The sequence below is a fragment of the Coregonus lavaretus genome, assembly GCF_964263955.1.
Source record: "Coregonus lavaretus genome assembly, contig: HAP1_SCAFFOLD_57, whole genome shotgun sequence".
In the NCBI taxonomy this organism is placed as follows: Eukaryota; Metazoa; Chordata; class Actinopteri; order Salmoniformes; family Salmonidae; genus Coregonus; species Coregonus lavaretus.
In genome coordinates this window covers 1707372-1779460 of record NW_028160194.1, presented here as the reverse complement: position 1 = coordinate 1779460, position 72089 = coordinate 1707372, and the positions used below count along the sequence as shown (strand labels likewise).

The window sequence follows — 72089 nt, the reverse complement described above, 5'->3', positions numbered from 1 at the left end:
AGAAGTAAGGCTTCTCTCCTGTGTGTATCCGTTCATGTTGTTTTAAGACGCCCAGTCGAGAGAAACTCTTCCCGCAGTCAGAGCAGGAGTAAGGCCTCTCTCCTGTGTGTATCCGTTCATGTTTTTTTAAGTGGTCCAGTCGAGAGAAACTCTTCCTGCAGTCAGAGCAGGAGTAAGGCTTCTCTCCTGTGTGTATACGTTCATGTGTTTTTAAGTGGCTTAGGTGAGAGAAACTTGTCCCACAGTTAGAGCAGGAGTAAGGCTTCTCTCCTGTGTGTATCCGTTGGTGTGATTTTAAGCTTTCCCGTTGAGAGAAATTCTTCCCACAGTCAGAGCAGAAGTATGGCTTCTCTCCTGTGTGTATCCGTTCGTGTTGTTTTAAGTGGCCCAGTCGAGAGAAACTCTTCCCGCAGTCAGAGCAGGAGTAAGGCTTCTCTCCTGTGTGTGTTGTCTGATGAACTTTTAGCTCAGTTGATGTTTTGAAGCACTTTACACAGTCAGAGCAGGAGTAAGGCTTCTCTCCTGTGTGTATACGTTCGTGTGTTTTTAAGTAGCTCAGGTGAGAGAAACTTGTCCCACAGTCAGAGCAGGAGTAAGGCTTCTCTCCTGTGTGTATCCGTTGGTGTGATTTTAAGCTTTCCCGTCGAGAGAAATTCTTCCCACAGTCAGAGCAGAAGTAAGGCTTTTCTCCTGTGTGTATCCGTTCATGTATTTTTAAGTGGCCCAGTCGAGAGAAACTCTTCCCGCAGTCAGAGCAGGAGTAAGACTTCTCTCCAGTGTGTATTTGTAGGTGTATTTTTAACTTTGATAGAATTGAGAAACTCTCCTCACAATGTGGGCAGTGGTGAGACCTCTTAGCTCTGTGATCTTCCTGCTGTTGCTCTCTGGATGTAGAGAATGTCTCAACATGGTCTCCTGTGAGAACAACATCAGAAGAACCAGTCAGTTGGTGTGATATACATGTCAATCAAATGTATTTTATGAAGCCCTTTTTACATCAGAAGTTGTCACAAAGTGCTTTATAGAAACCCAGCCTAAAACCCCAAAGAGCAAGCAATGCAGATGTAGAAGCCATATCATCCTCCACTCACTATCACAAGGGTTAGTGTCATCCTCCACTCACTATCACAAGGGTTAGTAACTACACAGACTCATTTAATAGAACATTAAAACATTGGCAGTTTGTCTACTTCAAGTTTTAGAACATCTAATCATTCCAGGAGTTCTTTATTTTTACTATTTTCTACATTGTAGATTACAAAGATTCTATAAAGCTGTCATCAAGGCAAAGGGTGGCTACTTTGAAGAATCTAAAATATATTTGATTTGTTTAACACTTTTTTGGTTACTACATTATTCCATATGTGTTTTAAATGTCTTCACTATTATTCTACAATGTAGAAAATAGTAAATATTAAGAAAAACCCTTGAATGAGTAGGTGTGTCCAAACTTTTGACTGGTACAGTAAATGCATAAATGACAAAAGCCATTTAGTACAAAGTCACTGTTTGTTTTAGGCAGCACTATGTACTATTTTCCTTAATAACCTTGTCTTCACTGTATTGTTTCAATCAAAAACCAATTGTGTTTTCTGTTCACACCATAGTAACATTTATTGATAAAGACAGAAACAACATTAGTACACATGTAGAAAACTGATATTCATTACATTCAGCTTCAAAACAGTAGTGCAACCGTGAAATTGTCTCTCTGATGCACTGATGTCCGTTGACGCTGACCGAGTGGGCAGCACCATTTTACCAGCTCGTTAATTTTACACAAAACCAAAAATGTAAAACAAACTCGGAAATCTAAAATAAATGGATTCTTTATGAAATCACCTTGAGGAAATGATGTACATCCATTCAGACAAACCCAAAGTATCTAGCTATGTGACTTCTAAAATCGTTACCAGGTTTACTCAGTTTGACATAAAAATAACACATCAAACCTTTACCAAACGTGATAATACCTTAACGGATTTGTTACCTAGCATGGTATGACATGTTCTTTCGAGATTAGAAAGTTTAAACGTGCTATTACATACTGATATTACGTATTTAATAAAGTATTAGCTAATGTTTGGAATATTGAGAGCTGCATAAGGATTTGGAGGATGACATACATTCCATGTATTTATTTCTGTCACTGGTGGGTGCCTGAAGGTATGCGGGCCAAGATAGCTGGGGGGCCACTGGTGCTAATCTTAGAAGGAGTACGTGATGGAATATCTTGACTAGGGTGCAACACGATACCATATAGGGTGATCCTATATGTGGCGAGGAGTGACACTCAATAATGGTTGGCAACTGTTGGATGGAATTAGCTCGGAAAAGCATTATATAAACTAAGAGGTTTTCTATGCAAGTCATTCAGATGACAATAGGCTACGCCGGTACCGCTTGTCATGTGAATCTGGTACTGTAATATTAAATACTTTGAACCAACTCTCCATCTAAGTGTTGAACTATTCTCTTGCATACTGAATTACTTGATGCCAGAGAAACTCGTCATAACACATACCTATAGTAATAAAAAGAAACGGACACAAAGGTTATCTTCTTGACATCACAGTTCTGGCGCTTTCTTTATACTGAAGAATGGTGCGTGCCTGCCTGGAACTTCCTGTTCCCCCACTACCACAGTGCAGCCACAGATAGAACAATGAGACAGATATTTCACTGGATGTATAATTGTGAAGCATCCGGTTGGCGTTTCCACTCACTACCAAATGAGAGGAAGTTCTGGCCGGCAGTGGGAGAAGATGGAAGGAGATGGATTGTGGCCGACATTCTGCAAATGTTCTAATCGGTGAAACATCTGATCTTAATACAGTTCTGTTCCCAAAACTAAAATATGTTATGCACAGAGTGGACAAAGTTTTGTGGACTTACCTGTTGCAAATACATTTTTTAAATCACGTTATTTAGAAGGAACGCAAAGGCAAATTGAGTTATTGCACACGAGCGCTTCACAGAGGAGGCGTTCCCTAACAGAAATATGTATATGTGTGCTAGAACACACCAATAGGATCTCGCTAGCTCGTGCTTGGCTCTGCCCACTATGACTCATCTGTTCCCATTGGAAACGACCAGCTGTGGTCTATCTTGGTTTAGTTATAAGAAATATTTGGTGCAACCGTCCGTGCGTTCAGGGATCCTTGGGATGGCCCTACCCCATTATATGAGAAGGGCTGTGCTTAATTTGAGCTGGATCCTCCGGTACCGCTCAGTTTTGTAGTCTTCCTTCTGGAACGCATTTGCCAGGATCAGGTAGTCTCCCTCTTGTGGCAAGAAAAATAATTTCCACTGTTTGCAATATAAAAATCCTAATAAAAGCAATCAGAGTAATGACATTTCGATTCCTCTAATTGTCATGCCCCCTAAAAAAACGTAATGTGAAAACATGCATGATATTCTAAGAATTGGTTAATGTTGGGCCGTCCCCGGTTTATGGTTTGCGCAACATTGTAGCCTAGACCAAGGCGTGGCAATTGCTGTGGTGAGAGAGAGAAGCACACCTGTATCTCTCACAGAAATACAATGACATTCACTTCCTATGATCTCTCTCCCTCTCTGTGCTGTTATAGACATAAGCCGGCAACTCTCTTCTCTCCAGCATTGCACTTCATCATTTATCTCCTAATAGAATAATAGCTGTGGGAAGTGTGCTGGAGGTGCTGAAGCACTCTGCAGTCTGTTCATAAAGAAATTAAATCATTCCCAATACTACACCAGGAGTAAGACTAGAATTTCACCACAGAGGATCCATAGCTAATTTTTAAAAATAGCCTAGCTGTGGATTGTGTGTAGCCAAATCACAAGGCATGCCTAACGTGTGGCAAATCTGTCAGTTAACAGCATGCAGCCAAAACAGGCCTTTAGCAAATATTTCTAATACAATCGCTGGAAAACACAGGTTGTAAAGCAAATGGATCCTGCTGAAAATAAAATACTAATGTCTCTATGTTACCAAGTTATCAACTTCCAAATAGGCATATTGAGCGAACAGCATTGTTTAAAAAAGTAAAGCAAGAGAGAGATAAGCTTTTGACCGGTGAGTGAGCTGCACATCATTGGGTGAGTCAGTGAAACTGGAAAGCTTTTTTAGGACTATATCTTCCTCCTCATATTGTACAATGTGTTTCTCTGCACACTTAGGGGCCTCGGCTATTGATGGATTCAAGACAAGGTCGTTTTTATTGAGCTCAGATTCTCAGTGTCAAAGTAGCCTGTCATTTTGGTCATTTGTGAGATCCATTTCTGCAGTACAATTGACAACCATTGCTATAAATGCTAAAACCCCACCTTACTGAAGCACATATTCTTCCCATCTCTCTGTTGGTCTCTGCCTACTCACACGAATCCTCTCAAGATCCCTCACCCTGTACCCATCTTCCTCTACCACTCTCTTCACTGCTTCGGCATACAACACCTTCTGTACTACTGTAACCCTGGCAACCTCAATCTGCCTTTCTCTCACCTGACACCTCAGATCTCCAGCCCGTTAGCACCCCCACAACTAACACACAGAACTTTCTCCACTGATACCACACATTTCTTCATCTCATGCCCTCCTGCAGACTTGTCACATCTAGGCATCTCACGCCTACACACTGCTGCAACAGGCCCATAAACTTCACCCCTAAAACACTGTAGTATTTACAGAACAAAATCGCTCACAGGATAACTGACACTTCCTACCTTGACTTTATCTGGCAGAGACTATGCATCAAAATCCAGCATGACAAATAATGTATTCTCTGTTTCTCCACGCTCTACACCGGATCTACGACTCACCAAAACGGAGGGTGTCACAGACACCTGGAATCTTCCATTTCAACTGCTCATTCTCAACACTTAAACCTAACCCTGTTATCACTCCTTTCAATGCCACCCTGTTCCGGAGAGCAATTCAAGTCACAATTCCTGTCTCTAATCACGTAATCCACAGCGCCCGCTCCCTCTGGACAGAGAAGAAACAATAAATAATCACGAGTCCACACCGAGTTACCTTCACCAACTCAACAGTCCCCAACCTCTTCTCCACCTAACCTGACACCACATATGGATCCATTCTCTCTACAAATCTCACTACCACTGGGCCAGAATCATCCTTATCATCCTCGGAACAAAGCCCGAACTCGGAGTTCCTCGCCACAGTTAATTCATCCTCACTCTCGTCACGTTCACTTTCCTCCTGTAGCTCTTCTAAAAGTTCTGTGTGATCTTCCATTCCATATTCACTCAAAACGTATTCCACTTTTCTCCTTTGTCGTTGTCCACCATCTTCTCCTTCATCAGATCTTCCAGAAGGTTTGTGCATCCCCCACTGCAATCCCCCATTCCACTTTTTTCTTGTCCGCCATCTTACCACGTGTCTCAGCTCATCCACACCCCACTAGCTTCAGGTAGCTGCACACCAATGGAGTACCACAGTATAAATTATAATACCCATAAAACCTTGCAGTCAAACAGGGAAATGGTTCCAATCATTTTTACACCATTCATTTTCCCATAGGGGATTTTAGAAACACTTATAATAAGGGCTGTGTTTCGTGTAGGCTTATCCTGGCGTGGCGTTTTGATAACCGTGTCAATCTCTCTAGGACAAGGTGACTTATCAATATATTCGCCTGTATTTACCCCTACAAAAATGACATTTAATTAGCTGCTAATGTGGCTATCATAAAGAACTACAAATGCCATGATGATCTGGACAAAATTGCTGAATCGAGTCAAAGGTAAGGATCTCTGGGTTAACCATCTAATGTTAGCTAAATTTAGTAATGAATAAATAGGCTACATTTATTTAAATTGTCAATTATGTGAACTGTCTTGTGCAAGTTTTAAATTGCCACAATACCTGTTAGCAAAGGTGTCAGCTAGAGATGACATGCAGGAGATTGCAGTGATTTGTTGTTTTGCATGATGTCTACTTTGATGATAATTAGAGTTTTATAATCTGAGAGGAAATAGAGCCGAATACGTTGCTAAAAGTCACGCCAAGTGAAGCCTACACGAAACACAGCCCTTATTTTAAATGTTTCTACAATGAATAAAAAGGAAAAATGATTGGAACCATTTCCCTGATTGACCGCTACGTTTTATGACACAATTTTTGCAAAAATAATCATAATAAAAAAACTGTACTCAGACTTTACTCAGTATTTTGCTGAAGCACCGATGGCAGTGATTACAGCCTTGAGTGTTCTTGGGTATGACACTACAAGCTTGGCATACCTGTATTTTGGGACTTTCTCTGCAGATCCTCTCAAGCTTGTCAGGTTAGATGGGGAGTGTCGCCACACAGCTATTTTCAGGTCTCTCTGTACTTTGCTCCGTTCATCTTTCCCCCGATCCTGACTAGTCTTCCCGTCCCTGCCACTGAAAAACATATCCACAGCATGATGCTGCCACCACCATGCTTCACCGTTGGGATGGTGCCTGGATTCCTCCAGACGTGACGCTTGGCATTCAGGCCAAAGAGTACAATCTTGGCTTCATCACACCAGAGAATCTTGTTTCTCATGGTCTGAGAGTCCTTTAGGTGTATTTTGCCAAACTCCCAGCGGGCAGTCATGTGCCTTTTCATGAGGAGTGGCTTCCGTCTAGCCACTCTACCATACAGGCCTGATTGGTGGAGTTCTGCAGAGATGGTTGTCCTTCTGGAAGATTCTCCTATCGCCACAGAACTCTGGAGCTCTGTCAGAGTGACTGGCTTCTTGGTGACCTCCCTGACCAAGGCCCTTCTCCCCCGATTGCTTAGTTTGTCTGGGCTGCCAGCTCTAGAAAAATTATTGGTGGTTCCACACTTTTTCCATTTAAGAATGATGGAGGCCTGTCGATCATATCCTTGGACTAAAATGTTTGACACTCAGGTGCAAGCCTAACATCACGTGCAAAGGGCCTTTTGGTAACATTGCACATTTTCAATGATCTCTCTTTTTCTCACGTAGGCTGTTCATTTCTGATCTTTGATACTTTTTCAGGTTTATAAACGTATCATGGTATACTACGTTAACGCTATACGTATGGGCCATATTGTTACTTGGTAGCTACTAGCAACAGACCCTGTGTTGTGGATCATCTACCACTATTTTGGACGGTCCATACTGTAACGTTAGTCTCAGGCTTCACTAACTAGCGTTACTGTTTTAGGTGGAGCTATTCTTTGCTACTTTTCAAACAAATACTACGTGATATTTCACATATCATCTTGCTAGAGAGGCCTTTTGTTGTGATATTTAGGCTACTATATAGGCTACTAGTAAAAGACCCTGTGTTGTTAGGATAGATTTATGTTTGTTTCTTCCAACAGATCTTTACATATTTTCCTCACTACAAAATATTCCTGCGGTCCTTGTGGTTACTAAACATATTTTAGATATGTCTTTATGCTATAGCTTATTCCATGTTTACATCTTTGGTTAAATTACTTCAAATGCTAAACTTAAATGTATTTTGTGGAATGTCTGTGGAGTTTGTAAACTATCCAAGCTTAAAACAGGTTATTACTAGGCTTAAACAACTTCATTCATCTATTGTGTTCCTACAAGAAACTCACTTGTTGAAGGATGAGCTACTTAAAGTATGCAGGAGATGACAAGGGCCAGTAATAGCATCCTGTTTCTCCTCTCATTCTCATGGAGTTATGGTTTTAATTCACTAATCTGTTCCGTTTCAAGTGGATACTATTATAACTGATACAATTGGTAGATACATTTAGATACAGGGAACTCTTTTGAATGAGCATATTAATCTGGTTAATGTTTATGGTCCTAATGATGATAATCCCCAATTCTTTGAGAATGTATTTCTATTGATAGCCTCCATTCCTGGTAAAGTCCTAATGGCAGGGGACTTTAATTGCACTCTTGATCCTCATCTAGATAGCTCCTCTGGTTTAGACACTTCCCACAGGACCCAGACTTCTTACATTACGTTGGAGTGCATATAGATGTCTATTTGACATTGAACACTGACCAAACGTCAGCGAGTACCAGATGGGAGGCTTTCAAAGCACATATTTGGGGGCAAATTATACGTTTTACCAGTTTCAAATCTAATAAATCAGAAAATGAGAGAATTGGAGAGGGAAGCATTTTTGGATAACTCAGTAGAAGTAAACAAGGAATGATTTGGTCTTAAAGCTCAGTATGAAGAACTTCCCACCTCAAAGGCTGCAAACAGCTTAACTAGGCTGAAACAGTCCTATGATCAAGGTGAAAAACCTGGTAAATTGCTGGCCTGGCACATTAAGAAGTAAAATTCAGCCTTTAATGCAATTCATAATTTACAAGGACAATTATCAATGGATCCTGTAGAAATAAACCAAACATTTGCTTCCTACTACAACACACTTTACAACTCTGAATCTCCTGAGAACTGAACTAGTCAGGTCTTGATTTTCCCTCTACTTCAGAAGACACTAAATTGGATCTGGAAAAGGAATTGGATGGTGTTGAAATATCTGATGCTATTTTCGATATGAAGGGAGGTAAAGCGGAAGGTCCAGATGGGCTCCCAATAGATATTTAAGGACAAACTTCTAGGTCCACTTTTGGATATGTACAGTGCATTAGGAAAGTACTCAGACCCCTTTACTTTTTCCACAATTTGATTCGTTACAGCCTTATTCTGAAATGGATTAAATAAAAAAAATCCTCATCAATCTACACACAATACCTCATAATGACAAAGTGAAAACAGGTTCTTAGACATTTTTGAAAATGTATTAAAAATAAAACAGCAGAAATACCTTGTTTACATAAGTATTCACACCCTTTGCTATGAGACTATGAACCTCGACATTTTTCTCAGGTGGATCCTGTTTCCATTGATCATCCTTGAGATGTTTCTAAAACTTAATTGGAGTCCAACTGTGGTAAATTCAATTGATTGGAGATGATTTGGAAAGTCACACAACTGTCTATATAGGTGACCAAGAACATGATGGTCACTCTGACAGAGCTCCAGAGTTCCTCTATGGAAATGTGAGAACCTTCCAGAAGGACAACCATCTCTTCAGCACTCCACCAATCAGGCCTTTATGGTAGAGTGGCCAGACGGAAGCCACTCCTCAGCAAAAAGCACATGACAGCCCGCTAAGAGTTTGCCAAAAGGCACCTAAAGGACTCGGACCATGAGAAACAAGATTATTTGGTCTGATGAAACCAAGATTGAACTTCTTGGCCTGAATGCCAAGCATCACGTCTGGAGGAAACCTGGCACCATCCTTATGGTGTAGCATGGCAGTGGAAGCATCATGCTGCGGTGATGTTGTTCAGCGGCAGGGACTGGGAGCCTAGTCAGGATCGAGGGAAAGATGATTGGAGCAAAGTACAGAGAGATCCTTGATGATAACCTGCTCCAGTGCTCTCAGGACCTCAAGACCGGGGCGAAGGTTCACCTTCCAACAGGACAACGACCCTAAGCACACAGCCAAGACAACGCAGGAGTGGCTTCGGGACAAGTCTCTGAATGTCCTTGAGTGGCCCAGCCAGAGCCGGGACTTAAACCCAATCGAACATGTCTGGAGACCTGAAAATAGCTGTGCAGCGACGCGCCCCATCCAACCTGACAGAGCTTGAGAGGATCTGCTGAGAGGAATGGGAGAAACTCCCCAAATACAGGTGTGCCAAGCTTGTAGCGTCATACACATTAAGACTTTGGCTGTAATCACTGCCAAAGGTGCTTAAACAAAGTACTGAGTAAAGGGTCTGAATACTTATGTAAATGTAATTGTTCAGTTGTTGTTGTTTTTGCAACAACTGATAAAACCCAGTTTTTGCTTTGTCATTATGGGGTATTGTGTGTAGATTGATGAGGGAAAAAAACAATTTAATCAATTTTACAATAAGGCTGAAACGTAACAAAATGTCGAAAAAGTCCAGGGGTCTGAATACTTTCCGAATGCACTGGTGTGTGTGTGCCTTTCCAAATCATGTCAAACAAACTTAGTTAGATAGAACCTACTCTTACCGTGACAAACAGATTTCCCATTCTTCTCCTCCTCTTCTTCATCTTTAATGTTGACATTCAGCTCCAATGTTTGACTGCAGTCTTCCAGCTTCACTGATGCCATCTCTGGATCCTGCAGTAAACTGGGCTCCACTGTCACAATCAGGACCCAGTGACTGTAGGTTTGGACTCAGTGTGGAAGGAGAGAGGCAGGCTGGGTTTTGTCCTCACTGTTGATGTTACCGGCCTCAGACTTATCTGAATCGGCCAGTAGTAATAAAGAGAAACAGACACAAAAGTTATTGTCTTGACAGTTCTGGCACATTCTTTATTCTCTAAAAATATTTTCACTTTTTTCTTGTTCAATTATCTAATTCAGTGCTTGACTTGGACTGAAATAGGTGCTAATACTCATTTTGGGTGTTAATTTAAGTGAAGTGTCTAATTTCCTTAATAACCTTGTCTTCACTGTATTACTTCAATCAAAAACCAATTGTATTTCCTGTTCACACCATAGCAACATTTATTGATAACAACAGAATATGTCTGAAAATTAGTACACATGTAGAAAACTGATAATCATTACATTCATCTTCAAAACAGTAGTCCGACCGTGAAATTGTCTCTCTGATGCACCCGCACTGTCCTCACTGAAGTCCCGTTGACGCTGACGGAGAGTACCCGCCATTTTACCAACTCGTGAATTTAACACAAAAACAATAATATGCTAAACGAACTCAGAAATCTAAAATAAATTGATTATTTATTGAACTAACATGAGAAAATTATGTACATTCACTCAGACAAACCCAAAGTATCTAGCTATGTGACTTGTAAAATAGTTTTTACCACGTTCTTTCACTCAATCGGTTTGACACAAAAATAACACATCAAACCTTTACCAAACGTGATAATACCTTAACGGATGTGATACCTAACATGGTATGACATGTTCTTTTGACATTAGAAAGTTTAAACGTGGTATTACATACCTATAGTAATAAATAGAAACGGACACAAAGGTTATCCTCTTGACTGCACAGTTCTGGCGCTTTTTTTATTCTGAAGAACGTGGCATGGGCGCGCCTGCCAGAACTTCCTGTTTCCCACCACAGTGCAACAGTCCGTGCATTCCGGGATCCCTGGGACGGCCCTACCAGTCATTACATAATAACGTAAAACTGCAACATTACGTAGAATAAACAATAACCTTAATCAAATTGACTGGCCATCTCGGCGACAAATATGATTTGACATTAGTTAGTTTAGATTTGTTTATTGTTTGTTTATTATCACATATTTGTATTTGCAAAAGTAACATAAACACATAACATTTTATATGATCAGATATTTTTAGTTACACATTGAATTATTGAACAATTACATTTGATTTATTTTCTTATTAACTAGTAGTGTATTGGTAGTTAGTAAACATGCTACCTAACTGATCAACAATTATAGGTACAAGCTAATAACAAGGTATATATGCTATCTTATTGAACAAGCAACTTAACTCAAATAATGATGTGTGCGCTAGGCATCTCTCTCCAGCTCTCTCCAGGTTGTTGTGCTGCTTGGCTGGCCTGCTGCTGCCTGTGCACGAGCTGAGCGCCTGCTGCTGACGTCACTCACAATGCACTTTTGTAGCCAGCCATGTGTGTTGTGACTGAGTGTGTGACAGATAAAATCGTTTTAGTGTCATTTAGAGGGAAAATGTGTGCATTTTAGTGTTTGAGTCACTTTTCAAAAGTTGCTAAAAGTTCCAAATAAGTTTTTTTAAGTAGCTACATTTGTTGCTAGGTGCTGTTTTTGAAAAAAAAAGTTGCCAGGGTAGTCTGAAAAGTTGCTAAATCTGGCAACAAAATTGCTAAGTTGGTATCACTGGGCCCTACCCCATTACATGAGAACGGATAATATCTGCCGCTGCCTCCTCCTCCTCCTCCAGGACACTTCTACTTTGCATAGAGTTGATCAATCTGTTGATTGTGGCCTGTGGAATGTTGTCCCATTCCTCTTCAGTGGCTGTGTGAAGTTGCTGTATATTGGTGGGAACTGGAACAAGCTGTGGTACACGTCGATCCAGCCCTCCCAAACATGCTCAATGGGTGACATGTCTGGTGAGTATGCAGGACATGGAAGAACTGGGACATTTTCAGCTTCCTGGAATTGTGTACAGATCCTTGCGACATTGGGCCATGCATTATCATGCTGAAACATGACGTCGGAAGGACCTTGTCATGGTATCTCTGTGCATTACATTTGCCATTGATAAAATGCAATTGTGTTCCTTCTCCGTAGCTTATGCCTGCCCATACCATAACCCTGACATGGGGTACTCTGTTCATGACATTGACATCAGCAAACCACTCACCCACACACATTTTTACATTTAAGTCATTTAGCAGACACTCTTATCCAGAGCGACTTACAGTTAGTGCATACATTAAATATATATAAAGCCTTAGACCACTGCGCCACTCGGAAGAACACCACCATACACATGGTCTGCAGTTGTGAGGGTGGTTGGGCATACTGCCAATTTTACTAAAACAAAGTTGGAGGCAGCTTATGGTATACAAATTACCATTAAATTATCTGGCAACAGCTCTGGTGGACATTCCTGCAGTCAGCATGCCAGTTGCATACTCCCTCAAAACTTGAGACATCTGTTGCATTGTCAGTGGTAGAAAAAGCACCCAATTGTCATACTTGAGTAAAAGTAAAGATACCTTAATAGAAAATGACTCAAGTAAAACTGAAAGTCACCCAGTAAAATACTACTTGAGTAAAAGTCTATAAGTATTTGGTTTTAAATATACTTCACTATCAAAAGTAAAAGTAAACGTATGAATCATTTCAAATTCCTTATATTAAGTAAACCAGATGACACCATTTTTTATTTTATTTTCTATTAATGGATAGCCAGGGGCACACTCCAACACTCAGACATCATTTACAAATTAAACGTGTTTAGTGAGTCCGCCAGATCAGAGGCAGTAGGGATGACCAGGGATGTATGTCCTGTGTAGCTCAGTTGGTAGAGCATGGCGTTTGCAACGCCAGGGTTGTGGGTTCGTTTCCCACGGGGGGATAGTATGAAAATGTATGCAATCACTAACTGTAAATGACTAAAATGTAATATTTTTCATTCGGAATGTAGTCGAGTAAAAGTTGTCCAAAATATAAATAGTAAAGTACAGATAACCCAAAAAACGACTTAAGTAGTACTTTAAATTATTTTTACTTCAGTACTTTACACCACTGGGCATTGTGTTGTGTGACAAAACTTCACATTTTAGAGTGTTTATTTTTTTTTTACGGGGTATCTTATATATCCCAGCTTTACATAGGGTGGAAGATAGGCTTACCCTGGTGTAACGTTTTGATAACAGTGTAAATCTCTCTAGGACAAGGTGACTTTGATAAATATATTCACCTGCATTTACCCCCAAAAAAATAAATGCTAATTAGCTGCTAATGTGGCTATCCTAAAGAACTACAAATGCCATGATGATCTGGACAAGACTGCCGAATCGAGCCAAAGGTAAGGATCTCTGGATTAACTATATAATGTTAGCTAAATGTAGTAATGGATAAATAGGCTACATTTATTTAAATGGACAATTCTGATGGGGGGCACTTACCCCACGACTTTAAAAAACTCCCCTTTTCTAAAAAAAAAACATTTAATTAAATAACTCAAAAAGTGTAAACTGTAGAAATGTATTTCCCTTTATAGCTCATTAGCCTAAGCATGACCTTCATCCACATAATCCCCCCCCCCCCCCCCCCCCCCCCCAAATGTTGCTTATTTGTGTCAGCAATTAGACATTGTTCTTAGGGGGGGGCGAGTTACCCCCTAGTACCCTAGCGCAAGTCTCCTCTAGGTACATAGGATGGCTACTTCCCAACCAGAACCCTGGCCTGATGCGAACGTGAGTAGATTACGTTGAAAACAACGGTCGGCCATCTTGGAGACAGTCTCTACCTCTTATACCTCAGTGGTCAGGCGGGCACCATTCTTCAGATAAAGAAAAAAGAGCTAAAACTGTGCTGTCAAGACAATAGCTGTTGTGTCCATTTCAAATGTATTACTACAGTTATGTAATAGCACGTTTCAGCTTTCTAATTTAGAAAGAACATTTCATAACATGCTAGGTCACAAATACGTCAAGGTATTATCAAGTTTGGTAAAGGTTTTAGCTACGTGTTATTTTTGTGTCAAACGGAGTGAGTGAAGAACGTGATAAAAACTATTTTACAAGTCACATAGCTAACTAGAGACTTTGGGTTTGTCTGTGTGATTGAATGTACATAATTTCATCAAGATAATTTAATAAATAATCAATTTATTTGAGATTTCTGAGTTCGTTTACATCAACATACTTCACTTCAGACAGTACGGATGCATTAGAGAGAGAGAGAGGTTGACGGTTGCACTACTATTTTGAAGCTGCCTGAATGTAATGTCCAGCAGTTTTCTACATGTGTTGTAATCTAGGGTTGAAACCTGTTCAACCGAAAAAGAAAGTCAAAAAGAACCGGAAACTAAAGTGTTCTATACTTTTCAGGAATAGCAGTCATTTTAAAAGCATGGAATCCAGGTAATAACGTTATTTTACTTTCCTGGCATAAAATGTAAATGTAAAATTGTTCTCCAGTCCCACAAAAATCGCAACAACCCAGGTAACAAGGAGCGTAACTGAGACATTTGTAACATTCCCCTTAAGTCTTCCAGAGGTACTGCATGTCATAGCCCGTTTGGGACATTACAGGCACATTCATAACGTTTCTAATAAGTATTATAGAGGTTATTGTCTTGTTTTGTATGCTTTGTACAAAATAATAAAATGCAGGACGACAGGATATTTATAAACGTAGCTCTTTATTAACTAGCTATAACTGGCATGTCCATGTGTCTCCGGCCATGATCATCTTTTAGAATGACCTCACCACCTGGGTGGTCTTAACCAATCATAGCACAGTATGATATGACAGTAGAATGCATCCAATTACAATTCAGTATGCTGACACATATGAATATTACATCCCCCTTCTTTAAAAAAAAGAAAAAATATGTAGAACAATAAAGCGTTTCTTTTGAATATATGCTCTGTAGTTTGAACTCGAGGTAAGTAACCATTTAAACTGCACCAACTGCATCAACATAACAGACAAACAATGATTCAGCATACTGTTACTTTTAGAACAAACATTTCTCAGCAACTCAGCTTTTCACTGTAGCAATGACATCTCAACATATCAAACAAATACCATACCAAAGCATTTCAAGTTAACTTTCAATAACAAGTTTACAGTCTGGAACTCTTTCAGGGCAGCGATCCGCCTACACCCTTTGACATTTCACAGGTCTAGGACAGCTCTAGGCTTGACCTCTCTTCCTGACCTTGTGTGATATGAAGCTGAGCATGCTTCTGTGTCAGTCAACAGTTCTTGTGGTGTTGCAGGTAAGTATGGTGTATGTTGTGTTGTGTCTGTGTTTAGTCCACCCCGTTCTCTTTCAGGGGAACAGTTCATATCGTCAGTGTGTTGTTCTTTTGTGTTCAGTAGGTGACGACGATTGCGGCGGTACACCGCTCCTTCTGCGGTGCGAACGAGATATGAACGTTCAGTGTCAGCTGGTTGGATGACGACTGCTGGCTTCCAGTAGCCATGCTCCTGGATTCTAACTGACTCTCCGTCGTTCAGTGGTGGCAGTGGTCTGGCTGACCTGTCGTAGTATCGCTTTTGCTGTTGTTGTCTCTGTGCACGTTTTGCATGCACTTCCTTGTAGCTGACGACCTCAGGTTGCAGCTGCTGGTTGGTGCTGGGAAGGATTGAGCGAAGTCTGCGGCTCATCAACAGCTGGGCTGTTGATTTGAAGTTGTCAACTGGAGTGTTGCGGTATTCAAGGAGACTGAGGTAGGGGTCTCTCTTGTCTGCTTTTGCTTTGTCCATGAGTGATTTAGCGATCTGCACAGATTTTTCAGCAAGGCCATTACTTTGAGGGTAATGTGGGCTTGTGGTGACGTGTGTGAACTCCCATGCTTTTGTGAAGGATTCAAACTCATTTGATTTGTAACAGGGCCCATTGTCAGATATTAAAGTCTCTACAATGCCATGCCTGGCAAAGGCTGCTTTCAGCTTGTGTATCACAGCTGCAGATGTGGTGCTGTGAAGCTTGTCGAGTTCGAAGTATCTGCTGTAGTAGTCCACTGTTATAATGTAGTCCTCGTTGTTCCACGTGAACAGATCTGTTGCCACGACCTGCCAGGGTCGGTCTGGGATACGGTGAGGTAACATTGGCTCTTTGGTGTTTGAGGGGCGTCGTTCAAGACAGGTGGGGCATTTACCAACCATGTCCTCTATTTGTTTGCACATTCCGGGCCAAAACAAAATGTCCCGTGCTCTCTGTTTGCACTTTTCCATGCCCATGTGTCCAGCATGGATCTTTGTCAAAATCTCTTCTCTGAGACTGGTAGGAATGATGATTTTCTCTCCTTTGAAAATTATTCCGTTGATCTGTGATAGTTCGTCACGATGGTTCCAGAACTCTGAGACGCTCTGAGGGCATTTTCTCCTCTCCTCAGGCCATTCTGACTGTATGACTTTCCTCAGCTGTGTGAGTTGTGTGTCTTTTTCTGTTTCTGCTCGGATCTCCTTCAGTTTTGTGTCACTAACTGGTAAGTTGCTGTACACGGTGTGCACCTGCATGTCCATGCCTTCACTGAGGCTGCTGTCCTTGTAGGTAAGAAACTTCCTGGAGAGTGTGTCTGCAACAGGGATGTCTTTGCCTGGACGGTGAGTGATTGTGAAGTCGTATTTTTGTAGTTGAAGGATCATTCTCTGTAGCCTTGGCGGGGCTGCGGCTAACGGTTTCCTCATGATTGACTCGAGGGGCTTGTGGTCTGATTCCACAATGACTTGTCGTCCATAGACATACTGATGGAAACGCTTACATCCGAACAGAATGGCGTACAGCTCCTTTTCGATTTGAGCGTAGTTGATTTCACAGTCTGTGAGAGATTTGGAAGCGTAGCCGATGGGTTTTCCTTCTTGCAGTAGCACTGCCCCTAGTCCATACTTTGACACGTCCACCTGGAGTCTGAGCTCTTTGTTGGGGTCGTAGTAGGCAAGGATTGGTCCTGGTTCTCTCGTGATCAAGTCTTTCACTTTCTGGAAAGCGATGTCGTGTTGGTTGTCCCAGAGGAACTCACTGGACTGCTTTAGCAGCTGACGCAGGGGTGCATTAGCATTGGAGAGGCTGGGTGCGAACTTGGCTAAGTAGTTGACCATGCCAAGCACTGTTTCCAGCTCTGCGCGGTTCTTTGGTGGCTCCATTTCCTTTATGGCTGAGATCTTCTGCGGATCTGGCTTGATTCCATTCGCTGTGAGAAGATGTCCGAAGTAGCTGACCTCTGTAGCGCCGACTGTGCTCTTCTCGGGGTTGAGCCGGACTCCTCTCTCACGGGACCTTTGCAGCATCGCGTTGAGGTTTCTGTCGTGTTCCTCTTTGGTTCGACCATAGAAAAGGATGTCGTCCACAATTGCCACGACTCCGTCGAGGCCTTCGTACACCTCGTCGATCTTTCGCTGAAACTCGTCTTGGGCTGAGATAATCCCAAAAGGCAGGCGACGGAACCTGTAGCGTCCAAACGGTGTGTTGAACGTTGTGAGCTTAGATGACTCTTCTGTGAACTTGATAGCCCAGTAGCCTGATCTGGCGTCCATGACACTGAAGTAGCGTGCGCCCGCTAGCTTGTGTGTGATGCCATCTAGCGTCGGTAAGGGGTAATGGGGGCGTTTGATAGCCTTGTTCAAGTCTCTTGGGTTGAGACATACTCTGAGCTTGCCTGTGCGTGGTTTCTCCACCACCACTAACGCGTTGACCCAATCCGTCGGTTCTGTAACCTTGGTGACGATGTCAGATTGCTCCATGCTCTCCAACTCTTTCTTCAGACGGGCGCGGAGAGCAAGTGGAATCTTTCTCGGTGGGTAGACCACAGGGGTTGCGTCTGGGTCAAGGTGAATGGTACATTCTCCTGGGAATAGTCCTATTCCTGTAAAAACATCAGCAAACTCCTCCATGACATTCTCTATCTCTACTGGTGCTGTCACTGATAAAACTAGCTTGATAAGGTCCATGTCTAAACATGCTTTAAGACCTAGCACTGCAGGTGCTCGAGTGTCAACAACGTAAAAGTCCAACATCATGTCCCTTTCCTTGTATTTGCATTTGAGAGTGCATGTGCCTTTTACTGGGAGCTGTTCACCACCATAACCAGTCAGTCTGTGCGTGGTGGGCTGTAGCTCACACTCAGATGTCAAGCTTCTGTACTTACTCAGAGGAATAATGTTTACTTGTGCACCAGTGTCTAGTTTGAATTTTAGCTCTGTGCCTTGTCTTCCTATCTCAATGTCAGCAAAGGCTTGCTCTGTCTCTGATATCTGACTTTTCTGTGTCACTGAATCAATAAACAGTTCATCAGCATTTGACTCTTTGATTGACATTTCATCTTCACTCACTGTATGTACTGTTTTTCCACGGTAAACTCTGCACACTTTTGCAAAGTGATTCCATTTTCCACATTTAGTACACTGTTTGCCTTTAGCTGGGCAATTCCCCTGTTCACCATGCACTTTGTATCCACAATATCCACATGTTTTGGGGCGTTTGGAGTCTGTGTCGCTCTGTTTTGGAGTTCTGTCTGTCTCCGCTCTGAAACATGCTCTCTGGGCACTGGAGGTGTGCTTTGATGTCTGCCTGACTGCGTGCACTGCGTGTTCACGTGATGCGCTCGTGCTGCCGCCTGAAATGGTTTTCATCTGAACCTGTGTTAGCTCGTGAGATCTGGCTATGTCGATAGCTTTGTCCAGCGTTAACTCGGATCCAACATTCAAAAGTTTCTCTCTCACTCGCGGTGAGTGTATTCCAAATACAATACGGTCCCTGACCATCTCATCCTTGTTTGCATAATCACAGTCTTTCACAAGCAGACGCAGCTCAGTGACAAACTGTTCAAACGATTCGCTAGCGCCTTGTACTTTCTCATGGAATTTGTACCTAGTGTTGATAATCACAAGTTTACTGGAGAACGGAGACCAAGTAGAGACTTTCGGACAAGGTGGATGATTGTATAATATAAGGCAGTTTATTCAGAGGTAAAGATATCTGAAAATAGCGTGCACGGACCCGTTCGTCAACCTCGTAGGGAGATATCTGAGAGAGCGAGCCCCTAAACATTGTGTGCTGACATTTTATACAATAAAATAAAGTAGGTTGATTCTAGTAGTTCTGATCTTCCGATTGGTCCTGATGAGTTGGTCGAGGTCATCTCCATTGCATTGGCTCTGAGTCGGGTTCTCTGTCTTCAGATGTTCAGCCTGAGAAGGGGGTTTTTGTGTGTGTGTGCTTAACAATGATGATGTGTGTGTATGTGTGTGTATGTGTGTGTATGTGTGTGTGTGTGTATGTGTGTGTGTATGTGTGTGTGTGTGTATGTGTGTGTGTGTATGTGTGTGTGTGTATGTGTGTGTATGTCTAACGATGATGATGTGTGTGTGTGTGTGTGTGTGTGTATGTGTGTGTGTGTGGGGGGGGTGTGTGTATGTATGTCCTCAGAGCAATAACTCGTGAGTTTGGGAGAGCTGAGAGACCTATGGCGTGGGTGTTGTCCATAGCCACCTGCTGATAAGGCCGACAAGATAGAAGTCTTTGTGCATTGTATTAAATCCCAAGGCCCAACACAAGATGGGTTATGCACAAGATTTTAGTCAGACCAAGCTATAACATAATATATTTACTACGACAAATCCCTCTCTTCACGTCTCCCCAGAGACGTGACCAAGTAACAGTAAAGAAGGAAAACTTAAGACGTGACACAAGCTAACAGTGTAATTGGCAAAATAGGGAAAACTTTATCAGAAGATAAAGTTTTGATTCCCCCTCTTCACGTCTCACAAGAGACGTGACAAAAAGCTTAAATGCTATTCATCATCCAGATATCCTTGGTCAGCATCGTCAATAGCAAGCAAAGGAAACATCTGACCGTTATCTGCAGGATGTGGATCAATAGCGGTGGTTATAATCCTGGTTGTCAGCGTCCGTATGCATGGAATGCAACAGCATCCACAAAGCACTAGAATTGCAGCAAAATTAAGATGGATACAAGTATAGAAGAAACAAGCGTTTTATATTTACCAAACGCATCCATCCAAGAGTCCCACATTGAAGTGTCCACCCCTGAGTGGCTCTTCATCTTACCATTAAGAGTTTGTAACCCTTCCAGGGCAATTATCAAACTGCCATCTGTGGCTGTATTGTTGGGAATAAAGGTACAACATTGTTCACCAAACATAGCACATACTCCTCCTTTTTCAGCCAGGAGCATGTCGACAGCAATACGATTTTGGAAAGCCATGAGAGAGGTTGCAGCCAACTGGCCATGCACCGCCTCAAAACCTTGTTGTGTCCAATTGCCTAATTTTAACATTACTGTATGCAGTTAATTCTATCAACGTTTTTATTAATAGTACAACAGTCAGCACCCAAAAGGACGAGCCCCCAAAAACTGTACTCCATGTACCCATGTTCAAGGGCAGTTTCACAGACAACAAAGAGAGAGTGTTCTTATCGGCCTGTTATGTGAAACAATCCATATCAGTACAGTGCTCCTCATTAATGCATTCCTTCCAAGCTATTCATCACATACAGATCCAAAAAATAAAACCCAACAATTTTATGGTGTCACTCTAAACAGAGTATAATCACCCTTAAGAATAACAGGATATGGAAATTAAATCACAACATTTAATGTTAATAGAAAATAAAAATAATAATTTTAACCCTCTATTCCTCCCCTACACCTAACATGTACTGAGTTGGCTACCAGCCACCCAGGAATCCTTTACCTTCACATCAGGAAGAATAAACAATCACAGTGGTTAGTAAAAACATAAGGTAATAAATGAGCAAGAACTGAAAATAAATGCGTGTATGTATTTTACTAGGCAAAACATGGTTCATCCAGCTTGGTCTCAGAGTCAGCAGCAGAGTCACCTGCATCATCCTGGGCCGGTAACAACAGCATCATACCTGACGCCTGCACCACTCCTACCACTGACCTCCTGAGACAAGGGACGATGCAAGCAGCACAACACATTAACAGCAAAAACACAATTACTAGGGTCAGAAATCCAGTAACCACCATAGAAGAGTACTCACCAAACCAGTCACTCAGCCAGGAAATAAGGCAACATCCACAAAGAACAAGTATACCCATAGAGGCCATAACTTCACCCAGAATAGTCACAACAATAGTTTTCCATTTACCAAATATGTTATCAAACCAATCGTTTATGGAGCTATCAATACCAGAGTTCTTAACCAGTTCGTTCGCCAGCGTGGTGATGGTCACTCAAGCGCTTTGGTCACAGGCCCGTCCGGTGCTATATTGTTGGAGATGAAAGTACAACACATATATCCAAACAGAACACAAACCCCGTCCCGCTCAGCCAAAAGCATATCTAAAGCTATTCTATTCTGCCATGTCATTAAGCTAGTTGCCGCTGTCTGCTCAGCTAATCCCTTTATTGCATCACGAGTGTGGTTTATAAATATTTTGCTGGTTATATTAAATATAATTTATCCAATCTACATTTTTATTAATTGTTGACCATCAGAAAATACTTGATTCAAACTCAGCTGCGATCTGATTGTGGATCCCATCAATATATATCCTTTCATCAAAGGCTCCCGGGAGGAGGTCCTACTTTCTATGTGACAACTCACCAATCTCTGACACGTTTGATTGTTTGCGTATGTAGGTGAGTTCACAATCAGTTATCACCACACATCCATCAGATGTCAGCACGGGCCTGGTTTTGGCTCCTATAATCTTCTTGCTGCAACAAAGAGGAGAGATTAGACTAGAAAAACAATTTAGAATCCCCTGTGACTTCAAACTGAGGCAACCCAGGTCGGGATGACTTTGTTATCGGGGGAAACAGATAGTGCAAGTTACCATAAGACTCTTTCACCACATTCCCAGGTGGCTTGCATGGAGGAAAAACCTGACAGAGAGTTAAAGCCTGTCAAGGGGAACGGAGTAGTTGTTAACCCTGGTTTGGCTGTCCCACAGGCAAAACAGTCTTCTTTAGACATAGTTGTTGCCGTATACTGAATCCATTCCAACCACAGGTTAAGATTTCTATACCCCGTTTCCACCTGTACTACTTCCTCCAGGTCTATAGTTTTGCACTATCTTTATCACAGCCCCGGTCTCACTACCTCCCTCAGAGAGGTTTACTCTAGAATTTCCCCTCTCCCTACGTCTAGCTGTCTCCTATGCTTTTTCAACTTGTGTTAGGTTAACTACCACTTCTGGCTGAAACAGGAGGGTCCGTGTGTGTTAGGAATATGGCCCCCACAATCAGACAGCTACCTACCGTCGGGAGACCTGTGAATCCCCACCCTTGCCCTGAGAACATGTCAGATGCCAGAGGCCAACCCATTGCTTTACCTTCTATCGAACTCACACAGGGATGATCAGACAGGGTAAGGGAATCTTCGTTAAGGAGGCAACCCCCGGACCATAGTGGTGATCGGATCTTTCTCCTAACTCTGTGTTTGTTCGTCAGGTGTAGCTGGTTTTGTACAGTGTGTGACATGCACCCAGATGGATCTCTCAGCTTTTCTGCTGGCAAAGGCAGTGCTTGGTAGGGCCCTTCCCGCCAGGCCTGATTCAGTCTCCTGGTTAGATAGAGTGGGTCACCTTCTCCTTTAGTTCACCTGTGGGGCACAAAACCTCTGACATACAGGTGTGGTTAATAAACTATCATACATGTTTTTTTTAAAGTATTTTGTCCTCTCCTTCGTATATATTTAATATTTAATCCAACCATCCCCCTCTTTGACACATGATTTGGCCATGTGTCAATATTACCACCTACCTAAACAATCACTTTAGTTAATATCGGTATTTCATTATCCAATTGCCATTCCTCCACTCTCTCTTCTGTTATTTATGGTTCAAATCAAATATATTATTACCAAATTATAATCTTCTTCACAATTTTCACAGTACTATAAATTACCCTCAACTTAGTAAAATAAACTATGCTAAAATCTTCCTCTCATGCCTTTAGAATGTACTAGTGTGGATGATTAATTAAATCCAGAATGTTAAAACAGAGTTCAGAATCCCATAGTATACTAAACAATTACCATTATTCTAAATATTTCATAAATGTTAGTTATCCCAAGTGTTCATTAAGTCCTCATGACATTCATTCTCATAAGAAATCATATATACCCCAAACTCAGCCAAAACCTAAAAAATCCATAAAATTCACTGTGTGCACCTTTAAGACCTATAACCCTTGACCTGCTGAAAACCCCCCAAAATTGAAACAAGGCTTTATAAACATCATACTAGGTGTGTTGTTTTTTATTTGAAAACCCAATTTGAAAAACAACCACAAATAGCCAGGCCTTAATTTGGTAGCTCACTTTTATGACCTTAATACGGCCTAACTTCACTACTGCTCCCCTAGCCCTTGGCAACATTCCAACGAGATGAGCTAATCTCTTTCTCCTGGTTATCCCCAGTCTTAACCCATCAATAATTGTTTGTATCATTCTAATTCCTCCTAACTAATCCATTAAACCACTCAAAATTCCTCGAGTATACTATGATTATTTAATTGATTACCCTAACTTTGCTACATGTGATCTCATCTCAAATGATCCATTTATCAATTATTTATTCAACCCCCTAGAAAAACCTGTCTTCCCTTCTATTGTCCCTGTCCTCCCTGTATATGTCATATTTGAGTTTTTAGCCAATACAATGTTCCCTCATTTAATGGTATTTTCTTCCTAATATAACTTCCCTAAATGAGATTAAATCCCCTGCCTTCCTCTACTATCCTTATATCATTACTGGATCAATGATAATAACCGTAACAACTATCAACAACAATTGTAATAACTAATTCACATTGAATTGTGTCTTTTTTCTGATTATGCTACAATTGTAGCCTATTTTATCACCCCAGTCCAAAATATAAGTTTATGTAACAAATCCATAACCCACTACAGGCTGGCGCCATTCCCCAGCACAACAGCCAATGCATACTTTCATCCTAACCAAAATAAATTATCGTTTCAAAATGGTCCATCTATCTTGTATTTCCCCGCTAACCCATTTCAGTTCGCTATTCAATTTATCTAACTGTTCTCTCTGATTATGCCCTAATTAATAAAACAAATACTTGCTATCGTTGATTAGCATACATTTAATGATGTTCCTACCATCCGAACTGTACTGTCTCTCACCCTCCCCTTGCTCCTTCGGGGAGAGAGCATGGTAACCTTATAACATATTTTCATAGACTTGTCTAGAATACTTCTATTTAAGCTATCTAATTCAACCTTTCACATCCACATAGTAATCTAGGTATATAGCCCCACTGCGAAAGCTTTGTCTACTGTCCCTACCTGTGTTCGAACCAGGGACATCGCCAGTCACTCCACAACCTCTACGATTCTCACAAAGTAAATACTTTCACGTCGCACATCCAGCCACGTCATCACCCCCGTCTAGCCAGCCCTTCCGTCTCAAACACCCTAGTAGCCTAAATAAAACACACTCTAACAGCGTTCTGCATTTTCCTCTATCATCGGGTTTAAGAACTAACGTAACAACATTAACTATTCTCTATTGCTGTAGTAACGTCTTGTTTGGTTCAGTTTATTTATTACGGAGTGTCCATAATACTATAATAATACATAATCGAATTCCCCTCATGCATACAGATTTCACCTTATGCCATTGAAATGCCAAATAAACCATAATAGTTCAATGGAGCCCCCTATTGGCTCTCCCCTACCTATACATTACTTCTACAACCACTTTAGTTATGGTCCGATTACAAGTTAAACCTTATCACATGATCAAACAACGCCACAACCTTAAACTCATATGGGGCGGCAGGCAGCTTAGTGGTTAAGAGCATTGTGCCAGCAACCGAAAGGTCGCTGGTTCTAATCCCCGAGCTGACCAGGTGAAAAATCTGCCGATGTGCCCTTGAGCAAGGCACCCAACCCTATTTGTTCCTGTAAGTCGCTCTGGATAAGAGCGTCTGCTAAATGACTCAAATGTAATGTAAAAGAACAACACCTCATAAGGAGTGCCCAGCAGGAGTCCAATTCCTATCAGAAAACATACATACAAACATTCAGACACTCCCAATCTCTCCCAGGGGGAAAACGTTCTTCTTCACCCTGAGTGAGATTGTTGTTCCCATAAGGGTTTCTTCATTGTGTTGTCAGGATTGGTTCTCGCTGCTCAAATCAGCCCTGACTTCTGTCAGTGATCTAGAAGGAGTGGGGGCTGGTGTGCAATGAGTTAGATGGTGTCAGTGTGCGCCTAATTTACCTCTGACCTGGACTGAGTGTGAAGTAACCTCCTTCACTTCGTACGGTCCAGTCCACCTGGGTTCCAGCCACTTTCTCTTGTGGACTTTAACCCTCACCCAGCCTCCCACGTTTACCTTCAGTGTCATCGTACTTCCCGACAGCTCCCCCTCTTGGGCCTTCTGCGCCTGAGAAGAGAGTGCTGCAGAAAATTCCGTCAATTTCTTCACATAATCAGTCATTTCTATCTGTTGTACATCAAGGGCGGGCATATGACCTCCCTCCCTTGGTGGACCTGGCATTACTCTCCCTGTCATTCGTTGTTCTATGTATTCATTGAATTTGGGTATGGTTATGTTTGGTCCTGCCATCTTGCTTTCTCTATCTTGGATGTATTATCGGTATCAAATACAGACTTATCTCATGTATGACACCCTCGCATATAAAGAGGCTAATTTATATAATTTGTAATGCAATTATTATCATAAGAATCAGAATTCCAGTCACATATACCAATGCAGTAATCTCTACACACAGCACACACCACGCTTTAGTTATCTCACGCTTGTTCTAGAATCATGCACAACTTCAATATCAGTCTCCCCAGTCCCCGGTTCCTGAAACCCTAGGTCAAATTCACTCAATTCCACAGATTGGTGTTCGGTCTCATAAGTCTCACTATAACTTCCCATCATTCATTACACGTTTAAGATATAACACAGACACGTTAAAATATAAAACACAGCAAATTCCACATAGATCTATACTATGATTCCACTATGCCTTCACATAGATTTAACTTCCACATAGATCTATACTATGATTCCACTATGCCTTCACATAGATTTAACTTCCACATAGATCTATACTATGATTCCACTATGCCTTCACATAGATTAATTCATATAAATCACAGTACGAGATATCTCATGTATGCCTTAATTCATTTAGGATGGAAATTTATTTAACAAGTATTCATTCTCACGCTCAGTACTACTGATCATAATTTGGTATTGGTCTATAATACAATATGCAAGATTTCGTTTTAACAGGCTCTGCATACCTTTTTAGAAGAGCGCGCTCTGATCAGTTTCCTGAGGCAAGACGAATAGTTGATTTCTCCAGGATTTTCAGGTCACTCTTCCGTCTGTTTTTTAGATCGATGATTTGCCTTTTCCTCTCGCACCAACTTTTAGATCGAATTAAAAACCATTAGGCACCACTCCCGCTCTATCCTGTATTTTTGATCTAGATATTCATTAAACTTGAGTTTTGGGACGGTAGTGGTTGCCATGGTTATACAGTTGTTGTTTTTTTTTAGACTATCTTGGTGCACTTAGCCCGTCACTGGCCGAAACCAGCAATGTATTCTTGGCGCTGACTCAGACTTATCTCTGATGTCCCACCCTCGTACACAAAGAATGTTCAATACTTTTTTCTTAGGAATTATTTTGCAAAAGGTATTATTGTTTTTCAGTTATTCGAGTTATTGTATATCTTCCCAAAAGGTATCAGAATCGCCCTTTTGGAACAATACATTTAACAAACTCGAGCGCTCCCAAAATAATTATCAATTCAATTTTAGGAATTATTTAGCAAAAGTTATTATTGTTTTTCAATTATTCGAATTATTATATATTTTCCCAAAAGGTATCAGAACCGCCCTTTTGGAACAATATATTAACAAACTCAAGCGCTCCCAAAATAATTATCAATTTAATTTTAGGAATTATTTTGCAAAAGTTATTATTGTTTTTCAGGTATTCGAGTTATTATATATTTTCCCAAAAGGTATCAGAATCGCCCTTTTGGAACAATATATTAACAAACTCGAGCGCTTCCAAAATAATTACCAATCTAATTTTAGGAACTAAGGAAATACCAACTTCCACAAGAGGGAAAAAGTTCAAGTCAGCTTTTAGCGCAGCGGCTACATAACAAGCAAAATAGGACTCCGTGGTCCTCTTAAAAGTTATCAACTAGTTAGTCTCATGAAACGGCCAATCTTACACAACATTCAGGTTATCATTTCAACAATTAAATTTTTCATTACATATCAGCATCAACACACGAATTCAGTTTAAGTTCCTCACAGTACATATAGTTGAGTGCCACGTCAACCAAATTGCCCGACTATCTGAACTTGTATTTTTATTTTTATTTTTTTGATTCTCCTCAAGGAGACTCCCAGTCGTTTAAACCATTCAACTGGCGTCTAGTCGGGAGAACCTTTTCTGGACTTGGATTCTCACGGAATTAACTCAACCCGACTATCTGAATCTTTTTATCAAGTCACCAGATCCTTCTCTTGTGGATCAAATAAAAGGGTCCATCGCTTGTGAACCAAAAACTGTAATAGGCTTCTCACTAGAAAGCCGCATTTCAACAGGAAAAAAACCACTGTAACTAGACTTCTTCTCTTAGAGTCACATTTCAACAGTAAAAACCTAAGATTTCAGATATCAACAGTAAAAATAAAAGGGTCCATTTCTAGTGAACCAAACCTCTGTAAATAGACTCCTCACTAGAGAATCACAATTCAACAGGAAATAAAAGTCGGTCCTCCTCTTGTGAACCACTGTAACTAGACTCCTCTCTAGAGAGTCACATTTCAACAGTAAAAACCTAAAGAATTCAGATATCTTTACATATGTGCCTTTTGAGTCATAATAGATATGTTATAAATTTCACAGTAATCCATACTCACGCCCAGTACTACTGATCATAATTTGGGTTTATCCTACAATACAATATGCAGATTTTGTTTTAACAGGTTCTGCTTACCTTTGTATTGACGTCCGTTTAGATCAGTTTCCTGAGGCGAGCTGGATTCCCGGCTGCTCCTGCGGACAGGTCACCCGTCCTTTCAGATCCGTCTCTTACTTGTCTCCTGTCTCTATCAACTTTTATGGACCGAATTCAGAGTTAGAAAACCATCCTCTGCTACCAAGTTTGTTGATAATCACAAGTTTACTGGAGAACGGAGACCAAGTAGAGACTTTCGGACAAGGTGGATGATTGTATAATATAAGGCAGTTTATTCAGAGGTAAAGATATCTGAAAATAGCGTGCACGGACCCGTTCGTCAACCTCGTAGGGAGATATCTGAGAGAGCGAGCCCCTAAACATTGTGTGCTGACATTTTATACAATAAAATAAAGTAGGTTGATTCTAGTAGTTCTGATCTTCCGATTGGTCCTGATGAGTTGGTCGAGGTCATCTCCATTGCATTGGCTCTGAGTCGGGTTCTCTGTCTTCAGATGTTCAGCCTGAGAAGGGGGTTTTTGTGTGTGTGTGCTTAACAATGATGATGTGTGTGTATGTGTGTGTATGTGTGTGTATGTGTGTGTGTGTGTATGTGTGTGTGTATGTGTGTGTGTGTGTATGTGTGTGTGTGTATGTGTGTGTGTGTATGTGTGTGTATGTCTAACGATGATGATGTGTGTGTGTGTGTGTGTGTGTGTATGTGTGTGTGTGTGGGGGGGTGTGTGTGTGTATGTCCTCAGAGCAATAACTCGTGAGTTTGGGAGAGCTGAGAGACCTATGGCGTGGGTGTTGTCCATAGCCACCTGCTGATAAGGCCGACAAGATAGAAGTCTTTGTGCATTGTATTAAATCCCAAGGCCCAACACAAGATGGGTTATGCACAAGATTTTAGTCAGACCAAGCTATAACATAATATATTTACTACGACACTAGCGAAAATTGTATTGGTCTTTGGCACAACATATGCTTCATAACGATCGTAGTATGTTTTCAGTACCTTTGATTCAGCCTCGGTAAGTGTCCATGTGTTGTAAATGTCTCTCCCTTTTTCACCGATCCAGAGGAGCAGGTAGCTGCACTTTTCCTCTTCTCCTCTTTCCTTCAGAGGACCCGTGAACATCAGCTCCACATGCTGTTTGAACTTACGCCATGCATCGGGTAGATTTGTAGACCCCCAATCCATTCGAGGTGAAGGAACTCCAGCAAAATCCATCTTTTAGTCCTTTTACTCTGACACCATGTCTTGTTTTGTATGCTTTATACAAAATAATAAAATGCAGGACGACAGGATATTTATAAACGTAGCTCTTTATTAACTAGCTATAACTGGCATGTCCATGTGTCTCCGGCCATGATCATCTTTTAGAATGACCTCACCACCTGGGTGGTCTTAACCAATCATAGCACAGTATGATATGACAGTAGAATGCATCCAATTACAATTCAGTATGCTGACACATATGAATATTACAACTACTACACGTATAATTCAAGTCATACCTTTATTGTCATTCATGCTCTTATTTTTAACCTAGTAGTTTTGCAAAAGTGTAACCTGCGTCAATTCTAGGAAATATTGGAATAACGTGCTTAAGAGGAGCCCTGACACGCACAACAGGATAACACAACTACCACATTTTCAATTGACAATCATTGATTTAAATGGATGTGGTCAATAGATTTGTATAGGCATATATACTAATTTAATTTAACTTGTAAACCAAGGTTGGATTAGTAGGTCTATGCAACATGCACCTGGATAACCGCGTCATGAATCGGAACGGGCTCCAACGTCCTCATATACGGGTCATTCTACAGATTCGGTGACATTTCAGTATTGTCAGTGTCCCAAGATGTACTAGTGTTATAACTTGTCAGAACATTTATCAAACTACACTTAAATTACAACATTTCAAAGTTTTACATGTTTTTAATATGGAGTAGAGAATATGATTTTAAACAGAGATGAATTTCAATACTTATATGTTTGCTTTTCTTAGGAGTATTAAGAATTTCGCCTGTCCCTATTGACCATCATGCAAATGGCGTGACTCATTTTGAGTACACAGTGTTAAATAATATAATGCTTTTTTTTTGTTAAATTAATTGTATATGCCCCCTTATTATGCATAATCCATTTTCTCAGCATAAGACATTTTATTTTCTGAGAAATTCAGGCTTTTACCCCTGTCCTTGTATTTCTTTCAACCCCGTAACGCAACAATACCCCCACTCACAATTAAATAATGGTTTGATCCTGTGGACATCATTTATGAGGAAGTGACATCATACAAGTCTTCAGAGAAGCCTGGTGTGACAAGTGGTAAGCTGCTCTCTCACTTTTTATAAATATTTCATGTTTTTTAAGCACATATGGGCTTTGTCAATCTCAGGTATTCAACTCTGTTGGGGGGGGGGGGGGGGAATTCATAGTTAAGATTTTACCAAGAATTGTTTTTATAGCTATGAAGTATAACAATGTATTTTGTTGAATAAGGCCATGTGGCACACTGCTAGCTGCTAGCATCCCGAATTAGCAACAGATTAGCACAAAATCTTCAACCCTGTCACATTCAACCCCATCACATTTTTCAATGTTACGGGGTTGAATGGCTGTAACAGGGTTGAATAGCTGTTAAATCTTAGCAATATTTAATGTATATTGCTTAATACCAATCATATTTTCTTGTTGAATGTTTGTTGTTTACGGTTTTACAGTATCAACTAAAAGTACGAGGAATTTTTGAAAATAATAACTTAAAAAAAGTGACAATTAATTTGTTCTCTCTCCTATATACATTGACATATTTAGGAGTATTATCTGCAAGTTCATGTTCATTTTACTACATAGTGATTAAAAGGATACAATATTTAGTCTTGAAGAGTAAGCAGGTCATTGACTTGACCTTGACCTACAATTTCAGATTCAACAATGGAAAAAACAGCAGCAGAAAGGAAACACACATAGAGAGGAAGGTGAGGGACATCCGCGCGCCGGTGGTCAGGTAATTCTCCTGGACATGGGAAGGGAGCACCAGATGGTGTTGGTGCAACCCTAAAAAGAACCGCAGACAGGCTGATAAGTCAAGGATGTGACATCCCAAATGCTCATACTCTGTACAGGGTCTTAGAGGAGAACAACACTGCCATCAAGCTTTACTTCATTGAAGACGAGGCCATCGAGAAAGCCGTCCAAGGTATGCCAGCCAATTTGCCAGTAGTTCCATCCACAATGCGGATCCACCAAGTTGTTTGTGTGGCTGCAAGGCAAATTGCCTACCGTGATGTAAGCTGTATGTGCACAGTCCACAACAAGAAACTGGAATGCCAGTGTTTCAATACACAACATTTCACATTTACCCCTAAAGTTACATCAGTCGTGTCACAGAGGGAGGTTGATTGGGCAAATCCAGACATATGCAGGAAATGGTGCGTGGCCAAATATGATGACGATTTCTATCCCGGAATAATTCTAGCCACAGATGAATCCCATGTACAGGTCAAATGCATGTGCTGTGCTGGACCAAATAGGTACTTCTGGCCACTTCTTGATGATATCCTGTGGTATCCATTTGAGGACATCTTGGAACACATTGATCCCCCTAAACCGGTGACTTCTAGGCACATGGAAATACAGAAGGAAGTGTGGGCTAGGCTCTCTCAGTAAAAATGGTGAACAAACTGTAGGCTTACCTATAGGTTATTAATGTTAAGATGTTTGCTTAATGTTCAAACATTCAAACAACACAGACATTCCTGCCATTACTCTGGATATTTCTATGAAATCAATGAAAATGTTGTAACTGTTGTTAGTTTATTAATGTGTTTTAATCTGTCTAGATTTCATCTTGATTGTTTAAACTTTAAAAGCTATGTTGACAGTAGTTTAAAATGTTAAAAAATGGCAACATGTGACCTATATAGGTTATCAATGTTAAGATGTTTGCTCAATGTTCAAACAGACTCCTGCCATTATCAGATGGATATTTTTATGAAATCAATGAAATGTTGTTACTGTTATTAGTTCATTAATGTGTTTTACTCTGTCTAGCTTTCATCTAGATTCTTTAGATTTTAAAAGCTATGTTGACAGTAGGTTTAAAAATGTTTAAAATGTTTAAAAAATGGCAACATGTTAGTGATCTCAAAAGATAAAACATATGACACGTGATGCTTTTCACTCAACCCTGTTACATGATTTTCAACCCTGTTGCGGTGCATTCATCCCTGTTACGAGATTATTTTTTTACATTTTTGTATTAAATACACAAAATATAACATCAATAGTGTTTTTATTGTGTGTATTAAATCAGGGTAAATAAGGCTATTTCAATTTTGTCAGGAATTACGCAGCATTCTTGCACATTTCTTGCGAAAATGTGGAGTTAGATTAGACATTTCTTCATCGTAAACTGGAAAGGATGGTGCTGGTCAGTTTTTCTTGATTTTCTCTTTAATTACAATATGCCATTATTTACAAGGGACATCTAAACTGTGAGATTATGCCAGAAGCTGATCTCAAGCTTATTGGAAAAATGAATAGTTGAATAACAAAATGACTGTGACGGGGTTTAATTAAATTGGGACTTGTTTGAGAAAATAATACAGAATAATAACTTAATACTCTACATTGAGATGGGAAAAGGTATTTTCTATCAAGTACACACATTACTTTGTCACATCAAATAATAAAAAGCTTAAGATTTTAATGTTCATTGTTTCATCCTCCTCAATCACAAAAGGCACCGAATCTGTAGAATGACCCATACACATTATGACAAAATAAAGATCTTAATATTTCACCAAATAAAGACATAGAAGAAAACAGGTTCTAGAAACTCAATTTCTCCATGGCAATAGAATGTAAACATGTAAATTGCGCCAAACATATCCAAATATCGCCTACAACTCAATTCTCAGCGCAGCATATTGGACGACTCCACAGGCATTGATCATTCGCGACTTTAAGTCATTCCTGTTATCTCTAGAGCATCCCGTATATTTATAGCGCTGCATTTCGTCCCCCTCTGACCATGGATAGGGTTGGGAGCATTCCTGAGTTCACTTATGGTCCCACTAAGGTAATCTTAGGAGATATTCCTTTTGGCATACTGTAAATGCCTGTGCATAATGTACCTAATAAAGCATACTTATTTTAATTATCTTCAAAGGAATTCTGTAGAAGCAGCCTTTATTTTCAGACTCTGCAGGCCTGCTGGGAGGAAGCATATTACAATAAACAGGTAAGATTCATCCCACAAAAACAGTAACCACAGAAAAAAAGAGATAGATTTAATCCCAAAACAAGAGTTTTATTTCAAGACAGTTTAGAGAAGATGGTCATAAGAGTTTTTAATATCACTTGCAAATTGTGAGACATGAGCAGTTGTGAAATGTTGCGAGAGGCCCTTCTGAAAGCACATTATATGGTCTTTAGTGGCACGGTTTCACACCTTACCTCATCTTGCAGAAGAAGTTCATGGTCCACTATCTGCTGCTCCAGAGTCGAGGCCAGGTCTCGCCCCATGTCACCATGGAGCACATGAGCGACTGGCTGGTGTCTCAGGGCAAAAAATCCCTTAGGGAGAGGTGAGTACCACGTCAGCTCTCACCTTCACTGCCATTCTCTGTCACCAGCAGCACTCCAGGAGGTGTGGGTAAAATAAACAACAGATAAATAGGAAGCCAGGAAAGTTGAAATGCTTTGTGTTTTATTTGAAGGGTGTGGAAGGAAACCCTGGAGGAGGGGAACGAACTCGCTCGGCTGGTAAGAGAATGAGAGTTAGAGACTTAGACTATCAGTCAGTGAGCTCCTTTCTAGCCTTTCCACAACTAGTCAGTACAGCAGAATATATCTGTTGTGAAATTACACTAATGGGACTTCCTGTTTCCTACGGCAGACCTGGGAAGTAAACACCTGCCTAAAAATGATTGACATGGAGCACAAGGCTGTCTGCAAGCTCCGCCGCTCTATGCACACCACCTCTCCAGCTGGAGCTGACATGTGAGTTCCATGTACTGCCCTGCATACAGCTTGCTCCATTCATCTACACACCTGGAGCTATGCAGAAAATAACTAGGGCAGTGTTCTCTGTGTGAACATTGCACATCGTTTAGCTTTCTCTGCTGCTTTTTGTTGATTTCAGCGACCCCAAGGTCCACATCATCGTGGAGAGAGCTGTGAGGAGCATTCTGGACAAGCTGTCCAATAAGCCCTGTAGCAACCTGCTCAGCCCATTCCAGGTGGTGGTGGAGCTGGTGCCCAGGATCCTCCTGGCCCTGTGGCTTCAGCCAGAGGAAGGCCATTCAGATCACCCCATCCTCCTAAGCGGGATGGCTGTGAGTATGGTGGTGGCCGTAGGGGAGAAGCTCTCCAACACATTGAAGGCCTCTTCTCCTCACACCCCTTTCTCCCGGGCTGCTGCTTTTGACTCTGTGAGGTCGATCCTCGGGAGAATCAGCCAGTCCTTCTCCCTGGATGACCTCAAGACCCCTTTTTTTATGAGCTCTGTCTGTGCCTTTGTGGCGGACGAGGTGAAAAGCTACTTCCAGCCTACTGCAGACACCCTGCGAGTTCCCCCTGTCCTAGTGGTGGCCTTCTCCGCCACACTACCAGCTGATATCCAAGCAGGTGAGTAGCACTCATAGAAAGCACTCTGACAGATGCCTTTTGTCATGACATCCTGGTGCCTTGTAGTAGTAGAGCCAATCAGGATTTTAATTGTCACCCCTAACACAGATGCAGACCAGGCTTCTTCCCACCTGGAGGTTGTGGAAATCCCCCATAACACAGAGGCAGACCCAGCTTCTTCCCACCCGGAGGTTGTGGACATCACCCCTAACACAGAGAAAGACCCGGCTTCTGCCCACCTGGAGGTTGAGGGATTCACCCCTAACACAGAGTTTGACCCAGCTTCTCCCCACCTAGATGTTGTTGACATCACCCGTAGCAGAGAGGAAGACCCGGCTTCTTCCCACATAGTGGTTTTGGACATCACCCCTAACACAGAGGCACACCTGGCTTCTTTCCACCTGGAGGTTGCTGACAAAACCCGTAGCACAGAGGCAGACCCGGTATCTTCCCACCTGGAGCTTGTGGACATCACCCCAAACACAGAGGCAGACCCGGCTTCTTCCCACCTAGAGATTGCGGTCATCAACCCTAACAAAGAGGCACACCTGGCTTCTTCCCACCTGGAGATTGTGAACGTCACCCCTAACACAGAGGCTGAGACGGCTTCTACCCACCTGAAGTTTGTGGACATCACCCCTAACACAGAGTCAGACCCTGCTTCTTCCCACCGTATGGTTGTTGACATCACCCATAACTCAGAGGCAGACCCAGCATCTTCCCACCTGGAGGTTGTGGACATCACCCCTAACACAGAGGCAGACCCGGCTTCTTCTCACCTGGAGGTTGTGGACATCACCCCTAACAAAGAGGCACACCTTGCTTCTTCCCACCTGGAGGTTGTGGACATCACCCCTAACAAAGAGGCACACCTGGCTTCTTCCCACCTGGAGGTTGTGGACATCACCCCTAACAAAGAGGCACACCTGGCTTCTTCCCACAAGGAGCTTGTGGACATCACCCCTAACACAGAGGCTGAGACGGCTTCTACCCACCTGAAGTTTGTGGTCATCACCCCTAACACAGAGTTAGACCCGGCTTCTTCCTATCAGGAAGTTGTGGAAACCACCCCTAACACAGAGGCAGACCCGGCTTCTTCCCACCTGGAGCTTGTGGACATCACCCCAAACACAGAGGCAGACCCGGCTTCTTCCCACCTGAAGGTTGTGGACATCAACCCTAACACAGAGGCAGAGCCAGCTTCTTCCCACCTGAAGGTTGTGGACATCAACCCTAACACAGAGACAGACCCGGCTTCTTCCCACCTGAAGGTTGTGGACATCACCCCAAACACAGAGGCAGAGCCAGCTTCTTCCCACCTGGAGGTTGTGGACATCATCACTAACACAGAGGCAGAGCCAGCTTCTTCCCACCTGGAGGTTGTGGACATCACCCCTAACAAAGAGGCAGACCCGGCTTCTTCCCACCTGAAGGTTGTGGACATCAACCCTAACACAGAGATAGAGCCAGCTTCTTCCCACCTGGAGGTTGTGGACATCATCACTAACACAGAGGCAGACCCAGCATCTTCCCACCTGGAGGTTGTGAACATCACCCCTAACACAGAGGCAGACCCGGCTTCTTCCCACCTGGAGCTTGTGGACATCACCCCAAACACAGAGGCAGATCCTGCTTCTTCCCACCTGGAGTTTGTGGACATCACCCCTAACACAGATGCAGACCCGGCTTCTTCCCACCTAGAGGTTGTGGACATCACCCCAAACACAGAGGCAGATCCTGCTTCTTCCCACCTGGAGCTTGTGGACATCACCCCTAACACAGATGCATACCCTGCTTCTTCACTCTTGGAGATTGTGGACGTCACACCTGAAGAAAAGCCTCTCATGGTGGCCGTCTACGCCACTCTGCCATCTGACATCCAAGCAGGTGAGTAAGACTTATAGAAAGCACTCTGACAGGTGCCGTTCATCATGATAACATGTAAAGTGTTGGTCCCATGTTTCATGAGCTGAAATAAAAGATCCCATTCAACTGGCCAGTGTTTAGAACCTACGGTTTGCATTTATTTACATTCTGTCCCGCTTTTGTCCCTTTCCAGAGGATGTTGCTGTGGTCACCCTGGACGTCACCCCACACGTCACCAAGGACGTGACCCTGGATGTTCCATGCAGGGCGAGGAAAGGGGCAGTCCATCATTTTTTTTGCAGGCTTTGGAGGGCAGTGTGCTGCTGCGCTTGCCACAAGGAAGAGGAGGAATAATATTAATTATTCATTAGACCAGAAACAGGATTGAACCATATACCATTAAATTCTTTGCATTATAGTTGCCTTCAATTCTGATTTTCTTCTGTTTAATTCTTAATTAATTTCAGAACATTTCTCTAAACTTTGTGGAGTAGGTTGTATAAATAGGTGGGAAACATCCCAATCCCAATTTTAATGTTTTTAATAATTAACTTATTACATTTTTTTTAGATGTATTATTTGACAAAAAAGTGGTGGGCGCGACAAAAAAACTTTAATCATCATAGAAAACTCTTGCTCACTATTAAAAATGCATTGTTTTATTTAAGCAAGGTTAAAAGATTAACGTTTCGGCCTAGTCTATGACAATATGCAAGTTGTGTTTGCCCAGTTAAAGGGGGACCCAGACTCACCCTGGTTCTTGAGGGTTGCAGACACTGAATAATTATCATTTGAAATAAATGGCACTTTTCAAGTCTTGACTAAAAATCTTTAATGAATATGAATTTAAATACAATTGACTTGAGGATCAGAGCAGGCAGGCTGACTGGCTTGCCCTGAAGGCCCTCTGCCTCTACCTCTGTGTGGTTAATCTCAGCCAAGAGGTTGTATGGGTTGTCTGTCTCTCTCTGGGTGTGAATCACTATCACTATGACCTCTCGCTCCGCCTGCCCGTTGGCCTGATTAGAAGGCTTCCCCTCTCATTCCTTGTTCACAGGAGCAGGGGTGATGGCATCCGGGGTAACCTCCTCCTCTCCTGTATCTAACCCATCTTTCTGGCTGTGAGTTCGACTGAGGTCACTCGTTCTCTCTCCCAGGGTGTTGGATAGTTTCTCCTCCTCTGTGTCTTGTGTATTTTCTACATTGTAGAATAATAGTGAAGACATCAAAACTATTAAATAACACATATGGCATCATGTAGTAACCAAAAACGTGTTACACATATCAAAATATATTTCAGATTTGAGATTCTTCAAAGTAGCCACCCTTTGCTTGATCACAGCTTTGTACATACAGAATAATACGAAATGTTCTGAGACCAGGTTGCGCTTTCACCTCCCCCGGTAAGAGGGGAATAAGGCAACCTCAGAGTTACATTCAAGGATACTTTATTGACACACACGGATGAAATGGACATGGAAAGGTAGTGGAATGATAGTGGTCCTGTAATGGACAGATAACAGGGCTAATGAATATGCACAATAACTGATAGCACAAGTAGAGCAACAACGCTATTAACAAAGGAAGGGCTGTATTAATGGCATAATGCTACCTGCGGAGTATTACACAACACAGTAAAACACAGAGAGGCAACTTACAATAGGCAATGGTAGTAAATATAAAGAACAACAAGTAAGAATGATATACATGTTACAAACTCACTTTGTGCACGTACACTATCCCACGGTATATCTGTGCATTCAAATTGTCATCGATAAATGCAATTGTGTTCATTGTCTGTAGCGTATGCCTGCCCATACCATAACCCCACTGCCACCATGGAGCATTCACAACGTTGACATCAGCCAACAGCTCGCCCATACGCTGCTTTACAAGTGGTCTGAAGTCGTGAGGCCAGTTAGAAGTACTGCCAAATTCTCTAAAGCCGCCTTGGCTTATGGTTGAGAAACTAACATAAACGTATCTGTTAACAGCTCTGGTGGACATTCCTGCAGTCCGTAAGCCAATTGCACGCTGCCTCAAAACTTGAAACATCTGTGCATTGTGTTGTGTGACAAAACTGCACATTTTAGAGTGGCATTTTATTGTCCTCAGCACAAGGTGCACCTGTGTAATTATCATGATGTTTAATCAGCTTCTTGATATGCCATATTTGTCAGGTGGATGGATTATCTTGGCAAAGGAGAAATGCTCGCTTACAGGGATGTAAACAAATTTGTGCACACAATTTGAGAAAAATAAGTTTTTTGTGCGAACGAAATATTTCACGCTTTTATTTCAGCTCATGAAACATGGGACCAACACTTTACATATTGCATTAATATTTTTGTTCAGTGTAGTTATTAGGTTGGGAGAATTGGATCCTATCTGGGCTAGCTAAAGCCAAATTCATGGTTAGTAGTATGACAGAGAAAAAATAACAAGACAAATTTAAACATCACAAATCTGAGGGGGCAGGTGACCCTGTGCCCCCTTTGGGCATGACGTCTCTGCTATCAACCACATCATTCTGTCTCCGTGAATATTCAAAACAGACACATTCATTCAGGTCTGGTACTGTTCCTACCATATAGATCAGGGATGGACAATTCCTGTCCTTGGGGGCCGGAGTGGTGTCACACTTTTTCCGCACACTCTCTAAAACACAAGGCCAAATATTCACTGGAGTTGCTTACCAAGATGACATTGAATGTTCCTGAGTGGCTTAGTTACAGTTTTGACTTAATTCGGCTTGAAAACTTATGGCAAAAAAAAAAATGGCTGTCTATATAATGTATATTGCATATATTTTACAATCCAGTTGTGCAAAGCTCTTGGAGACTTACCCAGAAAGACACAGCTTTAATCGACTCAGGGGTGTGAATACTTATGTAAATGAGATATTTCTGTATTTCATTTCCAATACATTTGCAAAAATTTCAAAAACGTGTTTTCACTTTGTCGTTATGGGGTATTGTATGTAGCTGCGTGAGAGAAAATATTATAATTGAATCCATTTTGAATTCAGGCTGTAAGAAAACAACATGTGGAATAAGTTAAGGGGTATGAATACTTTCTGAATGCACTGTATATCTGCAAGAAAATGATAAATATGTGAATGTTTGAAAGGGGGTCATATAAACATTGCCTTATTTATATTTTTACAGACAATATTAAGTGAATTCTGTCTGAAATAGTCATGCTATAATGGGCATAGTTTCTCAGGCCAAATTTCCATTCTGGCTGAAACAAAGCAATCTGATCATGCTCCAGTCAAATACAGCTATAGGGAATGCCTATACATTGTCCAATCTCCTTCCACACATTGATTTCATTCTTCGCATCTTTATTCAGAAACAAACAAACTTGAAATTAAGTGCTGTTTCAGTGTCTTGCTGCAGGTTGTGCAATGTTCAAAAGTGTGTGTGATATTAGCATTAACTTGTGTGTGTGGTGTCAAGTGTGGATGGTCCTATGTATGCAAATAGCCGAGATTGGATATTTCAGCACCATGGACAGCAGCGACATTGGGATAGCGAGATCTGTAATTCAGCAACACATGACACTGGATAGCGGCTGTCTCAGGTGAACTTGGCATTGGGAAAATCCCATCTAATAGGAAACGAGGCATAGGAGGCAAAAAGACTGAAGGAGAAGACTTCCACAGGAACTCTATGCTTAACTGTTCTGCCACATTCATTTCAAATGTTACATTTTTCGATTTGTAAATAAAAGGGAACACATCTGCAAATAATGTAAATTGACTTTTCTAACTACACTGTACAGCTTTAGTGTGTCTGTGTCTCATAGGTACAACTGCAAGCAATTCGCTGCTCAAATCCTTCTCAAATGTCTGTTTAATGTGAGAAACTAAATTAAAAACAATCGTTAGACTGATATAATGCGTACTGTCACAAATTATTACTATTCCCAACAAGACAACGAAGTGATGGTCTTTACCCACCATGGAGACTTATAAAGGCTACTTCCCCCCCCACCAAAAGTTCCCACGCAGAGCGATGTTGTTTACTACATCATTATGCATATGTAGCGTGGTTCGTTCTGCGTTGTGTTTTTTTAATTAGGACACTGCCACAACTGGAATTCTGATGGTTGGATAATTTTTATTCGACCTGCACACGAAGAGACAAAAAAATGATGTTAGCCCTTGGTGCAGCCACAGCTCTCGGGCACCTTGCTAGTTGAAGGTCAGGCAAAAGAGAACAGGTGCTGCATGCACACATTCAGTGCCTAACAACACACTATACAATACAAGTAAAATGATATACAACATAATTCTGACAAAATAAAAGACATACCTGTACATGAAGAGACAACACACAATAGGTTAGCCCTTGGTGCAGCCACAGCTCTCGGGCACCTGCGTGAGCACATAGAAACTCACTCAAACACTGACCCAAATACTCCCGAGTTACAATAGGTACCCAAATTAGCGAGCTTGGTGAAAGTTGTTAACATAAATCTTTATATTGTCCACATTGTAACAAAACCTATAGTTGCGTAACAGCACTTTGTGTAACTTTACCACAGTTTTATATTGACAAATTACGGCGCCAAGGACAACATACCTTGCTAGTTGAAGGACAGGCAAAAGAGAACAATAAGAGGGTACATAAATACAGATAACCCGCGATGGACCAAACCAAAATATACACAACTTTTACAATTAGGTGTATTTACAATATAGATATATAAAAATGTTTGTACACCAAAAAATTACATTAGATATGCAGCTGTAATTAAATAAAAACCACATTGAATTATGATTATTATTACTATTATTATTCTTATTATTATTATTATTATTATTAACTTATTAACATCCCCTCTTGACCTGGCCTAGTTGAACTGTCCTTGTGTGCAACTTGGTGCATAATCTAGGGGAACAACATCACACTACTACATTCACCCCTACTGTTTTACACTAGATTATAAACACAAAACAAAACACATTACCTCGAAGGTAACAAAGCAAAGAAAGAAAAAAAACATTTCACACCCACAGGGCGACAGAGTAACCCAGTGTAGTCCCTTAATTCTAGACCCACAAATGGTCGATCAGCTGGAAAGCTATCCCGTGAAGGATTAGGAAAAATAAGAGGTAGCTAATCCCTTATTCAACCCTATACAAAAAATGCCAAATACATTTTATGCTGATGAACTACACACAAAGTTACATGAATTTTCTAAAATATTAGACAAACCCACAAATCACTCTAAGACCCACTTAGATTACCACATACACACAACAAAGAAAAGGTTGGGGGTTGTGGGTTTGATTCCCATGGGGGGCCAGTATAAAAAAAATATATATATGTATTCACTAACTGTAAGTCGCTCTGGATAAGAGCGTCTGCTAAATTACTAAAATGTAAATGTAAATGTCACTGAGAAACCAATAATTGTTTCATTTCCTGTGTAGACATAGTTTGGATTAGCCTATTCACTGGATTAATAAATCTACCTAGTCTAGTCCGAACACCCTCACCCAAAAACCTAGCAGGAATGTCACGGACAGCACCAACCGTGCTCAAAGGTCTAACCTCAGGTTGGGGAGTACTACAGATCAGCATATCCGGAGCCAGCACACTTTCAATTTACGACTCAACACTAGTAGTGTCAGACGACTGATCAGAATCCTGGTAGATTGTCACAGACCAGACTGACAAAGCATCTTCAACCAAGTTAATAACATCAGGCACAGCACCATCCCAGCTGAGTGGAGTTTCACTATCAGAATTCTTGTAGGCTTTGGGGATCTCAGCCCCGAAACCTGAAGGATCTGGAGAAGGTCTGTATGGAGGAGCGGGCCAAAATCCCTGCTGCAGTGTGTGCAAACCTGGTCAAGACCTACAGGAAACGTATGATCTCTGTAATTGCAAACAAAGGTTTCTGTACCAAATAATAAGTTCTGCTTTTCTGATGTATCAAATACTTATGTCATGCAATAAAATGCAAATTAATTACTTAAAAATCATACAATGTGATTTTCTGGATTTTTGTTTTACATTCCGTCTCTCACAGTTGAAGTGTACGTATGATAAAAATTACAGACCTCTACATGCTTTGTAAGTAGGAAAACCTGCAAAATTGTCAGTGTATCAAATACTTGTTCTCCCCACTGTATGTACTGGATATCATTTTTATTTTACATTTTTAGTCATTTAGCAGACGCTCTTATCCAGAGCGACTTACAGTTAGTGAGTGCATACATCATTTTTATTTTTCATACTGGCCCCCCGTGGGAATCGAACCCACAACCCTGGCGTTGCAAACGCCATGCTCTACCAACTGAGCAACATCCCGGCCGGCCATTCCCTCCCCTACCCGGGACAACGCTGGGCCAATTGTGCGGCGCCCCATGGGTCTCCCGGTCGCGGCCGGCTACGACAGAGCCTGGATTCGAACCAGAATCTCTAGTGGCACAGCTAGCACTGCGATGCAGTGCCTTAGACCACTGCGCCACTCAAAGGGTGCCAGCTTTGCAACCCATCTCTGCTCGCATGCATCGTCTCGGCTTTGTAAGAATATATTTGAGTGGATTGTTGTCGGTCCACACAGTAAACTTATGCCCTCGCAGCCAATGGCTGAATTTATCATGAATGGCCCATTTCATGGCTAGAAATTCCAGCCGGTGAGCAGGATACTTGGATTGTGCATGATTAAGAGATTTACTAGCAAAAGCTATCGGCCTGGCTATGTCCTTCCCATCTTGCACTTGTGATAGTACAGCTCCCAAACCACTAGTAGATGCATCCACGGAAAGTAGAAATGGCTGAGAAAAATCTGGATGAACCAGCAGTGCCTGGTCAACTAGTGCTGATTTCAAAGCTTCAAAAGCGAGTCGACATTCGGCAGTCCAGTCTGCAGCAGTGAGCCTGCGAGGGGGACCAGGCCTCTTCCTACCCTTGCCTCTCCTAGGCTTCTTCTGACCTGTAGTTAGCTGAAACAATGGCCTAGCAACCATGGAACAATTCTCAATGTAGTGCTGATAGTATACTACCATACCAAGGAAAGAACCTATTTTGATAGGAGACGGTGTGACACCATCAGCTTCACTCTCAGCTTCACTCTCAGTCACATTCAAAATGGTTTGAACTTTAGCAGGGTCAGTGGCTACACCCTCCTGAGAAATGATGTGGCCCAAAAACTTTACAGACCTCCTCAGAAACTTGCACATAGACGGAGACAGTTTAAGGTTGTGGTCCTGCAACAGCTGAAAAACCATCTCAAGTCTCTGCAGACTCTCTTCCTCCGTCTTAGCAAAAACCATCAGATCATCCAAGTAACAAAGGAGACTTAGAACGTTTTGGTCACCAAAGATGGTCAGCATCATTCTCATAAAAGTAGCCGGGCTGTTGCAGAGGCCCTGAGGTAACTGATTGTACTCGTGCAGACCTAAAGGGGAGGAAAAGGCAGTGTATTTCTTGTCCTCTTCATGCAGTGGCACGTTGTAATACCCTGACGTCAAATCCATTGTGCTGAAGAAGGCATTACCTCCCAGCGCCGCCAGTACATCAGCCTGATGAGGCAGGGGATGAGCATCCTTTACTGTGCGGGCATTTAACCACCTGAAGTCAGTACATAGGCGCAAGTCCCCATTCTTTTTCCATACCAGCACCAATGGTGAGGCATACTCGCTGCTGGATTTTCTGACGATTTCCTTTTCCTCCATATCATCCAGTGTTTCCCTGAGTTTTTGGTAATGAGCTGGAGACAGTCTACGATAAGGTCATCGAAATGGGCGGTCATCAGTCAGCCGTATGCGAAGGCAGAACTCCTTTGCCTCGCCACAATCTAGGCTATGTCTAGAGAACACTGTGTCATACTTCCCAATTAAGTTGACAAGTTTATCTTTCCAGAACTGTGAAACTGGACACTCCTCAACAGACAGGCCTTGAAGTCCAAGATTCCTCAGTGTACTGTTGCCATTATCTACACTGCCACCAACTGAACTCTTAGCTGTCAGACTGCCATGTGATCTGTCACATTGAGCCTTTGCCACGTTCTGATGAGCTGCTTGCTGCTTGACATCATTAAAATACTCCAATGCAACGCAAGGGTACACATCCGCCACTTTAGCATTTCGTCTCAGGGTAACTGGCGATGTTGTTGGATTCACAATCTTCACAGGGAGCCATCCATCCCCCCACAGAGGCGTAACTACTCTCCCCACTAGTATGTGTCGATTCACACAACGAGACGTGCTGGGCTCGACAACAACAGTACTGCCCACAGAGAGTTTTGTCTTTGGGGGTAGGCGGCCCCACACCAGATGCTCACTCATGGGTTGGAGCGTTACTGCTCTCTTCAACTTAATGGTGCCCACTTTATCTGGGATGGAGTCTCCTCTCCATCTCTCCAGATTTGACATCACACTGGCTAGAGGAACCTGGTGTACCCGCCACCCACCAGTACCTGTCATTTGATTTGAACTGTCTAATCAGAGACTTCAACACATTAGTGCCCACAATGAGTTCATCAACCTGCCCATCAACAATAAGCACTGGGACTACATAACAGAAGCCATAAAGTTGAATTTTTAAGTCACACATGCCCACTGGGCTAGTTTGTTCCCACCACAACCCACCAGGATGATGTCTGAAGGAGCTAGAAAGTTCCCCTCTACCACTCCTGCCTCCCTCAACCGAGGTACAATATCTGCGCGCAGAGTAGTAGCCATGGACCCACTATCTAACATCCCCTTCAGCTCAACTTTATCCTGTACTAGCACAGTGGTGTAAAACAAACTGTCATTCTGATTGTGTTCTGAAAAATGACTGTGTTGTTCTTGGGTACTGACTCACAAAAGTAAGAATAAACAGATTGGATATCATCATCAGTGGAGGAAAAATAAGAATGCCCCACATTGCCCTCCTCAGAACGGAGGCTTTCTAGTTTTCCTGAGACCTGCCAGTCTGTCCACATCCAGGGTTCTGTCGCTGCCCAGCCTCACTACAGTCAAAGCTCATGTGGCCCGGAGAAAAGCACTTGACGCACAGCTGGTGCATCTGACAGTGAGCTTTGGTCCAGTGATTAGTGCTTCCACAGTCAGCGCACTCATGCTGACGTTTGTGGAACTGTTTACGGGGCCCTCTACATTTAACATGTTTAAGTCATTTAGCAGACGCTCTTATCCAGAGCGACTTACAGTTAGTGCATACGTTACTTTTTTTTTTCATACCCCCCGTGGGAATCGAACCCACAACCCTGGCGTTGCAAACACCATGCTCTACGAACTGAGCCGGCCATTCCCTCCACTACCCTAGGCGACGCTGGTCCAATTGTGCGCCGCCCCATGGGTCTCCCGGTCGCGGCCGGCTACGACAGAGCCTGGATTCAAACCAGGATCTCCAGTCCCCCAGGACTGTGTTGTGTTACCTGCTTGACAATAGTATTGATGTCCCCCAGGAGAGCAGCAGCAGGTTGCACGTTGTTCCCCATCTCCTCAGCACACAGATCAACCTTGACATTGACCTTGACATAAATAACGTATGTGGAACGTTACTACAACATACCAGCAACGACACGACAGGAAGAGCGCCGTGCGTGACACATGTAACAGCAGCTGGAGGAGTGGCCAAACCTCAAGCTAAACACAACAGAAATAACCAGGCACCACCACATAATGCTAAGGCTGACACACACACGTTCCCTTTTATAAACCGGGTGACTCGAGCCCTGAATGCTGATTGGCTGAAAGCTGTGGTATATCTGACCGTATAACATGGGTCACGTTGAGGGAGGAGGTCAGAGGCCTGGCCGTGTGGTGCCAGGATAACAACCTCTCCCTCAACGTGACCAAGACAAAGGAGATGATTGTGGACTACAGGGAAAAAAAGAGGACTGAGCACGCCTCCATTCTCATCGACGGGGCTGTAGTGGAACAGGTTGAGAGCTTCAAGTTCCTTGGTGTCCACATCACCAACGAACTATCATGGTCCAAACACACCAAGACAGTTGTGAAGAGAGAACGACAAAGCCTATTCCCCCTCAGATTGAAAAGATTTGGCATGGGTCCTCAGATCCTCAAAAAATTATACAGCTGCACCATCGAGAGCATCCTGACTGGTTGCATCACCGCCTGGTATGGCAACTGCTTGGCCTCCGACCGCAAGGCACTACAGAGGGTAGTGCGTACGGCCCAGTACATCACTGGGGCCAAGTTTCCTGCCATCCAGGACCTCTATACCAGGCGGTGTCAGAGGAAGGCCCTCAAAATTGTCAAAGACTCCAGCCACCCTAGTCATAGACTGTTCTCTCTGCTACCGCACGGCAAGCGGTACCGGAGGGCCAAGTCTAGGTCCAAAAGACTTCTCAACAGCTTCTACCCCCAAGCCTTAAGACTCCTGAACAGCTAACCATGGCTACCCGGACTATTTGCACTGCCCCCCCCACCCCATCCTTTTACGCTGCTGCTACTCTGTTAATTATTTATGCATAGTCACTTTAACTCTACCCACATGTACATATTACTTCAACTACCTCAACTAGCCGGTGCCCCCGCACATTGACTCTGCACCGGTACCCCCCTGTATATATAGCCTCCCTACTGTTATTTTATTTTACTTCTGCTCTTTTTTTCTCAACACTTTTTTTGTTGTTGTTTTATTTTTACTTTTTTGTTAAAAATAAATGCACTGTTGGTTAAGGGCTGTAAGTAAGCATTTCACTGTAATGTCTGCACCTGTTGTATTTCAATTTCCAATAAAATTTGATTTGATTTGATTTGAAATGTATTTTGACTGTTCGAATTACGTTGGTAACCAGTTTATAATAGCAATAAGGCACCTCTGGGGTTTGTGGTATAGGGCCAATATACCACGGCTAAGGGCTGTATCGAGGCACTCCGCGTTGCATCGTGCTTAAGAACAGCCCCTAGACGTGGTATATTGGCCATATACCACACCCCCTCGGGCCTTATTGATTAAATATAGATGTACTGTACAGCACTAAGACAGCCATGACATTATTTGGAGAGACCACAAAGACTTATAGAGAAGCTATATAATTGATAGACTAAATCCAATAGACTGAGTCAAATACCTTTATACCTGGTTACAATGAAATGTAGTTCACTATGAAATGACCTGTGACTAGGGTTGCAAAATTACAGTTACTTTCCCAAAATTCCCAGAAATCCCTGTTGGAAGATTCCAGAAATCAGAACGGAATAAGCAGAAAATCTGGAATCCTAAAAAAAAAGAAACCCTACTGGTGACCTTTGACCTAGCTGGATGACCTTTACTTGGGTGTCAAACCTGGGGGGAAGGCCAAAGTGCAGGATCCAGTTGAGTCTGGCACCAAGTAGGACCACAACATCAGACTGGAGCAGAGCTCTGCAGTCCCCACCAAGACCATAGAACCAGTAGGATAGGAAGAGGAGGAGGAGGAGGAGGAAGAGAGGAGGAGGAGGATAGGAAGAGAGGAGGAGGAGGATAGGAAGAGAGGAGGAGGAGAGCAGGGACAAAACAAAATGTAATGAAAAGAGGCTAGTTATAGGAGTAGTGTAGTTGTTTGATTGACACCAGTTTACATTGACATGACCTGGCCAGGAGAGACTAGTTATAGATAGGGATTTCAGGAGTTTCCTGGTCCGTTCAAATGGTCAGGGAAATTCTTGGTCCTACTTATACAGTCAATGGTCTGTACATGAATATGATGCCAGCTGAGAGAAGGAGAGGCTGACCTGGAGCGGGCAGCAGCAACACAGTTGGGGTGATCGTCAGGCAGCACCCCTTTACCCATGGGGGTGGGCAGGAAGGGCAGGTCACACCCCTCCACCAGCTCCTTCAGAGCCCCCTCTGCTCTTCAATGGGCTGCACCTGCAGAGGGACACAGACAGAGGGCACTGCCACACGGATTTCAACAGACTGGCCTTCACAACTGGGATGCATTCAGCTGAGCAAAACGTTGTGCAACGTTCAGATAGAAATACAGCATGTAGAACGAACGTGCCTCTCGGACAGGTAGAATGAGAAATCATGTCAACAACATTTGTCGACTGAACGTGGCCCAGTTTTCAACTGAACCGTGGTACAGTGCTATATGTGTTACAGTGCGTCTCAGCTGGCTATTGATCTCTCTTGGACAGACGCACGTAACATAACTGGAAGTAGCGTCTGTCAACAGACTGGGATGTGACAACTTTGTTCCGGTACGCTGATTTTTCACCACTAATCATTTGGACAAATCCCGATTTCGCAGGTGCTCGCATCTTTTCAATTTCAGAACGGGAAGGGACATTTGGCCCATAAACTTGCCTGAAACTTGCAGAGAGTTTCCGTTTAGGGGGGTGGAGAGTTCGCAAGTGGCGTTAGTATCTCTCTCTTAACATCTCCCCAGACCTTATCCAAGTATCTGACGCAATTATGCAAGATTTTAGTTCTGTTTCCCCCAGATTATCTGGCTATTAAAAAAGCAATGCCTACCTTTGCCAATGATGAGTAAAGGCCGTTTGGCTCCTTTCAGGACCGCCAGTGCTTCTGTGATCGCCATATGGTCAGCCATACTCACAGGAGGAGGTGGACTACAGGGCACCTCTCTGACAAAGGAAATAATAAATAATAGGTCAAACATTAAACATGTTACCTAGCAACTTTATTGCATATGTAAATAAACCATGAAGGTCTATCGAGGCTTATTGCTATTCCCTGATGAGAATATTTTGATATAGTGCTATATTTTCTAAGTAATTTAATTTCTGGTTCACTTCAGACGTTAAAAGGTATAACAAGATAAAATAAAAATGACTACGGTGATGTGAATTCAGAGGTATACATATTCAACAGTAACACATTAGTATACATTTTAAATGGATGAAAGACAGTGATGGCCACTAACCTGGCTCTGCTCCTGTCCAATTTAGCATTGACCATGTCCCCAGATATGTCTACGTATACAGCACCTGGACGTCCATACATGCTAGTGCGTGCTGCCTTAGACAGACCAAACACCCTTCCATTCAGATCAATTAAGGCTGTGCTGTGCTCTTATGAAGCAGTTAAGGTACCTTGCTAAGCTGGAAAATTAGAGGTCAGAAAACAGACAATTGCAGGTGATACCAAATGATATGAAGAGGACTACACAGAGGGAGTCAGAGTAGACTGTATACCTTCTCTACCACTGAGGAGATCATATCCAGACTGCTAGACCTAGCAGAGAACTTACTGTACAATCTGCATGCCTCCACCTGACAGAGAAAGAGGACCAAAAATAACAAATTATTTCCTCTTTCAGCAATTAAACTGCTAGGGCCAGTTTCCCAGACAGAGATTCTCTATTGAGTTTGCTTTTTAGGCCATGACTAGGCTTAATCTGTGTCCCGGGATACCATCCCCTAATGTTCAATAGTCAGAAATGTCATGGTTGAATCGGTACCTGTGGAAACTCTTGAAACGCCCCAGTGGTCTCTTGGTTTTGATCAGAGGAGCCTCCAATAACAATCACAGGCCTACAGAGAGAGAGGTATCACACAATGACATCAACTGACAAGCTGAGATAGTTTGGAGTCCTCAGATCATTTTTTGCAGTGTGCGGATAGCATCCCTTCTTTTGAAAGGACCACTGAACATGAGTAGTAGGGTCTTCTGTTTGTGGAGTTCTAGCATACCAGCAGTTCATGTTAGCGTTGGCCATTCCACCAAGTGAATGGATGAGCCCCGGTCCAGACACAACCAGACATGCACCTGGACTGGAGAGGAACAGACAGACAGAGGGAAAGACAGGAAGACAGGCAGACAGACACACAAAGGGTCAGACAGACAGGCAGACATAATTAGCAATGCAAAAAAGCTATGAAACTGACCCTCACACACTACACGCTCCTGTAGTCTATGTAAGGGTAGTTAATATCACATGATTTGGGGAGAGCTGGTTTAGTAATAAAAAGGTGGCTTAGGGCTTGTTCATTGCGCATTCCCACATACTTGATTCCTGAGGCTTGAGCTGCCATAGCTACTTCAATGACTGGAACACCAACTATTCCAAACAGATATTCTACATTCTCTAGAGAGATACATGTAGATACAGTATATTTACATTTAAAAAAAACATTTTTAGTCATTTAGCAGACGCACTTATCCAGAGCGACTTACAGTTAGTGAGTGCATACATTTTCATACTGAATTGTATATGAATTGTTACAATGTAGTTTAGATTTTCTTTGCATTGACACACACATTGGCATGCATCAACAAGGGTGTTAACACAGAGCTGCCAACTCTCACGCTTTCGCTGTGTGACACACGTTTTTGCCTGTTTTCACACGCACTCACGCCACACATCCAATTTCTCACGCAAAGAAAATCGGCCGAGACTCGTTCGTTCCTTTTTTCAAACTCCCCGACGGTAGATGGCGCTGATGAGCGCCACTGAACCATATGTGCTGCACCAGGAGTTAGCGGCAGAAGAAGAGATACCACTGCCGCGAAAGTCAACATGAGAAGAAACGGTCACTACCTCAAGAAGTCTGATAAGAAGCTGAGCTGAGACTAGGTATGTAACAATGAAATATCGTCCAATTGAATACTCACTCTCTTAAACTTTAAATCTTGAAATAAATTATTTGTTTGTGCGTGTGAACATGATTTAGTGTGGTGAATGTAAACTCAGCTGATTTCGAACAGGTAAGATGTATTCCAAAGAATTTAACATAAATACAGGAAATGTGTGCAATAGAAGTAGGTATGTTTTTGTAACTGAGAGTAGAGTTATTAAACCAACATGACCATTTTAATTGTTTAAGGTTTCAAAGATGTCCCGTAAGAGACCTTTGCCAGGACAAAAGCGAAACCTTTTATTTTATTTAAAGAACCAGCCAAGTGAGAAAAGACAGACAAACACACTGACAGAACAGCCAGAACGATTGATAGAAACGACAGGACAACAGACAGAGGAGCAACACAAAGGACAGAGAGAGCAGGAGACAGGACAGACTGACAAACAAGCAGAGGAGCAACAGACAAGACAGATTGACGCCCATGCAGAGGAGCAACAGACAGGACAAATAGAACAACCAACAGGGCAGATGGAAGAAGACACAGAGGGACAGACAGAAGAGACCCCCCCCCAATCCAACAGCAGGGCCAGAAGAGTCGTGCTCTGGCTGGAGCAGCAACATATAGATCCATTTTCAAAAATGAGTGGACCTCTTCATGGCCATTTATTACCAGAGGGAGCCTCAACACGCACTACTGGTGTGCAGTCTGCCGTATTGAAAACTCATGTTGCCACCAGGGTGTGACAGATGTAGTGCGCCATATAAAAAGCAAAGGCCACCAAGATAAGCAACGAGCTCTCCAGTCCACAGCCACAATATCCCAATATGCAATGGCCGTTCCATCTGTTGGGGGTATGTCTGCACAAGAGGTTAAGGTATGATATGTGTAATGATTCTGTCAAGGTTCAGTCAAGAGTTTTGTGTTCTAGTTGATCACGGTAAAGTCATGGTTGATAGTTTTGACTAATTTGTGGTTTGTATTTCAGTGTAGTACAGTCCAGTTTTCTTAATTTGAGATCTTAGTTGCTGAATGTGTTTTTTACCTGTGCCCTATTATCGCAGGCGTCTATTTAAAATAAACTATGGTCTTTTGGGAGAATTAATAATTTTTAATTTCTTACAGACAAGAAGGGCTGAGGTCAAAATGACAGCTGGGTTGGTAGTTCACAACGTCCCCCTAGCCTTTGCGGACCACCTGGGGCCTCTCCTAAAAGAATGTTTCGGAGATTCGAAGACAGCGCAGGAGTACAGGTGTGCCAGGACTAAGTCATCCTGCATTACCAATGAAGCACTCGCACCATATTTCACACAGGAGCTTGTGAAGGAGATGAAAAAAGCCCCGTATACCCTTGTTACGGATGGGTCGAATGACATTGGTATTTCACAAACTATTTGAGATTTTTCTCCTCTGCAAAACATGTGCTTTGTGTATTTTTAAACATCTAATAACATGAACATCTGTATGATTCTAACTTGTCATTATAGGAGTGGAAAAGATGAACCCGCTTACTGTCCGGGTCTTCATGGGCAGCAAAGTTGTCCACCAGTTCTTAAATATGTGCACAACAAGTGGGAGGAGATGTGGGCCAGCAAGTGAGATCTTCACCAAAATTAACTCCACCATAGAGGAGCATGGCATCCCTTGGGAGAACTGCATTGGTCTCTCAGTTTACAATGCAGCTGTGAACATTGGACCACGTAATTCCATTGCCTCTAGGGTGCTCCAGAAGCATCCCAACACCTATATTCATGGTTGTCCTTGTCATGTGGCACATAACACCGCCAAAGCTGCAGGAGTGGGATTTTTTAAAGATTTTTTAAAGTGAGTTAAGGCCTGATTTATCTTTACATGTACCTTTTTATTTGTATCCTAATTACGTGCATTGACTGAATGTGTTATGATTGATTTATGCATTGCAGGTGTCCGGTTTTGATTTGGAGGATATGGTAGTGGACATCGGTTACTGGTTCAAGGGTAGCACTAATCGGAAAGGATACCTGTCAGGTATGCATGTTTGATACTATTAAGTGTAATACTGAAATGCTGAGCTGTAGAAAATATATGATATGGATTTAATGTCTAAAACAGAGTTTTGTGAGCTCCATGAAGCGGAGTACATGGAGGTCCTCCTGCGTATCTCGGTCCGTTGGCTAAGCCTTGAACGTTGTGTGACCAGGATCCTGAGGCTGTATGAACCTCTGGCCAGCTACTACAAATCTGCTAGTATGGTCATCAATTTTCAATTTCATTATGCAGCAACTACATGGATTGTTAGTCACATACTTGTATTAATGACAACCTTTTGTTTTGTGTTATTTATTGATTGATTCAAGATGAAAATCAGGCCAGGTTCAAGAGACTTGTGCAGACATTCACTGACCCCATGACATAAGTGTACCTGCTGTTCTTCCAAGCCACCGTACCAACTTTCACTTCTTTCAACTTGCTGCTTCAGAGAGAGCAGTCATCAATATTTTTGTTACATGATGAGGTGGGATTGGATTTTGCTGTTTTTTTTCCATTCTGTGTTTCTTGCTGATATCTGCAGGGGTCCTCTAAAACAGGTTTCACCTACTATTTTTGTAAATGTCTGTTATAGATGGTGAAATTCGTACGCAAGCTATGTTCCAAGTTTATGGTTCCAGCAGCTCTGCAGTGCCATGAGGAGCCTTGTGAAATTGCCTTTGAAGAAAAGGCAAACCATTTACCAGGTTAGTATTTGACTATTATTATGATCAAACACTGTGATATTTAGCCTTGTACCTTATACCGATATGCTGTATTGGGTTCACAACCAGGGCTAAACTTAACAGATTACTCGTCGAGGGTGAAATCACACCACAGCAGGTGGATTCATTCCATGAAGCTCTGTTGTGTTTCCTGACAAGTGCTGTGGACTATGCACTTAAGAAGCTGCCACTGGAAGAGCCACTGATCAAGCACGCACAATTTGTAGATGTACGGCAGAGGGCTGAAAGTGACATCGAAGATGTCCTGTACTTTGTTGAAAGGTTATTTTTTTTCTCTAATTATTGTCTATCATCTTAGCTAAAATACCCTGTGTTTTATGATGAGGTGTGTTCACTCCTAAACTGCACATGAGATATTCTTATGTGGCTTCTCCTCAAAGATGTGTATGAACTGCTGCTGGTTGATGACTATATACCTAAAACGTAACAACTTGTAACTCTACTTTCATAAATAGGTTTCCCCATCTCCTCCCATACCATTGGCCAGAGGAGCATGACCTTCCGGTGTGAGGAGTTTCTAAATGATCAGACCATGCCAATGATATCCCTGCAGGACTAAACTGAAATGGAAAGCTTCTGGGCTGAAATTGCAACACGGAAGCATAAGGTAATTTTTTTTCCCTTTTTTGTCTTTCCTTTTGGCAGGTGTGGCTTGGCTACATCTGTTGCTTAAAATTGTTGCATGCATATATGTGTCATGCATGTTTCAAATTATGCATGTTTTTATCTGAACTTTGTTAATGGATCAACCTACAGTATACTCACAGTATTAATCAATCAAAAATCAAGGTATGTTTTTCCATTGTGTTTTGGTGCATTTTCCATAGGTGACAGGAGCCAAAGAATTCGAGAGGCTTGCTGCCGTCGCCAAGCTTGTCCTGGTGTTGCCCCATGCAAACGCAGATGCTGAGAGGGTGTTTTCAGTTGTGGGACTGAACAAAACCAAGAGAAGAAACAGCCTAGCATTGGATGGCACCCTGTCCTCAATAATGACCATAAAGATGGCCAATCTGGAGCCCTGCTTCAAATGGGAGCCCCCCTCCGATATCATCAAGGCCTCCAAGAAGGCCACAGGCCAGTATAACCATGCTGACAGATCATAGACAAGAGGCCCATTTGAGATGAGCCAGGTCTGCGCAGAATCGATCACCGGCAATCACCGCCCAATACATGCTGGTTAGATTTGTGTCCGACTTGATCCCGACTTTCTCTGACGTCATGCACACGCGGGCAACGATAACCTCATGAGATCAAGGCGGCCACAGTTCTGAGATGCAGGCAGTGTAATTGCTTTTCACCGACTGCAGGACCCAGGCGGACCCAGGACAAAAACTCACTATGTTAACATATGCTATTCCACATAAACATCTAAATGTTTTTCTACAACAATATTAATAGTTAGCTATACCAGTGCAATGACCTTTGGCACACTTTCACAACTCGTAGTGCTACATTCTCACTGCCAAGGACATGATCAGCGACTAATATATTCTTAGCAACACGGTTACACAGTATAACACTGTTTTATATAAATTGCACACACTTCACCTGAGCTTTTAGTGCCTCTGCAATGAGCTGAGCCCCAGTCACATCTTCCATTATTATTGTCGAGAAATCTGTTCAAAGTGCAAACGCGGTTAGCAATGCTTTCTTGGACTTGTTGTTCAGTAGCTTATAAATCGTGTTTAGATCTCTTGCAAATCATTAGTTTTTGTCTGCTTTCCAGCATGCATTACATGAGTAGCTTTTTCTTCTTCAGTGGGGTTTATAGGCAGTTGGCATCCAACGTTATGGTGCATTACTGCCCCCTATTGTACAGAAGTGTGGACATGAGCCGTGCAATAGCAGTCATGAATATTTAATAAACTAGTAGCATTTTCCTTTTTTAATTGCAAGAAATACATAATAAGCCCTCATTATGTGTTTATAACTGCACTTTACTTAACACTTAACTCAATTAAGTCATTATGAGTGTATGACAGTATGAAAAAAATCAAAAATGTATGCACTCACTAACTGTAAGTCGCTCTGGATAAGAGCTTCTACTAAATGACTAAAATGTAAATGACTTGAGTGTATGCATTATAGATATAGGCTTCATAGAAAGTGTTACAAATGTTCTCCTGTCATCTTATAGGAGATCCATTCATGGATTTAGTTATGGCTTGAGAATGTGACTGGTCTACGGAGTTCTCCTTTATGTCTGTCTTTATATGTGACAACAACTTTTCTGTATTATGTGTATTTCCACAATCAATAATCATAAACGGTACTTCACTATGAATACTTTTGACTATGTGGTTTGAAGTACTTTACCGTTCTCTTGCACATATATGAAGACTACTATAGACAGAAATCAATGCAGTAATGTTTTATTAAATAAAGGCTCTGATTAAAATATCATATTAATAAAATCAGGCATTTGGCTAATTCTTCTTCCCAGAAGCTCCTCTGAATGGTTTGGAGATGGCTCTGGAGAGAGCGTGTAACACCCCGACTATGAGTGGGCGTTTACGGGACTGGGACTCCTGGGGAGCAGGGGCCGGTGTGGTTGTCAGGTCCTCCTTGGGAGGGGGAGTGGATGGAACCTCTGGAACCTCACACTCAGCATCTGTCATAAGAACATTTCATAATCAGAAAATGAATGTGTGTGTTTGTGTCTGTCCGTCTGCCTGCCTGCCTGTCCGTCTGCCTGCCTGTCCGTCTGCCTGCCTGCCTGCCTGCCTGTCTGTCTGTCTGTCTGTCTGTCTGTCTGTCTGTCTGTCTGTCTGTCTGTCTGTCTGTCTGTCTGTCTGTCTGTCTGTCTGTCTGTCTGTCTGTCTGCCTGCCCGTCCGTCTGCCTGTCCGTCTGTCTGCCTGTCTGCCTGTCCGTCTGCCTGTCTGTCCGTCTGCCTGTCTGTCCGTCTGCCTGCCTGTCCGTCTGCCTGTCTGTCTGTCTGTCTGTCTGCATGTCTGTCTGTCTGTCTGTCTGCCTGCCTGCCTGCCTGCCTGCCTGCCTGCCTGCCTGCCTGCCTGCCTGCCTGCCTGCCTGCCTGCCTGCCTGTCCGTATGCCTGTCTGTCCGTCGGTCTGCCTGTATCTGTTGTCACTGTTTTAACAAGCTTGTCATAGGGTGATACATCAATATGACATTATCGATGCTTATCACTTACCCTGTGAAATATGAGTCTCTCTGAGACGTTTGGTAGGCAGCGCATCCTGTTTAGGGTGTCTCTTCGGTTCCCCTTTTGTCTTGAACAGCTGTTGACAAAACACATCAGGACAACTGAGCCTGTGTAAAATACAGAGGGTGCATCCCAAAAGGCACCCTATTCGCTACGTAAGGCACTACTTTTGACAAGGGCCCAGAGAGCTCTGGTAAAAAGTAGTGCACTATATAGGGAATAGGGTGCCATTTGGGACATAGCCATTGACTCTCTCCCATGTGTATTAGGATTGCATTACAGCGTCCTCACTCAACCTCCTAAAGACAATGACAACAGTATTGTTCTAATGCTGAGAGACAATAGGGGTGTAGTGAATCTGTAGGGTAAATTTCAGCCCTGCCTTACAGGTGTAATCTCAAAACACAGAGCACCCTACCTTAATCATGATCTTTGGAAACTTATGCATTTTCGGTAGGAAACGCCACTTCCTGTTCTTCTTAGTCTCTTCCCCTCTGGCAGAGGGAAGGCGGGCCATGCCGTCAGCCTTTACATCAGCCGGGCTAAGGCTCCTGGCAGGGAATTCCTCAGTAGCATTAAGGTCAGCTACAACACCATGAGTGATGTCACTTGTGGCATTGCTGGTGTCTGAGTGAGAAGAGCACGCTAGTGTGACCGACCTGTGTACAATAACTGGGAGAAGAGGACGCAGCCATTGAAGTCAGTCACTGCATCCCAAATGGCATTCTCTTCACTTTATAGTGCACCCTATGGGTCCTGGTCAAAAGTAGTGCACTAAATATGGAAGAAGGTGCCATTTTGGACACACCCAGTGAATTTTACATCATAAAACACAATGTATTGAGCATGTTACAATTAAGTCCTATGCAGATGAAAAGAGGTACTTTCACTTACCATCCTCCATTGTAGACTTGGACACATAAGTCAGGCTGTCCATCACCACGTCTGTCATCAACTTGATGACCTGATCCAAAACCATTTCAGCCGATGGTGGCATAGGCCTTCCCATACACTGCCCCAGGAGTCTCCTAACAGAAGTCTGGGCAAAGTTGTAAATGAGCTCTGAGGCATCGTCCTTTGACAGCTTCCTCAGGGCTGGTTTAGGCAGCACTGGTTGAGAGAGGCTTCTGTGGCCAACCATGGATTGAAGCTAGCGGTTTATGGTTATCTCCTGAATGAGACCATGGACCTTTGTGATCAGGTTGCCAGATGCACCTTGAAGGGCTTCAACTGACAGGAGCCTATCCAGATGTTCTTCTGCTGAAGTCATCTCTGGGTCGTCCGTATTCAATGTGTCCATTATAGTTTTCACTATGATATTGGTGTCAGATATGTTTATTTCTTGTTGGCTCACAAGCGTTGACCGTGAACCTGTCTCGTCCATTGCGATAGAGGTATGGGATTCTGTCCTTGTGATCTCATCGGCAGCGCTCATGTCAGGCAACTGGTCAAGGCTCTCCAGTACAGAGTCTAACATGTTAGTGGCTATCAGACACTCCTCACTTGCAATCTGCCCAACAGATGAACTCTCAGAGTTGGCCACTCTACACTTGATCACATTTAGGATCAAGCTGAGCGTCTTCTTTGCAGTTTTGCTAAAGCCTTCTTGGCTGACTGCCACTGTTACGTCTTTTAGAGCCACAAGAGGTTTGCAACTTTCACTCAATCCACTGCCGTGGAGAGGAGAGGCTCTCTTCAAACTGTTGTTGCTCACAACTGACATACTCCTGTTGGGCAGAGTGACATCCTCACTGCATGTGTCAATTACATGGTGGTCTGTTGAAGAGCCACTCGAAGACAGAAGGGTTTTAGACCTTTTAGCCAAACAGACTTTTGACAAAGGCTTCTCACTTCTCACAGACGGAGGGCGGCTCCTGTCCTCAACAAGAGCAGTGTCAGCGGACTTAGAACGTCTGAGTGTCTCCACAGGGGTGGAGTCCAGCACATATTTGGCTGTGGTGACTGACACTGGTGGAAAAGAGAAAAAGATGTTCAGTCTATCCTTTACTCTGTGGTACATGGTTTGAGCAGCATCCAATAAGTTGTCAAAGACAACTCTGGGTTTGAGCTGGAACTCCAGCTTTTTCTCTCCTAGTGGGAAGGAGTCTGCGTCGTCCACAGTGTACTGGGATACACTTTCAAGGTCTTGCATGATAATATTTACTATATCTTCGGCTGTAGAAACCGCATGGTGTGAGAAGGTGGTGCTAGGCATGCTCTGTAGCAAAGAATGGCTGGCTTTGCTAGCAGCTCTGAGAATGGTCTCACTCACAATGTGTTTGGCCTTAGCTCGGAACTCAGCACTGTGAAAGCTCTGGATGGAAATGTTAGAGGTTCTGCTGGCTGCACTAAGAGATCGTGTGAGTGTGGCAATCTCGGCTGACGTCACATCACTCGAAATGGTGAGGTCCTCCAATTTCAAAATTATCGAGTCCAACTTCTGGTTGAAGTCGAAGGATGATTTTGACGTGCTCTCCCCAACGGAAGCGGAGCAGTCTTCCTTTGAAGTGTCCATCCTCAGCACCGAGATCACCTGTTTGATTACCCCTTTAGTGCAGGTGTCGAGGGTGAGCTGGTAGGCTGAGGCTGAGGACATAGAAGGGGTCTTACTGTCTGTCTTCTGTACAGGAGACACTGCCAAAGTGGCCTCAGTTACAGGAGATTCCTGCACAGTGGCCTCAGTTACAAGTAGTCCAGTTGCAGAAAGCTCGATTTGCACAGGAGTATTTTTTCCCTCAGTGCGATGGTGGGAGGTGAACAGCTTCCTTAGTTTGTCCAGGGTTTTGGTATAAATCTTCTGGGAACCTGAACTCACTTCCACCCAGAACATTTTGTGACCTGATTTCGTACGCATGGAGGCCTTATTGACCTCAGATACCTCATGCAGGTCGGAAATAATTCCACCTAAGAGATCAGAGGATGCCTCCTCAATATTCTCTGAGGAAACATGGACAGATAGGATTTCCGACAGTTTCCCACAAGTGTCGGTTTTATCCAGCGCAGCAGTATATGTCACAGCTGCATCCTGAATGACCTGAATGATGCATTGCTCAGCTTTGACAATATACTCCTCCACTGGTTGACCATGGAGGATGTCAACTTTATCAGCAGGGAGCTCCTTCTGAATACTCACATTCTCCTCTGCATGGGTTGTTGAAGATAATGCTCTCAGTGCTCTCAGTGACCATCTTAGAGGAGGCGAGAGATGAGTCGAGAAGCAGAGATCTGTATATTGTCGAGGTGGACATCTCTGGGTGCTTTATCACAGCAGCCTCCTCCAAAATGGCCGACGGGCCCTGGAGGATGTCAGAGATATCCATGTCCTCAATGGTCTCTACCAGAGACGATAGTAGGTCTCTTGCTGCCTTGTTGGTAGGTCTCTGGTTCTCGAGCTCTGTTTTGATTGCTTGACAGGCAGTTGCCAGAGCAACAACAGAGCGAGAACACAACTGCTTCAAGGTGGAGTCAGAAAAAGATGATGACAGATCTGTCATGGACATGGTGGAGAGTTGACTCTCAGAGACAAATGGGCTGAGTTTGACAGACACCTGTCTGACCAAGTCCTCAGCAAGAGCTCTCATATCTATTGCTCCACTAGCTGAGTTGTGGGAGCAGGCACTCTGTGGACTTGACGGGTTCCTGTTATCCAAAAATCCTGTTATCCAAAAAACCTCAAGTACAAGATCCACAACATCGGATGACACTTCTGTCACTCTGTTGTCGGACAGAAATGTACTTGGATGAATGGTGCCTGCATTCACAGTCCAGTCGCAAATGGAGTTGTTGGACTGACTCTGGACTAGTGGAACTAGACAGGTTTCACTTGGACCTTGGCCAAAGAGCTCTGCCATTTTGAGCAGAACTGATCTTAAGACCTTTGACTTGGAAATGTTCAGCAGTGGGTTGTTGTTGGACAGTCTGGTGGATGGTCTGCTAGCCGATCTGTGAACCACTAGGCTTTGTATTTCTGCCGAAATGGCAGTTAGAAAATAGGTCAAGGGGCTGGACGCTCTCCCCTCATTTCCTCCGTTGGCTTTAGCCTTGATGATGCTATCTATGATGATGACTATGACCTGTCCAGCCAGAGGACCCAAGATGGCCTCAAGCTCCCTCTCTAACTCAAGGGGAGACTTGTGGCATGGGAATACATCTTAGAAGTCGCCCTGCTTAGCATCTCTTGGGCAAACTGTTGACTTGCTGAGATACTTCCAGTCAGCAGAACTAGAGTTCCCTGACTGACACTTCGCATTAGCTCAGCCAATCTGGAGTTGAGAAGGTTTATAACCAACTCGACAATACCCATCATAAACTTGCCATCCGTTGACATTTTGCTAGGTCTGTATTTCTCCTGTCTACTCCGTTTGGGCGGCGGTACGATGTCACCCTGCGACTGGCCGCTCTGGACCATGTCGAAGACAGAGTCCTCAGAGATGCCAAACACAGATCTCAGTGGTGCTGAGTGTGGTCTGTGTCTCATCTCTCTATCGCCACCCTCAGGTGAGGAGACATATCGCTCTTCGTTCTCACTTAGCAAAGAGGTCATGGACCTGCAGAATGCACAACAGAAATGAATAGTATATGGTAACAAAATAAAAAATATGATCCAAGAATTTGGGACACAAACACAACCTTGTTATTGTTAATCAAAGGAAGCATTGTGAACCATCTCAAACCACACTCAGACCAAACATTAACATTCAGAGTAAACATTTTAGAGTGGTTGTGTAGTATCTAAGTAGTATTTCTCACTAAGTGGATCTGGAATGGATATTTGTACCTATAACAGGAAATACCTGCAAAAAGAGGAGGGGATAGAGCTAGGTATCTGTGAGAGGAGGAGATAGGGCTAGATACCTGTGAGAGGTGGGGATAGGGCTAGGTACCTGTGAGAGGAGGGGATAGGGATAGGTACCTGTGAGAGGAGGGGATAGGGCTAGGTACCTGTGAGAGGCGTGGATAGGGGTAGGTACCTGTGAGAGGAGGGGATAGGGCTAGGTACCTGTGAAAGGAGGGGATAGGGCTAGGTACTTTTGAGAGGCGTGGATAGGGGTAGGTACCTGTGAGAGGAGGGGATAGGGCTAGGTACCTTTGAGAGGCGTGGATAGGGGTAGGTACCTGTGAGAGGAGGGGATAGGGGTAGGTACCTGTGAGAGGAGAGGATAGGGCTAGGTACCTTTGAGAGGAGGGGATAGGGCTAGGTACCTGTGAGAGGAGAGGATAGGGCTAGGTACCTTTGAGAGGAGGGGATAGGGCTAGGTACCTGTGAGAGGCATGGATAGGGCTAGGTACCTGTTAGAGGCATGGATAGGGCTAGGTACCTGTGAGAGGAGGTGATAGGGCTAGGTACCTGTTAGAGGCATGGATAGGGCTAGGTACCTGTGAGAGGCGGGGATAGGGCTAGGTACCTGTGAGGGGCGTGGATAGGGCTAGGTACCTGTGAGAGGAGGGGATAGGGCTAGGTATCTGTGAGAGGAGAGGATAGGGCTAGGTACCTTTGAGAGGAGGGGATAGGGCTAGGTACCTGTGAGAGGAGAGGATAGGGCTAGGTACCTGTGAGAGGAGGGGATAGGGGTAGGTACCTGTTAGAGGCATGGATAGGGCTAGATACCTGTGAAAGGAGGGGATAGGGCTAGGTACCTGTGAAAGGAGGGGATAGGGCTAGGTACCTGTGAGAGGAGGGGATAGGGCTAGGTACCTGTGAGAGGAGGGGAAAGGCGTGGGAATGCGTGTGCTGTAGGCAGTTCTGGCGCTGGTGCACCTGCTGGCTCCTCCACTACAGCTGAATCTGACGCTGCGGCCAAGAGAGGTCATCTCTCCTGCCTCATCACTTCCTGATCCAGAAGAGCTTGGCGAATCAGAGAGCTCTATCTGCATGGTGAGGTCAAGGGCGGGAACAACCACAGTGGATGTAGACTCCATCACCCATGCTACAATATCCATGCACTTGGCACTAAACTCATGTCTGCTCATCTGCAATGTTAAAAGACCATACAGAGTTAGTTTGTTAAAGGGGCTGCACTGATATAAAACTTAGAACCATTTACTCAAGCTAGTCAATTAAAGCAGTGGTTCAGGATTAAAGGTCCTGCAGGATTTCCACAAATGAATGTTTGGTCCATTTTACCAACATTAACTACTTTAGAGGTGACTATAACTCACCCCGGCACGCATATTCTCACTCAGCAGATTCCAATGGCTGAAAAGTAAATAAATGCAAGTACACAATGAACCACATGACATTACCTCTATTATCTTAGACTACGTTATGGATGGGCATTACCTCTATTATTTTAGATTACGTTATGGATGGACATTACCTCTATTATTTTAGATTAACCTCTACTATTTATTATTATTATATATTATTATTATTTTAGATTACGTTATGGATGGACATTACCTCTATTATTTTAGATTACGTTATGGATGGACATTACCTCTATTATCTTAGATTACGTTATGGATGGACATTACCTCTATTATCTTAGACTACGTTATGGATGGACCTCTATGGAACTAGGCCACACCCAGACATCCCTGATTGGTTATTTGGTCCGTTGAGTCCTTTGTATTGGCCCGAGACTATGGGAGACTCTCAATCTCCTCGCCTCCTTCTCAAAACCCAATGGATGAGAAGTTCAGAAGGGCGGGACCTCTGGCTTTCTCATCCAATGGGTTTTGAGAAGAGAGGACACGAGGAGTATGCAATTGAGATAGGGAACATATCTAGGGGATGCATGGGGAAGCCAAAGAGCAACTTACTCGTCCTTCATGTCCTGCACAAAGGTGTGTAGGTCTGGGTAGCTTCTCTTTCCCCTGCTGAGGGTGAGGCTGGTCTGGGAAGTTTCATCCTTGTGGGTCACGGTAGTGAATGTCACCACTGCATCCTGATTGGGACAACAGAAAGCAGAGTTAGGCTGGAATTCAATTTTGCGTAATTAAAACACAAAATATCTCAATGAAATGTCATGCATGTAATAGAAAAATACATCATACCTCCTGCGACTGAGATGGGATGGCAACAGCCTCGTCCAACTCACTCATTCCTTCAACCTCCTGCGACTGAGATGGGATGGCCACAGCCTCGTCCAACTCACTCTCTCCTTCAACCTCCTGTGACTGAGATGGGATGGCAACAGCCTCGTCCAACTCACTCTCTCCTTCAACCTCCTGTGACTGAGATGGGATGGCAACAGCCTCGTCCAACTCACTATCTCCTTCAACCTCCTGCGACTGAGATGGGATGGCAACAGCCTCGTCCAACTCACTCTCTCCTTCAACCTCCTGCGACTGAGATGGGATGGCAACAGCCTCGTCCAACTCACTATCTCCTTCATCCTCCTGCGACTCAGATGGGATGGCAACAGCCTCGTCCAACTCACTCCCTCCTTCAATCTCCTGCGACTGAGATGGGATGGCAACAGCTTCATCCAACTCACTCTCTCCTTCAACCTCCTGTGACTGAGTTGGGGTATCTGTCTCTAGAACAGCCTCGTCCAACTTGGTTAATCTCTCAGCCTCTCTGTGATCTTTATGGGATCTAGATAGAGAAAAGGGAATCTCTCTTAGGTCACTGCTATAATGTGAGTGTGAGGATGTGTTCCAATTATAGAATTAGTATCATAGAATTAGAATCATTCTAGAATTAGAATAGAATCACTCAAATTCTATGGCTCCAATACTCTTGAGATGACTCGGCCTATCCAGAGCCAAATATTTAGAGAATTCTGCCAACTTTTAAAAGGACTCAATGTTAGCGCCTTAGAGCCTTTCATTTATCCTTTCATTATAAGTAAATTCTAATTATAGATGTTCAGTTACATAGCATTGTTTAAAATGTCAACATTGCCCCTGGGGAGCCAGCTGTCATATGGATATCTACTGTGTCATGTAATGTATACATAAACTCAGCAAAAAAAGAAAATGTCCCTTTTTCAGGATCTTTCAAAGATAATTTGTAAAAATTCAAATAACTTCACAGATCTTCATTGTAAAGGGTGTAAACACTGTTTCCCATGCTAGTCCCCTGTAGCTCAGTTGGTAGAGCATGGCGCTTGCAACGCCAGGGTTGTGGATTTGTTTCCCACGGGGGGCCAGTATGAAAATGTATGCACTCACTAACTGTAAGTCGCTCTGGATAAGAGTGTCTGCTAAATGACTAAAATGTAAAATGTTGTTCAATGCATTGAACCATAAACAATTAATGAACATGCACCTGTGGAACGGTCATTAAGACACTAACAGCTTACAGACGGTAGTTATGAAAACTTAGGACCCTAAAGAGGCCTTTCTACTGACTCTGAAAAACATCAAAAGAAATTTGCCCAGGGTCCCTGCTCATCTGCGTGAACGTGCCTTAGGCATGCTGCAAGGAGGCATGAGGACTGCAGATGTGGCCAGGGCAATAAATTGCAATGTCCGTACTGTGAGACGCCTAAGACAGCACTATAGGGAGACAGGACGGACAGCTGATCGTCCTCGCAGTGGCAGACCACGTGTAACAACACCTGCACAGGATCGGAACATCCGAACATCACACCTGCGGGACAGGTACAGGATGGCAACAACAACTGCCCGAGTTACACCAGGAACGCACAATCCCTCCATCAGTGCTCAGACTGTCCGTAATAGGCTGAGAGAGGCTGGACTGAGGGCTTGTAGGCCTGTTGTAAGGCAAGTCCTCACCAGACATCACCGGCAACAACGTCGCCTATGGGCACAAACACACCGTCGCTGGACCAGACAGGACTGGCTAAAAAAGTGCTCTTCACTGACGAGTCGCGGTTTTGTCTCACCAGGGGTGATGGTCGGATTGGTGTTTATCGTCGAAGGAATGAGCGATACACCGAGGCCTGTACTCTGGAGCGGGATCGATTTGGAGGTGGATGGTCCGATTTGGAGGTGGATACATCATACCTCCTGTGACTGAGATGGGATGGCAACAGCCTCGTCCAACTCACTCTCTCCTTCAACCTCCTGTGACTGAGATGGGATGGCAACAGCCTCGTACAAATCACTCCCTCCTTCAACTTCCTGCGACTGAGATGGGATTACAACAGCCTTGTCCAACTTACTCTCTCCTTCAACCTCCTGTGACTGAGATGGGATGGCAACAGCTTCGTCCAACTCACTCTCTCCTTCAACCTCCTGTGACTGAGATGGGATGGCAACAGCTTCGTCCAACTCACTCTCTCCTTCAACCTCCTGTGACTGAGTTGGGGTATCTGTCTCTAGAACAGCCTCGTCCAACTTGGTTAGTCTCAGCCTCTCTGTGATCTTTATGGGATCTAGATAGAGAAAAGGGAATATCTCTTAGGTCACTGCTATAATGTGAGTGTGAGGATGTGTTACAATTATAGAATTAGTATCATAGAATTAGAATCATTCTAGAATTAGAATAGAATCACTCAAATTCTATGGCTCCAATACTCTTGAGATGACTCGGCCTACCCAGAGCCAAATATTTAGAGAATTCTGCCAACTTTTAAAAGGACTCAATGTTAGCGCCTTAGAGCCTTCATTTATCCTTTCATTATAAGTAAATTCTAATTATAGATGTTCAGTTACATAGCATTGTTTAAAATATCAACATTGCCCATGTCACAGCATCATCGGACTGAGCTTGTTGTCATTGCAGGAAATCTCAACGCTGTGCGTTACAGGGAAGACATCCTCCTCCCTCATGTGGTACCCTTCCTGCAGGCTCATCCTGACATGACCCTCCAGCATGACAATGCCACCAGCCATACTGCTCGTTCTGTGCGTGATTTCCTGCAAGACAGGAATGTCAGTGTTCTGCCATGAAGAGCCTGGATCTGTTGGATCGGAGGGTGAGGGCTAGGATTTAGCCATTCCCCCCAGAAATGTCTGGGAACTTGCAGGTGCCTTGGTGGAAGAGTGGGGTAACATCTCACAGCAAGAACTGGCAAATCTGGTGCAGTCCATGAGGAGGAGATGCACTGCAGTACTTAATGCAGCTGGTGGCCACACCAGATACTGTTACTTTTGATTTTGACCCCCCCCCCCCCCTTTGTTCTGTTGGTCACACGTCTGTGGAACTTGTTCAGTTTATGTCTCAGTTGTTGAATCTTGTTATGTTCATACAAATATTTACACGTTAAGTTTGCTGAAAATAAACGCAGTTGACAGTGAGAGGACGTTTCTTTTTTTGCTGAGTTTATATCTCAATGTCCCAACTCTCTAAATACATGGATCTGGGCCTACCTCTCCATAGGCGGTGACCTTTGACCTACTACTGAATCTGTAGGCCTATGTGATCCTGTAACCAGTCACAGATGTGTCATTAGTGTAAATCACTTACCTGACTTCCTTCATAACATCAGCTTCATTGATGGGGTCATCCAGGTCTATGAGGGTGAGGTCATTCCCACTGACCTCTGACCTCTGAAAGACAGCACAAAGTCATGTTTAGATGTCACCTACTGTTTCGCCTTTTGCCGTGTTCAAAACAACTGGGAAATCTCTGACTTCCGACTTCAGTGCGTTCAAGACAACTGGGAAATAGGGAAAAAAAACAAGCTCCGACTGGGAAAAATCGTTTTGAACAGTCATCCAACTCGGAATTCCAAGTCGGAAGCAGCGCGGCTTGGCGGGTCATGTTTTGGAGGACGCCTGACTCGACCTTCACCTCTCCCGAGCCTGCTGGGGAGAGGTGAAGCGACGAGACAAGATCGTAACAAGATCGTAACTACCAATTGGATATCACGAAAAATTGGGGAGAAAAAGGGGGTAAAATTACCACCACAAAATGTAAAAAGGAATTCCAAGTCGGAAACTCTGGGATCTTTCTAGAGCTCCGACTTTCCGACCTGAAGATCACGGACATGATTTGACCTAGTTATTTTTTTCGAGTTCCCAGTTGCCTTGAGAGCACCATTAACCCAACTCTCATTGTCACATCATAATGCATCATATTCAGAGAAATATAATCACCAGAACATCATATCAGGTGTACAGTTCAGTTTACCAGTCAAATTGCCAAGGTCAGAGGCTCTATCCTTTCTAGTGATTCTATTTCTATGGTCACATAATAATGCATCATATCTATGCTTGTGTCCGAAATAGCACCCTAGTTCCAATATAGTGCACTTCTTTTGGCTGGAGCCCTATAGAGTCCCACAGTATGAGTCATAATACCCATAAAACCTAGTGGTCAAACAGGGAAATGGTCATTTTTCCACCATTCATTTTTCCCATTGGGGATTTTAGAAACACTTAAAATAAGGTATGTGTTTCGTGTAGGCTTACCCTGGTGTGACATTTTGATAACCGTGTAAATCTCTCTAGGACAAGGTGACTTATCAATATATTCGCCTGTATTTACCTCCCAAAAATGTAATGCTTATTAGCTGCTAATGTTGCTATCATAAAGAACTACACATTTTACGTTTAAGTCATTTAGCAGACGCTCTTATCCAGAGCGACTTACAGCTAGTGAATACATATATATTTTTTATACTGGCACCCCGTGGGACTCGAACCCACAACCCTGGCGTTGCAAACGCCATGCTCTAGCAACTGAGCTACATCCCTGCCGGCCATTCCCTCCCCTACCCTGGACGACGCTGGGCCAATTGTGCGCCGCCCATGAGTCTCCCGGTCACGGCAGGCTGCGACAGAGCCTGGATTCGAACCAGGATCTCTAGTGGCACAGTTAGCACTGCGATGCGGCGCCTTAGACCACTGCGCCACTCAGGAGACTTATGCCAAATGCCATGATGATCATGCTGATCGAGGCAAAGGTAAGAATCTCTGGATTAACTATCTGATGTTAGCTAAATGTAGTAATGAATAAATTGGCTGCATTTCTTTAAATGGACAATTCTGTGAACTGTCTAGTGCAAGTTTTAAATTGACACAATACCCGTTAGCAAAGGTGTCAGCTAGAGATGACATGCAGGAGCTTGCAGGGATTTGTAGTTTTGCATGATGTCTACTTTGATGCTAATTAGCATTTTCGAATCTGAGAGTAAATAGAGCCAAATATCCTGATAAAAGTCAACTTGTCCGAGAGAGATTTACAGGGTAAGCCTACACGAAATACAGCCCTTATTTTATGTGTTTCTAAAATCGCCTATGGGAAAAATGAATGGTGGAAAAACGATTGGAACCATTTCCCTGTTTGACCGCTAGGTTTTATGGGTATTATCACACCTCCACTGTAACACTCTATAGAGGGGTTGGTTGTTTAGCAACAAAACTGGCATGCAACTATGGGGCAAAATAGACAGGGTTTGACTTAGACAACATGTAAACTATATTTAGTCTCTAAATGTTTAATGCAAACATAAATACATTTGAACAATGAACTCGTATCAAATACATTGTTACAGTTGTTGTTGGTTAGCTAGGTAGCGAATTTTAGCCATTGCATAGACATGATATCAGTCAAAACACCTCAAAACAAGACTTGGTATCAATAACACCATACAACGAGCTGAAACATGCCACAGAGCTACGATTCCCCACATGGCAGCTTGTTGTTAGCTGAGGTTCAGAATCATAACAAGATACACGACTTCCGGCCATCGATGCGCGAGCATCATTTTCGTCAGCCAACCCTTCTATGGCTCCTAGTCAAAAGTAGTGCACTAGCTCCTGGTCAAAAGTAGTGCACTAGCCTACATAGGGAATAGGGTGCCATTTAGGACGTATTTATGAAGGCGCTGTCATAACCTTTGACCCCCATTTGACCCACAGCAGATTCTACTTACTGTACCTTTAGCCAACTCTCATGACTCCCCGGCCATAGACTTTCTAGTTTGATATTACAGCATGAATAGCACACTATTTCATTTGTTAAACAATATTTAATCCACAGTAATTAATATAATTGAAGATTTAAAAATAAATAACATGTCTACCTTGAACTCTTTATTCTCCATCTCCTTGCAAAATCAGCACATTTCCTTGCCAAAATGAACGCGCATCCAGAGCGAAAACAAATGCAATCCTCCAGCACTAGGGAGAATTAGACTGAACTGCTCCAGCGGTTTCTGATCAGTTTCAACGTTTATCAGTGATGACGTAACAATGACCTGTACAGATTTGACGCACTTTAGATCTCGTGCTGATGCAACACTCTGTGTTGTTGAAAGCTCATGTATGGAAATCCTGCGAGTTGTAAACAAATGTAGGCTATTGTTGCCCTTAAAACTGTAATGTTGAGGACGCCATGAAAAATAAAATACATAACCCACACCGTTAGGCCAAGGTACATGCAATTGTCATCATTTTGCCAATAGACTTCTTGTTCCTTGTTGTATGTAGCCTTTCTTTTGGGATTAGCACCACTGTCACCTAGAAATTGATACTGCGGTTGTCACATAAAACAGATAACCCATAGTTCATTATTAAATAACATAACTCATTTCTTTATTTTATTACTCATAAAATATACAGCAATCTTCAGATACTGAAAGAATTCATGGGAGTTTCGAATTCAGTCACTATTTCATATGTACATGCTAGTTTCATCCTTTTAAATAAAAAAAAAGGACACGAAAAAAACTGTGAACCTCCTGTTCCTGATTTGACGAACATAGCATATGTATTGTACATATTTCCAGTTAAAATGATTTTTAAAAAGAGACAAAAACGGGGGTTTGAACAAGCAATCACATAAAAGGATTGAGTGGTTTCATTTTTTTGAAGAAGTTAAAGCAAGCAAAACCTGTCAAAATACTGTAATGACCTGACTAGATCATAAAAGAACAACTGTCCAGACAGAGGCTTGAGTTTACGAATGGACGGTTTATTAAACCAACTTTACACAGGCTACTGTTTGGCCGTAGCCCACGCCAAATAAATGAAAGATAATCCACAAGCCAATCGTGACCTTCTCTTGTGAAGCCCAGACGTAAAAAGAGAGAGAACAAAGGCTAAACCTGGTCTTAACTTCCAATGCTCCATCCCCCTGCCCAACCCACCTCCACGCCACTCGGCATCAGAACATTCCAGGCATTCCCGTGATTGGCAGATAGCAGGTTGATTGACATGTCGGACCACGCGAACACTGGGTACTGGTAGGTACAACACAACCATCTACTAGCCTAACACATAACACACAGCTGTCTGTGCGGGTCGCTACACAGCCCCCCCACCACAAAGTCCCTCGTCCCCGAGGGAACAAACAAAGTCTCTGAAGCGACCCGGAGGTCTCCTTTGCCTGCGTGGCTGTGATGGCCGCAGAGTGCCCCTCTGGGAACCAGGGGATGAAGGCAAGGACATGGGGGACAAGGAAGCGGGAACGGGTAATACAGTCCGTGGCTCTGGGGAACCACGCGGTGACACAGGGGGAGTGGGCTGTCTGGAGCCTTGTCTGCGGCACCTGGGGGTGGGTGCCTGGAGAATGTCATTGCCAGAGAGGGGAATTGTGGGGGTTCCTGGGGTTTGGGGAGAAGAGGCCCCTCTATATGGGGCTAACCTGTCCCGGTGCAGTGTCACCTTTCTCCCCCTGGGAGGAAGCTGCACCCGGTAAACAACCTCCTCTACCCTCTCCAGGACACTGCAGGGTCCCACCCAGTGACTGTCCAACTTGGGGCATCTGCATTTTTTCCTTAGCGGGCTGTAGACCCAGACCAGCTCCCCAGCCACAAAGTGCCTTCCCCGGGTGTGCACGTCATAGTTCCTCTTCTGCCTCACACCCTCATTCAGCAGCTGCTCTCTGGCGAAGGTGTGGGCTGTCTCCAGGCGGTCCTGGAGTCTCCGGGCATACTCCGGCCCCGGGGAAACATGAGGGCTATCCAGGGGCCGACCAAACGCCATCTCCGCAGGGGTACGGATCTCTCTCCCCAGCATGAGGAGGGCAGGCGTGCAGGAGGGGGAGTCTTGGACAGCGGGGCGTCATGCCATGAGGACCATAGGCAGGTGCTTGTCCCAGTCACGCTGGTGTTTGGAAGAGACGTTGGCCAGCTGCTGTCCAAGCGTTTTGTTGAAGCGCTCCACAAGGCCATCACTTTGAGGATGGAGAGGAGTAGTGCGGGTCTTG

General features: G+C 43.2%; 1 long non-coding RNA gene and 1 pseudogene across 2 annotated transcripts; both read right to left on the bottom strand.

Moving 5' to 3' along the window:
- Nucleotides 1-46004: 46004 nt before the first annotated feature.
- LOC311122040 (2-hydroxyacyl-CoA lyase 1-like) lies at nt 46005-50619 on the bottom strand (annotated as a pseudogene). The gene is made up of 9 exons: nt 50594-50619; nt 50278-50358; nt 50046-50118; nt 49780-49857; nt 49509-49603; nt 49097-49209; nt 48355-48490; nt 47899-48004; nt 46005-46130 (listed from the first exon to the last, which is right to left on the bottom strand). The product of its transcript is annotated as a 2-hydroxyacyl-CoA lyase 1-like (transcript).
- Nucleotides 50620-66338: 15719 nt separating this feature from the next.
- Nucleotides 66339-70040, bottom strand: LOC311122037. Its single transcript, XR_014612374.1, has 3 exons — nt 69964-70040; nt 67401-67483; nt 66339-66366 (listed from the first exon to the last, which is right to left on the bottom strand). It is a non-coding gene; the product is annotated as an uncharacterized lncRNA (long non-coding RNA).
- Between the last annotated feature and the right edge of the window lie 2049 nt (nt 70041-72089).